Raw genomic sequence first — 71,633 nt, 5'->3', positions numbered from 1 at the left:
CACACTAATTTTAGTATTCCCATCCAAAAATACAAAAAAAAAAAAAAAAAAAAAAAAAAAACAAAAGCTTGATTGACATATAATTCTTCTTCACTGCTGTTTGATTGACATATAATTCTTTGAATGAAGGGTATTAAACTTCTACTCATAGCCCACCTTACAATAAGGCTTGCCTTATATCTAAAGCTTCTCTTTTAGGCCCAAGCCCGGTCCCTACCATAAATATAAATTATAGAGACGAGACAGGACAGGACTACTACTGATTCGTAAATACTTTCTCAAAAAAAAAAAAAAAAAAATCATAAATAAACAAATAAATAAGAGAGAGAGGAGTACCACTACAATTATAGTTATCCTTTTATGTGTGTGTATATATATATTAATGAAATTTATTAATAAAGTATAAGCTAATGAAAAAATATGAATTTAATTATTTAATAACTATTATTCTAAAAAAAATATTTAGAAAATGCTTTTTATAAAAAGCATTAAGGTAAAACTTTTTTGTTTTGCTAAATGAAAATACTTGTATGAGCTTGGATTAATAGAAAATCTTAAACAAAATGTGTATACATGGTTTCGCCACTTCATCATCTCTAGTACAATATCAGATGTAGAAATCTTTGCACTATTTACTAAAGTGTGGAAAATTTCAAAAATGTATTCTCATCAATATGAGCATATATAATCTTGTTGTAGGTTTAGAGCCATTACCAGTTCATACTACCGTGGAGCACTAGGTGCGTTGCTAGTTTATGACATAACCAGGCGAGCAACGTTTGAGAATGTGAAGAAATGGGTGCGAGAGCTGAGACAATTTGGCAGTGCAGACATGGTGGTTATTCTTGTGGGGAACAAATCTGATTTGAGTCACTCTAGAGAAGTGAATGAGGAAGAAGGAAAAAGTCTTGCCGAGGCAGAAGGTTTATGTTTCATGGAAACATCTGCGTTAGAGAATAAGAATGTGCAGGAATCATTTTTACAAATGATTACTAAAATCCATGAAATCACAAGCCAAAAAAGTTTAGAAGCTAAAACATTCGAAACATCAACAACTCTTGGCCGTGGAAAGGAAATAATTAGTATTGATGAAGTTACGGCAACTAAACAACCTAGCTGTTGCTCAAGCTAGAGAGTGCTGAATATATTTCCAATTTTTCTTTTCAAGTATTCTTACATAGTTTCTATATACCCACACCTTTTTATTTCCCTTTTGCTACTATTTGTTGTTGTTGTTTTTAGTGTTTTTCGTGGTGTAATGGATATGCATTAAACAACTAAAGCAGAAGTAAAAATATGGAGTTAGAAAATTAGGGGAAAGTAGGTATATGGTGACAAGATGCCATTCTTGACAAGTCCCAAACAAAAGACTAATTAATATACAAACTCTGGTCAGGAATTATAAACCACACTAGTGTCCTGCTGGACTCGAACTATTTGCCAAAATATCTGCACATTAGTTGCCCTCATGGTACATATGTCGAAGTCCACTGCCTGTTTAGAAATTTCCTACCGGTAGTTAAAAAAAATTCTCAGTTCTTCCCCTGTCACACATTTTGTCATAATTTTTGTCACAGCTTGATGACATATGTAATTATGATCAATAAACTATTAATCGTACATAAATCTATCACTCACAGTTGCACACATCATCTAGTTGCAATTATAATTAATAAACTATTAATCGTATATAGATCCACCACTTACAATTGCACACTTCATCAGGTTGTGACAAAATGTATGGGCTCATATTCTTGTACAATTTTTTATATATACAAGATAGAAATTTTACTCTACTTTAATCTATATATATATATATATATATGTGTGTGTGTGTGTAAAATTTCATATTGAAAACTTGAATTTTTAGCCTTATCTTCTACGTTCCATAATTATTTATACTTGTAATGTAACGCATAGTTACTCTCGTACAATCTTGATTAGTTGTTATTATGTGTAAAATAACTGTGTAATCTAGTGCTTAGGGTAGATATTTGTAGCCCATTAGCCATGGCACGCATGCGGCCTAATAGTTCCACGTGTGCTTGTGGGGATGGTCTCCAAGAAAACCCTTTGACTGGGCTTCTAGCCAGTGACCCTACCATCTGTGGTGACAGTAATAAAGTGAGGCAGTGATGTTAATAGCATGACACCGTGGGCCAGCTAGGTATAAGATAGTAATATTATTGACTAGATTGGATGTTTTGGTAAAAGCATTACACTAGAGCCAAATCTGTAGGGGAACAGGGGAATGTGGAAGAAGTTTGTCAAAATGTGTGACGTCGATTTCAGCCCACTTGTTGAGTCCAAATACAATTTTTAAAAGCACTTACAGTAGTGGTGCTATATAGGTATAATGGTATTTTTTAGCTTTTAAATACCAAAAAATCATTACGCAGTAGTAGTGGAACTAAATCTAAAAAGATTTAACTCCTCAGCTACAGTGCACATCTATCTTTAGATGTGCACGGTAGCTCAAAGCTAAAAAAAAATATTTTTTTTATTACACTTCTCTCTCCTCTCTCATTAAAATAATCATTTCCTTTTCTCTCTCTCTCTCTCTCTCTCTCTCTCTGTGGCTTATCTTCTTTCTTCTTTCTTCCTCAAATTTTTTTTTTCTCTCTAGCTCGCCAAGCCCCATCGCCGATCTCCCCAAGCCCCATCGCTCAGTCCGTGCCCCTCTGCCGGCCTCAACTTCACCGGCCCAAGCCCCAAGCCGCCGATCCACGCCTCCGCCCAGTCCTCCGATCAGACCCACGCCGCCCAGTCCTCCCCACTCCGCCGATCCACGCCTCCGCCCAGTCCTCCGATTAGACTCACACCATATCTCTATTCTCTTTGTTGTGATTGAGTTTGTTTGTTTGTTTTGTTTTGTTTTTTTTTTTTTTTTTTTTTTTTTTTTTAATGTATTTTCATATGGGTTTGGTGGCTGTGGTGGTGGTGGTTGATTTTGGCTATGGTAGTGGTGGTGGATGATTTTGACATTGGGTTTGTGGATTTTGGTTGTAGTGACCGATGGCGATGGGGTTGTGATTGTGATTATGGTTGTGGATTTTTTTTTTTTTTTTCTCTATGTTGTGTTGTGGTTGCCAAAGTAGAGTGGTGGTTGTGGTGGGTGGTGGTGGTGGTGGCTGTGGCTGTGGCTGATGGTAGAGGTGGTTGGTGCTGTGTATGTATTTTTTGGTTAGTGGGATATATTATTTTATTGTAGTGGTTATATTATTTTATTGTGATGTTTATATTATTTTATTGCATTGATAGCTAAAATAGATCCACTGCTGCAGTATGTGTGTAGGTATAATAGATAAAGTAACTTTTGGTAGAGCTAAAAAACGAAATTTTTAGCTCCACTGCTGTGGATGTTTTAAGGACATTATCTAGTAGTTTCATTCGATCCACATCATGGGTCTCATTTTATTTATGGGTCATCTCATCTCAATCTCATGTGTTTGCAGTTTTCATAGATCAGTGGATAATGAATGCCAACAGTTTTGCCCTATACGTATAGCTCCTTTCCTCTTTGCATGTGAGAGGAGCCACTCACAGCTCAGTGATAGACACGTGTGTGCCTAGTTACTCTTCTCTTCTATAATAAGAACAAGTTCCATGAATTAAGGTCCAAGAGGCTCATATTTCTCTTGTATACACACTCACAAAAATGGAGGCGAATAAAGAGGGAAGAGAGGTGGTAGAGAGAAAGGAAGATTCAGAGACACAAGGAAAGAAGAAGAATGAATGTTATGATGGTGTTGATGAAAGCGCTGCAACAAAGAAGTCAACGACGGGGCTCGATCCAATGACAAAGAGATTGATTCGTAAATCCATCATCACTGACGGTAATGGAGGAAAAGAAGGTGGTACTGGTGATTATCATGGAGCAGAAACTCGAGATGATGTTCTTGCTTTCTCTCGATCTGTTCACAAAATCGACTCCTCACTCGAATGAAAAATATAGATAATTATTTATTATATGTGACACTACTATAGCTCGCTGCTTTGTTAATGTCAATGCCCATTATAACAAATGACAATCATCTATATATTGCACACGTTGATTTAGGTTATGTATTGTTAGAAATACTGAATGCAATAGTATTGTATTTCTCAAATCAAAGAATATACATCAGTGTCTTTATATAGGAGGCATATGTGTGCGGTACAAGTAAAGTGTAGTACAAGTACAAGTGTGCTATACAAGTAACCTAGTTGGGCCTAAAGCTCATAACATAATATACGTTAACAGCCCCCCTCAAACTCACGGTGGATGTGAGACCAACTTGAGATTGTCAACTAAATCACGAGTGCGTCCCTTAGGAAGTGACTTGGTGAAGATATCTGCAAGTTGATATTTGGAGGAGATGGAGAAAAGCTGGAGAGCACCATGGACAAGATGATAACGGATAAAATGACAATCAATCTCGATGTGTTTAGTTCGTTCATGGAAGACATCATTGTGAGCAATATGAATGGCACTCTGGTTGTCACAATAAAGGGGAGTAGCAGAGGATGTGGACACACCTAAATCCTTAAGAAGCCATCGTAGCCAAAAGAGCTTAGATGTGGTATCAGCAAGGGCACGATATTCTGCTTCAGTACTGGAGCGGGCCACAAAAGTTTGTTTCTTACTTCGCCAAGAAATCAAAGAAGAACCAAGGAGAAAACAATAACCTGTAGTGGACCTGCGATTAGTAGGATCTCCTACCCAATCAGCATCAGAGAATGCACGAAGTACAAGAGGAGACTGAACTGAGTAGAAAAGGCCATGGAAGAGGGTGCCCTTCAGGTACCGAAAAATGTGCAGAACAGCAGCATAGTGAGTTGATCGTAGAGCAGACAGATACTGGCTCACCTGATGAACAGCATAGGAGATGTCTGGACGAGTAACTGTGAGATAAACTAAGCTGCCAACCAATCGTCTATAAAGAGAAGGATTCGACAATGTTTTCCCCCCTGAGGGAGTCAGATGCGCATTAAGCTCAACTGGAGTGTCAACAGTCTTGCTATCAGTAAGTCCAGCTCGAGACAAGAGTTCAGAAGCATACTTGGCTTGAGTAATATAAAGTCCATCTGTAGAATGAGTGATTTCAAGACCCAAGAAGTAGTTGAGATGTCCAAGATCTTTCATCTCAAATTGCTGACTGAGAAAATCCTTGAGTTCTTGAATGCTACTGAGATCATCATCAGCTATGATCATATCATCCACGTACAGGAGAAGTAAAATAATACCTTTGTTAGTACGACGAAGAAATAAGGCAGAATCATAATGAATGGCCATGTAACCCAAGCGAGAAATGGTAGAGCTGAATTTGGCGAACCAAGCCCGTGGAGCTTGTTTAAGGCCATAAAGTGCACGGCGAAGGTAACAAACCTTGTTTGAGTCAACAGAGAGACCAGAAGGAGGTTGCATATAAACTTCTTCACTTAAATCCCCATTAAGGAATGCATTTTTGACATCCATCTGAAAAAGATCCCATTTACTGGCAGCAGCAACAGCTAAGAGGGCACGGACAGATGAGATACGAGCAACCGGAGCAAAGGTCTCTTCATAATCAATCCCATACTCCTGTGTAAAACCTTTTGCAATAAGACGAGCTTTGTAGCGATCAATGGACCCATCAGAGCGAGTCTTAATCTTGTAGATCCACTTACAACCAACCACAGATTTCCCGGGGGGGAGTGTCACCAAGTCCCAAGTATGGTTTTTAGATAATGCATCAAGTTCTTCTTTCATTGCAATCTGCAATAAAGGGTCAGTGGAAGCCTCACGATAGGTGTGAGGCTCGTGTAGTGTAGCAAGAGCAGTGTAACAATGATAGTCAAGTAAATGTGCAGGAATAGATCTTACCCGAGTTGAGTGACGAGGTGGAATGTCTTGTGCAAGATCTTCAGGAGGAGCAGGAGCAGGGGACCCAAGCTCAGGGTTAGGGTTGGGTAGTTCGTCTTCAACCTGTTCATCTTCCACCTGTTCATTAAAGGGTGAACTAGGAAAGGGATCAGTGATATTTGGTGGTTGGACAGAGAAGTCTACAAGAGAATCAGGAGCAACCACAGGAGGATCAAGAGCAGCTACAGAAGGAACATGTACCTCATCTGAAAAAAGATCTAAAACAGAGGAGGAAGATAAGGAGGCACGGAAGTGAGAGAGCTCGACAAAGAGGCGATGTTCCCAAAAGACAACATTACGGGAAATACGAAGATGATGAGAGACAGGATCATAACACCGATACCCCTTTTGAGTTTCGCCATAGCCAAGAAAACAACAAAGCCTTGACCGAGGCTCAAGTTTGTTATGCTCATGTGGCTGAAGAAGAACGAAACAAGCAGAACCGAAGGAGCGAAGGTGGTGATAGTCTGGAGGTGACCCAAAAAGGCACTCATATAAAGTTTGATTTTGGATAACAGGACTTGGAATGCGATTAATAGTATGAACAGCATGAAGAGCAGCTTCACCCCAAAAAGGAGCAGGAACTTTGGTAGAGAGAAGGAGAGCACGAACAGTGTCAAGAATATAACGAAATTTTCGTTCGGCTCTACCATTTTGCTGAGAGGTACCTGGACAAGTTAGTTGATGAGCAGTGCCATAGGAATGCAAAACAGTTTGGAAAGCATATTGAGTGTACTCAAGAGCATTATCAGATCGAAAAATTTTGATGCGTTTGGAAAACTGAGCTTCAACCATTTTTGCAAAATTAGAATATACTTGCAATAATTCAGAACGATATTTCATATTAAAAATCCAACTATAGCGAGAGTAATCATCAACAAAAATAACAAAATATCGAGACCCACCAATACTAGAGACAGAGGAAGGCCCCTAAACATCAGAATGAATAAGGTCAAAGATATCAGTTGATATTGATTCACTAGTATTGAAAGGCAAAACTGGTTGTTTTCCTAACTGACATGAGACATAATCAAAATTTTCGGTAGATACTGAACCTAACAAACCTCTAGAAGCCAATTGTTGTATCCGAGAGGAAGATGCGTGACCAAGTCGAGCATGCCAAAGTGCAAGGGAAGGAACAGAAGAAACTACAGTAGCTGCAGCAACAAAAACAGGAGCAACAAGTGGAGGACGAAGGTTGTCCACGGGAAACATACGCCCAACTCTGGGACCGGCCCCAAGCTCCTGTCCCGTCCTTGGATCCTGCACAGTACACCCAGAATAATCAAAGATAATGCGATAACCCAACTCAGCTAATTGTCCCACAGAAAATAAATTGTAAGAAAGGTCAGGAATATTAAAGACTCCAGGAACCGAGAGATTAGAGGTCGAAATAGAGCCTATATTATGACCAGAAATTGTGGAACCATTTGCTATGCGAATATTAAGAGGGTGTGGAGCAGGTTTAAGTTCAGAAAATAAAGACAAATGAGGTGTCATGTGATTGCAACAAGCAGAATCCATAAGCCAAGAGGTAGGAGACATACCAGATAAAGCTGAGAGAGAAGAGAAATAAGATGCATTACCAACCATACGAATGACATTAGCGATGATGTTTATAAGGTCATCTCTGGAAATGGTGAAAGTCGATCCAGAAGACTGAGACTGTGCAAAGACAGGAGCCATTGGTTGGTCACTCTCAGTGTTAGCAACAGTAGCAGCAGAAATTGAAACAGCTGATTTGTTGCGATGATAGCAAGTCTCAATACTGTGGCCAAATCGTTTACATAAACTGCAAAAACGATTGCTGGATTGTCGACGACGATTGTTGCAAAAGGAAGAAGACTTGTCCTTATTCTTCATTTAGAAGCAAAATATGCAAAAATGGACCGCAAAAATGAAATCTACTCAAAAAACTGGGTAAGGAGCACCTGGACTATTAAAGTCAACTATGGCAAAAAAGTCAACCCTCAGTCAAAGTCAACGGTCAAAGTCAACGGACAGTCAACGAAAAGTCAACGTTGACGTGGTGGGTGACGTTAGCAGATGTGGACGATGATGTCAGTAGGTGATGTGGCAGTGATGACGTCACCTAGGGTTGACGTTAGCAGGTGCAAATCTGGCGCGTGTAGGCGCGTGAAGAAGGATGTCGGCGCGTGGCGACGCGTGCGGAAGGCAATCGGCCCGTGGAACTCGTGAGCTTTGGCACAGAATCTTTAGGTAGCGCGTGATGGCGCGTGTAAGCTCTGATGGTGGTCAGGGTCCACGAGGTAGTAAATCGGCAAAGGACGATCTTAGTGGTACCTGCAAAAACACAATCGGGGCAAGGATCACGGCGGTGACGGTATGGCAGTGGTCTCGAGACTCTGAATGACGGCAGCTGCAGGTCCGGAACCAGAGACGATGACTGAAATGCGTCGGAGGTTTAACGGCGAATGGCTGCAGTAGCAATTGTAACAGCGGAAGCAATTGTGAGTCTGGAATAACACCAATGAGAGACAAGACTGCAAAGAAAGAGTCAGAGCGATGGTTCTGATACCATGTTAAAAATACTGAATGCAATAGTATTGTATTTTTCAAATCAAAGAATATACATCAGTGCCTTTATATAGGAGGCATATGTGTGCGGTACAAGTAAAGTGTCGTACAAGTACAAGTGTGCTATACAAGTAACCTAGTTGGGCCTAAAGCCCATAACATAATATACGTTAACATGTATGTTTTGACTCTTGAGTTCATTTCTCTTTCTGTATGGTTTTATCATCAAATTTACAAATGACTGTGTTTAGGATTGAGGTATGAATTCTTATCTTCTTATTACACGATTGTTCAAGTTCCCATTCTGGGTTATCTGCGGGATAGTAAAATATAGGGTAAATTCCACAAACCACCCTTGAGGTTTGGGTTAATACCAATTAGGTCTAAGACATTCTAAAATTGACCAATTTGATCCATAAAGACTATTTTGTCCCTAAACACCACTAAACATTAACCTCCGTTAATTTCTCTCTCTTCTCTCTGTCCCTCTCTGTTACTCTTCCCTCTTCCCTCCTCCCTCACTCTCTCTCCTCAGATCAGCCATAACCACTCCTCAGATTAGCCACAACCACTCAGATTAACTACAACAAGAGCCACAACACAATTTTACTACCCATACCAAAACCCAGTCAAATCTGCTCCAACAATATCCAAATCCTCCAACATAGAAAACTCACCACCACATCAAAACCCAAAACCACCCTCATTGCAAATTCATTCCATATTGGAACCCACCACCACCATCACCGGCCACTAAACCCAGCAGCCACCTCTGGCCACAAAACCCAGTGACACCGGCAACAAAACCCAACCAAACCCAAATCCAAAAATTCCAATCACCACTTCGTAACCCACAACCACCTCACTGCAAATCCACCCTAGATCAAAACCCGTAACCACCTCCATTTCAAATCCACCCCAAATCAGACCCACCACCACCACCACTTTAAACAACCACCGACCACAAAACCCAAATAAAAAAACTCAAACCCACAACAAACCCGCCGCAGATTGGAATCCACCACCACCAAAATACCCACAACAAACCAGAACCCATCATCGGCAACCAAAAACCACCACAAACAACCACCATAATCACGATCCACAACCAACCCAAACCACCAAACCCATGCACCACTGCCATAGCAGAGAGAAGAAAGAGATAAATGAAAAGGGTGAGTCAGAGAGAGGAGACTAGGTCAGGTTGGAGAGAGAGGCCTGAGGGAAAAGAAGAGCAGAGTGCAGAGAGGTTAAGATTAGCCACAAAAAAAAAAAAAAAAAACGCAGAGAGGTCAGAGGGAAGAAGAACGAAAGAGGGAGAGAGAGAGCAGACCTGTTACGTTTGAGAAAGGAGGAAAAAGAAAAAGAAAAAGAAAGAAGTAAAATGACTAACGGAATAGCTAACGGGTTAGGGATTAAAATGTCTTCAGGGGCAAAATTGTCTTTATGGACCAAATTGGTCAATTTTGGAATGTCTTGGACCTAATTGGTATTAACCCAAACCTCAGGGGTGGTTTGTGGAATTTACCCTAAAATATATAAATTTATACAGTTTAAGAAAAATTGTATGTTACATATCTATTTGTTAGGGTGTGACATTTATCAACATCATAGTGAAATGGAATATTAAATGGTTAATTTATAAGAAATAAAATAAAAATAAGTAAATTATAAAGGTAAAAAAAATAAAGGAATGAAATAAAATAAATTGATTATCAAGCCCAGTAACGACGCCACGTTTAGGCCAGGGTGTTCCCAGGAACACCCTGACTTGAAAAAAAAAATTATATATAATAAAGAAAAAAAAATTATTTGTTTACCCTTAAAAAAAAAATAGGAACACCGTCAACCAATGTTATTGATTCTGTGCAATGTTATTGATTCTGTGCCGTTTCGGCTGAGATGTGGATTTCAGCCGGTACTGGATTTGAATCTGACACAAAAGAGGAAAAAAAAAAAAAGTGAAGAAGTGGTTGTGACGAGAGCGTAGAGGGTAAGATAAAGAAAAAGTAGAAAGAAGATGAGAATGTAAGAGGCTTATGGTAAAGATCTAGGACATTCAAACGAAGAAGACGAAGGACTGTAAGAAGAGAAGACAAACCAACAGTCTAGACTCCTTAGAAGAGATGAATCTTAAAAAAATAAAATAAAAAAATCATAAGATCAGCAAACATGTTACTAAGTCTAAATAGTTTCAAGTTTCAATGTATTGGTTTCCAGCTATATCTAGAGTAGAATGCTGAAGGCTGTTTTTTTATTATTAAAAAAAAAAAATAGTGAGTGGTTGATAAGGTGCTTTGACAATGCTAAAGGCTGTTAACAATACTTATCCAAGAGTAATATTTCTACAGTTTCTAGAATTTATATATATGTAGGTGCATGTTTTGCTTCAAAGAAACTCATGTACTCCTAAGCAATTTTTACTTGTCCCACATTGGAAATATATCTTTCCTCTTTCTACCTTATAAGGGATGAACTAATGGAGTAAGAGTATATGAGTTTCCTAGGAGTACATGAGTCTCCTTGAAGCAAAAAATGCACCTACAATATATATATGAAGTAAAGGATTCTTTTTGTACATACAAAAGGGTGCTTTGACTTTCATATTTATTGTACATTTGTACTGTTTACAACTATCCAAAATGTGAATTTTATTTATAAAAAAATTATAAATAAATATTTTAATCCAATTTTATTTATATATTAAATTTAATTCATTATTTTATATAATAGTAATAATATATATTATTTTAAGGAACTCCAAAATACTCTGAAACGGTACATCGAAATTGGCTGGTACCGAAATTGCCCACTCAACTTTTAATTACATTATACATATTATTTATACACATAACAAATTATAGAAGACAATTAATAAACAAATTAAACAACGAAATTATGTTAGGCTAAATAATAATGAAACAATAAATTGCAAACAAATTAAATTATGTTGGGCTAAAAAATAATTAATAATTTTATAATTAATGAAACAACAATATAACAAATTATAGTTTATAAAAGACAAATAAATTAATGAAACAACTAAACAACAATAATTAATATTTGATAGTTTATTGTTTATTGTTTTGCTAGAATTATAGACAAATATTTGATAAGAAAACTACGTAAAAGACAATTGTAAACTTTATGTATTTACGTATTTTTTTATTTTTGTTATTGTCAATATATAAAATTTTCTTTTTATTAGATTGTATAATTTATGCTTATTGAGGAACACCCTGAAAAAAATTCCTAGAGTCATCACTGATCAAGCCGCTTAAGGTATTTTGGAGCTTAATGTGACGTATGGCTTTTTATTTTTTATTTTTTTTAATATATACTATTTAAACTACTAACTAATTCATGATGGAGATGCATGAGATAGTTAATTAAAAGTCACATTTTTATTTTATTTGTGGTATAATGATCATCATATATTCATATATAATAATGCAAGACATACAATTAAAGAATGATCATTTATTTGATCAATCTCATGCTTGAAGGTATAATAAGCATCATATATAATAATACAAGACATACAATTAAAGAATGATCATTAATCAATACATTTTCATCTAAAAGTTAAAACAATAGATGATTACACTAAAGATAAGATTTGTATTAAAAATAAAATCTCAAATATCTGGAAGAGCAATCTCAATGCCTAGAAAAGCTCTTGGACTGCTAGAGGCACATAACTTTTGAAAAATTAGTCCAAGTAAATTTCAGCTCATGAAATCCTAAATCCTTAAGGCCACAATGATCAATGCAATCTCTAAAAGCTCTTATCAGATTTAAATTAAGAGGAAAGCCCCCCATTTTTTCTTCTTTTGACAGCATATCAATAAAGTCTCCTAAAAGTATCCAAGGTCAATTGATAGAAGAAGATAACTCTAGTAAAAGATTCTATAATAACTTATGCTTAGCAAAGTTAAGAGAAGCATATATAACTGTAAGAAGAAAAGGATAAGATTCATTAGGTACCTTTATAAGAGCATGGATACTATGTTCGCTGGTTGTGAGAATCTCCGCAATAAACTTGTCTTCATTCCACAACACCCAAATACCACTCGAAAAGCCAATCGGGTCAACACAGTGGGATGAGAATAAGGCAGAGTTTCGATAACTTGATGAGCATGTTCCTCTACAATTCGGGGTTCCACAATGATTAGAATTTAAGGGCAATGCATACGATAGAGTTCGTGTGCATGGGTACCAAAAACCCTCATTACCAGCTCCCTAATAGTTCCAGGCATGCAATTTTCATGGATGAAGTATGAGGATTGAGGTAATCATTGGGAACTCTCAAGTAGGTCTTCTGGGTCTTCACTGTCATCCAACTGTTGAAATCGCTAAACATGTCATCGCAATTATCTCATACATGGGCTCCTATTCTACAAGCTTTGGCCAATGTGTGGCAGACACAATGAATGAAAGGCTTTGGTGAGAGAACATGGTGATATAGAGCTTTGCCACCTCCTCCTTCAGTGATATGTCAATTTTGCTTAGATTTAAGAATCGAAAAATGGCTTCGGGCAGTAGTTTCGGAGACATCACACTATCTCTTGGCAACGTTGTCAGGAGGGCTCTAGAAGAAGTGGCAAGCCGGGAGTTCTCGTTTGTTGATTCCATGCCACCATCACTTGTGGGTGAACTGGGATGAGGACTTATGTCACCTCCTCCTGATTATCGTTCTCCGTGAAAGGCTGGCCAAAAGGTGATTGAGATTGTCCAAGTTAGGTGTTTGTTCATGGAGAGTAGGGTAATGCATGTCGGTGTGGTTCAATATTGGATAGGGGGGCTCTTCAGGAAAGAGAACAGGAATTGGAGATCTTATCGGTGAGGGTAGGTGACATTGATTCTTGATCGGATGATGGGGCCACATTAGGAGTTAAGAGTCACTGAGGTTTTGGTTTGCTATAGGTAAATCTTGAGGTCAGAATTTTAACTAGGGTAAGGTTGGGTTGCATGTAATAGTGTCAATTTTACAATTGTCAAGTGAAACAACTTGCATGTTAGCTGAGTGTGACTTATTTGTATTAGTTGGCTCAGAAGAATTACCAACATGTTCCACCTCATGTAACCTACGGTATTAGCTAATAAAACTATTCTCCCTAAATAGCAGCTTCCTTGGAATTTGCTTATTCCTTTCCTTACTTGGCAACTTTAGTTAGGTAGGAATGATCGTATTTTCAATAATCAATCTATCTCTCAATCTCATCTTGTTTATAAATCTGTACAATTAGCAACTGATTTTTATCATCTTGCCTTATCCCGTTAAATCTTTAAAAGTTTTTGTCCCTAAGTAATCTTGGAAAGGCAGGTGTTGGTGGTATTTTGCATAATAGTTCAGGTTTATGGGTTTTTGATTTCTCGTTAAACTTGGGCATAGCTACTAATAATATTGCTGAGTTATATATAGGCTATTCGATAGGGACTATTGTTAGAATGGAATTTGGGATTTAAATTTATTTCTTTAGAGACTAATTCCACTACTGTTATTAATTGACTAATTATATTGATGGTATTTCATTGCAAGATGTTGTTCTTTTAATCTTTGACTACAGGAATCTTATGGCGTGAGCATGGGCAGTCCATCTACTTCACATATACCGTGAGGCTAACAAATTTGTGGATGCGCTAGCTAAATGGGGTCGTCAACAATAAAGCATTTTGGAAGTTTATGATATATGCCCAAATTTTGTGCGGAATCTGAAGTAACTCAAGACTAGTAAAATATGTCCTTCGGAGGCTTATGAGTTTGTTGTTGTATAAACTCTTTATTATCTAAATAATGTTCCCCTTTTTTAATTTATCCAAAAAAAAAATCATCTTTAATTTTTCAAAACACAATTACATTCATTGTCTTCAAAATTTCAACTTCAACAAACACAATTACCACATCTGTCTATGTTCTAGGCGTTTAATTTGCACAAAGTCCAATATCAACTTTAAGGGCTATCACAATTGCTCAAATACTATGAGGGCATTTTCACCTAACAGTCATGACTCATGTGTTTTCCTTCTAGAATCTCATCTCTTTTTTTTAAACTTACACATCAACAATTAAAGTGAGAAATTTTTTTGATTGTATTTTCGAGTAAAAATTATGTTTTCAAAAAATCTAAGCAACCTAAGGGGGTGTTTGGATCATCAATTTCTATAATTCATAACTCTATTTCCATAACTCATAACTCAAAAATGATGGGACCCATAACTAGAAGTCCGTTTGGCACCACTATAACTCTGTTTCTATCACTCAATTCTCTGATTTTTAAGTGATGAGTTATGAAAATTGAAAACACATTTTAACTGTTTTCAGTTTCCATTACTCTGTTTTCAATGGCATTTTTGTAATTAAAATAACACATGGGTCCCACGATCAGACTTTTTGCTTTCTCTCTCTCTTTCTTCTTCTTCTTCTTCTTCTTCTTCTTCTTCTTCTTTTATTTTTTTATTTTATTTTTTTTCACAGGTCTGGGACACACCTGCTCCTCTTCTTCTTCTTCTTCTTTTTTTCTTCTTTTCTTTTCACTTTCTGGGTTTGGTTCTTTTTTTTTTCCTTCTTCTTTTCTTTTCATTAATCCTTTTCTTTTTTTCTTCTTTTCTTTTCTTTTCACTTTCTAGGTTTGGTTCTTTTTTTTTTTTTCTTTTCTTTTCTATTCTTCTTTTCTTTTCTTTTCTTTTCACGTTGGTTTCTGAGCTTGGGTATTCTTCTTTTCTTTTCTTTTTTCTTCTTTTCTTTTCTTTTCACGTTGGTTTCTGAGCTTGGGTTCTTTTCTTTTATTTTCTTTTTATTTTTTTCACTGGATTTCCATTCTTTTTCTTTTCTTTTTATTTTTTTCACTGGATTTCCATTCTTTTTTTTCCTTCTCGAGTTCGTCAAAGTTGTTGCCGCTGTTAATGTTGTCGCCGCTGTTGTTGATGTTGTCGCCGCTGTTGATGTTGTCGCCATTGTTGATGTCGAAGTTGTCGTTGATGTTGCTGTTGCTGCTATTGTCACTATGGGTTGTAGCGGCGGCTGCGGCGGTGGTTTTTTTTTTTTTGGGTTTTTGGAAAAGCATGAAAAGCATTGGGTCAAGGGAAAACGAAGGGAAAAAGCATTGGGTATTTTTTGGTTATATTGTAGATCTAGGAAAAGTATGAAAATAAGGATCATGGTGGGCTTGATTAAAATATGTGTTAACATGGACAAATAGCAAAGCAGAGAAAAACAGGGGAAAACAAAGGGGAGAGGCAGGGAAAAAAAAAAGGAGAGAGAAAAGTCAACTAACATTGGGTCAGTGTGTGGGTCCCATAAACAGTTGAAAAATATTGAGTGATGGCAAGTGAGTGATAGTGCCAAATAGGTAGAGTATTTTAAAGTGATGAGTGATGAGTGATGGAAATTGAATGACGGAAATTGAGTGATTAAAAAAAGCCACCCAATCAGCCCCTAAGTCATGAACTTTAAAAGAAAAACTAAAACATAAGCTTAATATCACATTCCCTATAGGCATCAAGAATGGTCACATCTTTACAGCAAAGAGAACATCAAGGAAATGCCTTCATTCTTCTTCCTTTTTTTTTTTTTTTTTTTTTTTTTGGGAATTGCAAAGGCAAAAGCAAGAGAACAAAAGCCTAGAAAAGCACAAGTCTCATCAAAGCACTGATGGCATTGATTTTTTTGGACCAAAAGAGCTTTTTTTTTTTTTTTTTTTTTTTTTTTTTTGAAGGGACCAAAAGAGCTCAATCTTATACATCAGAAGTTCCATAATGTTAGGAGATGGGTAGGAACATCCACAAAGGAGAATCATCAAGACTTGTTATCTTTTACACCAAGCAAGTCTATTTGAATTAGAATCGCAGATGAGTAGGAACATCCACAAAGGAGTTTCATCAAGACTTGTTATCTTTTACACCAAGCAAATCCATTTAAATTAGAAACTAAGAAACAATATAGGAAATAAAAGATTTATATGGCTAAACAAAAACCTAACATGGTTTTCACTACTTAATTGAACAATTTTTGCTTCAAATTATTTCTAACCACAATTCCATAAGCTTGCCAATTTTACCATCCATACAAAATGATTGATAAAAGGAGGGTCCAAGTATTCTCATCCGTAATCTTTAAAGCAAAAAAAGAAAAAAAGAAAAGAAGAAGAAGAAGAAAGGTATTCTCATTTGTAATCAATAATTGAAGAACTAAAATTCAAAATTTAAAACTTTCATTACAATTCCAACAAAATCCCTTTCAATGCGGTCATTGGCATTGGGAAGCGACTCAAAGGCTTGTGGGTTTGCAATTGGTGTGAAGGCTGCGCCTGCGCAACCCATTTTCAATTGCAAATCTCTAATTTAATGCTTCTCGTGTAGGTAGTATAATCCAAGCTATCTATCATAGGAACACTTTGATTAATTTTTTCATTAATTTTGGATTTACTTACTTTGATTCAATCCTCCTTTACTAAAAGACCTGGAGAGGAAGAACTTGGTTAGCTTTATAATTTCATTTTGTGTAACCACCATCAAGATTAAGGGTCCATATATAGCAATCACCACTTTTAGCCTGTATCAAATAAATTCTAAACACCTATGATGCTAAGACAGGTCCATAACTTCCAAAATTTTAGCATGATCCCTCCCACCTATATTGTGATCTTGAATTCTTGATAACCTTGAGAGCCCAGTTGACAATGCATTACCATATATATGGCTTTGAAGTTGGTTTGAACCCTTGCATCACTATATATGGTTGTTTCTAACCTTTTTGCATCAACATTTTCTTCATAGATCCCTCCTACTCAAAATAGATATTCATTGCCATGAGTGATTTCTTGGAATCCTTGCCTACATTAAGGGGTATTTAATTTTAAGAATTTGTAATCATGCATGTGAATGTGTAAGTTTACTTGATTTTTTTTTTTTTTTTTTTTTTTTTTTTTTTTTTTTTTGGGGGGGAGGTGATGTTGCACTCTTATTTTCAGTGTGCTTGTCACTTGTTAGTATAATTTTATGTTAGTAGTCTTCGTTTTTTAGTTTGATTTAGTTAATGTATTAATATTTAAATTTGCGAATTAAAATTGTTTAATAATTATATAAAAATTTACAATTTGTAGTGCAAGCTAAATACCAAAAAAAAATGTTTTTTTTTCATAACATTTTCAAAAACACAACCAAACATTAGAAAAGAAACAATTTTTGTTGTTGATAAATACAATAAACTTAATTTATTAATTGAGCTAATTTAAAAAAAATAAAAAAATAAAAAAACTCAGGGAACAATTTTTCTTGTGACCAAAAAAAAAGAGGCATTCACCACACATAAAAAAAAAAAAAAAAGAGGCATTCACCAAACCCAACAGATCTAACCGCGTTCACAAAAATCTGCCACCAAACGGGCCTCATAGTGGAAAACTTCGTTGCTCGGTCATTATCGGGCTTGTGGCACACGTTGCGCTGCGGGTCTTTTCTCTCTCTCATCCGTCACTGCACGTCATCAAAACAATTTGCTACTTTCCGTGTCCCAAATCCATCCACGCCCACAATTCCACATTTTCCCTTTTCACACACCCGCACGTCACTCTAGCACTCCACTCGTCACCGTCCCTCCTCTTCTTCACCTTCTTCATTGTATTTCTTCTTCTGACGTTAACATAACGTCCTCTCTCTCTCTCTCTCTCTCTCTCTCTGCAAAAACAAAGAAATAAAAAAGACCGTTACACAATGGCGAAGTGCGTGACTTTCTCTCTCTAAAAAACCTGGAAATCCAGCTGAATCTGAAACGGCCATGGCCAATTGGATCTCATCCAAACTCAAAGCCGCTGAAAGTCTTCTCCAACAGGCACTTCTCTCTCTCTCTCTCTCTCTCTCTCTTTCTCTTTCTCTCTATCTAATCTTATGTTTGTTTCCCGAGAAAATTAATTTTAAATTTATACTTCACCAAACTCAATTCGAGTTAATCTTAGCATTTTCTCTGATCCTAAATTATGAATCTAACATTTTTCTACTGCTCTTAACTCTTCTAAATTTGTGATACTACTATATATTGTGATTTGTCTCTGATGCTTTCAATTCTTTCAAGATTTTGATGTTTAATATTGGTGTGGTGTACGGTTCAGATCGATCAGCAAGCGGCGGACTCGCTTCGCAAGGACGAGAGGCCTTATGCCGATGAACTAAATGTCCATACGCCGACAAAGAGCGAGGGCATTGTGCCTCTGAAAGATCAATTAAAGAAAAAACCACAAGAGAACAATGACTATAATGGAAAATTGCGCAGCGATCCAAATTTCAGTACTCTTAATAGTAAGGAAATTGAGATTTCTAGTGCCCCGAAACCCTCACCTAAACCTAAGTCTTCTACACTTACGGATAGTGATTGGACTGAACTCCTTGGCACGCCTAATCAGACCGCAAGCTCTGTGGTGAATCGCAGTAATGGTGGGAGTGTGATTCGCGGGTTGAGGAAGGATGGTAAGAGACGAGGGAGTTCAGTGGCAAATGTTTTGGTATCGGAGGTGAAGAGGAATCAGAAGAGTAGTGGTAGTGGTAGTGGTAGTAGTGTTTTGAAATCGAGTTGGAAGTCAGGGGAGGAAACTAAGTTTAAAGGGAAAGCGGGTGATGGGGAGGAGTCTAGCTCTTCGGATTCGTTGGGGAGGTCTTCGAGTGTTGATGTGCAGAGTGATGGTAAGTACTTAGAAACGGGTGTGAAGCTCGTAGGAGAATCAAAGAATGAGAGAAATGAAGAGAATGGCAGGCATTTTGACTCTAAGGGTGTTTCTTCGGAGGATTGTTCACCATTGAATCGAACTGTGGAGATAAAGGAGAAGGTTGATGTGGTATCTGATGTGAAGACTAGAATGGATAATGTTCAGGGTAGGTTGAGAAATACTATAGAGGAAAAGCAGAAATCCGTTGCATCATCCAGAAGTTCTGTCTCTGATGATTTAAAGAGAGGTTCTTCTTCGACAATTGATTTGAGTTCTGATTCAGATTCAGATTCAGGTTCAACTTCTGACTCCGAAAGTGAAAACGAGAGGAAGGAAAAGAAGAGGAGGAGGGAAAAGATTCTGGCTGAAAAATTGGCAGCTAGAGCTGTGGGGGCTATCAAAGAGAGGGAGAATGTGGTTGCCAGGTTGGAGGGGGAGAAGCAGAGCTTGGAGAAAATACTAGAGGACCGAGCCAAACAACAAGCACAAGAGGTACAATTATCCAGATTTTGTTATTGTTCTCTTATTTTTGTTGGATTTATACTGGTGATGAGGTTGACCAGATCATTTCTTGTTCAGGACAAGATGCAATGCTCTTTGTGCTTGTGCTTCTTTTTTTTGGCGGGGACTATTATATTATGTGTAATTATGGAAATGTGATGCACTGTAATAAGGTCTTCTATGGCCACAACAAAATGTTACAACATCTTCACAATTGAGATGTCAATCATAGGTCAAAATAAAATGAAATAAAAAAAACATATATATTACTGGGACTCACCACAACTCAAAACAAGGGTGTTGTGAGAATGTTGTAAGATTTTGTTTTGTCCCTAGACTTTCTCTTTTATAATTGATTGGTTTTCTTGGAGTAGGGAAGAATCATACATAGTTCGTTTTTCTTTATATAATTGTGTTATAGATCATAAATCTTTCTTTCCCTTTAAAAAAAAAAAATAAAATAATAATAATAATAATAATAGTAAGATTCTATTGAAACAAAAGGGTGTAGTCCTAGTGCATTGGAAGTATACAATGAACATAAGTTAAAATCACCTCTCTACATATATTTTACAATTTTTGTATCAATCACTCTTGATAAGAGGTATCTTTATACGATCAACTTATAAAATAAAAACCAAAGGAAACAGGAAGAAGTTGTCCGATTGGCATGAAGGGACAATAAAAATGCTTTTATTAAGAGAGCTCCTTTTAGCCAAAGAATCACATCCTGCATCACTATTCATGGTGTTTAATAAAAATGCATAGCAGACAACAAAGTTGCTAACTAATCTAGTATCATCCTATCTGATTGCATTAGCACGATTCTGTTCCATAAATACAATTCAAACCATAGGTTTCACAACCTCTTATCCCTCACAAATGAATGAAAAGTTCCACTTTTTTCCAAGGTACAATCCCCCATCCCCCAACTATCAAATTATCTCCCCCCCCCCCCCCCCTCTCTTTCTTATCCAAAAAATTAAAAATATTGCCTTTATAGTTTTTGCAGAAACTATTAACACAGAAAATGTTGTGGGTTGATTGAAGCACTGATCTTTGCTAGTATTCTCTATGTTGCTTCCTACCGAAGAGGCTTAGTGAGGTCTTGGGTTCAACCATGTTAGGGGAGGATTTGGTAAGGGAGAGGACTATTTCCAGTTCTGTAGCCTAGTATGGCAATTTGATAGTTCTTGTCATTTCTCATTTTATTGATATTAGTAATTGTTGATTCCAGTTACTATTCACTTTGTCACTTGCCTGCAAGTGAAACTAGAAAAAAAAATACAAATTAAAAAAGAAAAGACATGGAGCTACTTAGGATTCAAGGAACTTGAAACATGCAATTTTACTTCCTCATGTTGTGAGTTTGGAACATTGGTAGTTTACATCTTCTGCTTGTTATCTCCATATTGATCAACTTCATTTGGAGAATATCCTAAAGCTGTCCGCTTTTGATCTTAAAGGTTTGACATATATGGATTGGTTGTGAGAGGTATTGGTGGTTAATGCCCCAAATCTATACTTATGTTAGTTTAGGGTTGGACAAGGAAGGTTGATATGTAGGACTGTCACTTGGAGAGATTGTGCACAATTGAATCTGAGCCCTGGGCAAGGCTGGGCTAAGTTTACAGTTGTCAGGCTTTTGCTTGGGTTGAAAAATCTCAATCTGCCCTCATATTCAAGGTTTGGGTTGATGCCTAGGAAATCTGCCCAGCCCTCATCATTGCTGAACGTTATGAAAAATATACAGCCAGCAACATGCTCAAAAACACAAATACACACACAGATACATATGTCTTTATTTTATTAGTAAAAAATTAAATTTTGTCCAGTTCTGCAAGAAAAATTGAGCCACTTGACTCAGTCTCAATCTCACATGATTTGGAGAGACAGAGTAAGTGCTCATACACAGTGCCTAGGCTATAGGATAGCAGGGCTATATTGTGGCCAAGAAATGGTAAAAGTGGAAAGGACACTGGATGAGTTATCATTTGTGTTGAATGAGAGTCATAGCTTTCATTACATTCTTCCACTTCTTAGTCTCATTTAGGTCATTGTCCTTGTGTTTGGGGCAATAAATATTTTACCTTTAGAATTTCACTACACTTCAGAATGCTATTGCAGATTTGGAGCTTCTGTAGAGATTGAATTTTTGGAGGGTATTGCAACCTTTCTTGAAGCTAGTTTCAGGCAGGGGTGGAGGCACACATAAGCTTGGGGGGGCCATGGCCCCCCCCCCACCCCAAAGATTTTGAAACCCCTATATAATACTATATAAAAACAAGCTGGCCCCTGCAAATGTATCAATTGGCCCCTCCAAAAAAATTCACATACCTAGTCTAATGTTAGTTTTAGTGGTTTCCCCTTTGAAATGTGTTGTGGTTGTATGATCAATCAAAGAGCTGAGGCAATTATTTCTCAAAACTACATAGAATGACACACTAGCAGGAGTGATAAAAAATATTTGATACCATAAGTATGTCTCAATTTTATTGGCTAACGATTGGATGTATCCAGAGCATGGAACTATTAGGATTAAAGAAGGTATATGGAAGTAATGAAAATAATTAGCTAAGTGGGGATGTCTAGCAAATTATGGCATATAAAATGACTAAAAAAAAGTAAAAGTATAAGTTACCTTTCAGTCATTAGCCTTTAGTTCAGCAATTGACTGGAGCAATTGTCATATGTGTTTATTTTGTTGTGGGTCTTATGCATCATACAATGTTAATTTCTTTATAGCATTCATTTTGAAATTTGACTATTTTTACAATTACAATATTTTAGTTTCTCAAGTGGACTTCACCCAGCAAAACACACATTTACTCAAACCAGAAAAAATACAAAAATACAAAGTTGTCCAGATGCTATTTATTTATTTTTAAGTAAACAAAAGTGCACTATGTTTGTGTATGTTCAAATGTGAAAGCCGCTAAAAGTTCATTGTTTTGCTTAACTAGTGATTTTTTTTTTTTAGGTGGCAGTCTTAATCTTTAAGCTTCATTTCTTTATTTCTTTTAACTCTATCTATCTCACACATACACATAAATATATGAGTTATGACTAATGTACAAGCATCTAATTCGGCCCCCCAAGTTAAAAATCCTGGCTACGCCCTTGGTTTCAGGTGTGAAAGATAGTCTTAAACTTAAAGACTAGCAGAGTGCTCTTATTTATTAGATTTGTGAGCTGCTTTCTTCACCATATTTCCCTACCTATTTTTAATGTTTGACCAAAAGATAGAATTCTGTGTAATCTCTGTATCTGTGCATTTCCTCTTCCCCCCACCCTCCCTCCAAAGGGGAATGGTTTGGTTAGGGTTGCTCACAAGAGGTCAAAATTAAGTTGAGTTATGGGCGAGGTTATCAATTCGGTTTTGCTAACCGTTTTAGTTTGTCTATTGGAACGGAATATTTCAGTTCCAGTGAACCATTTTGGAGTTAATGATATTTATCTATCTGACTATTTATCAAGTTTATGCTATATCGATTCACAAATAATAAAAATTCTTAACACTGTTTTATAAAGTACTATAACATAATAAAATGCCCCACTACCACCTGTGTGTACCACTAGTTGTTGGTGGTATACCCAATTGATGGTTAAGTTAGCTTAATATATCCTCTATATATTTCACCCCAAACTACAGGTAAATAATAAAATAAAATATGTAAGTGAAAAAAAAGAATAAGAAAATAAAAAAGATAAACAACATTACAACTTTGGTGTTTCCTTTATTTTGAAAAAAAAAAAAAAAAAATCAGTTTTCTATGGTCCACACTCCACATAAAGAAAGAAAAGAAGAAAATAAGAGAGAGGGAGAAAGCAGGAAGGGAAAAAGAAAGAAATAAAAGGGGGGAGAGAGAGAGAGAGACGATGTTAACTATATTGTCTGAAATCTAAATACTGAAATAGGCTAGAGCATGCTGAAATGAGAAACTCACTGGAATTTTAAGCCGATGGGAATAAAGGGTTCACTGCACCAGTTTTAAAACTGGTATGAAATATTTTGCCCGTTTTGGCTAGAATGGAATGGAATTGACAACTTTGGTTATGGCTGTACCATCTTAATTCTTGGGTTTGAGCTTGGGATGGCCACCTACCTAACAATCCACCTGAGTTGAAGCCCTATGGTTACAAACCCTAGTCTTAAAGTCCAAGGAGTAACAGAAGCTCAGTTGTTTTCCAAAACAACTACTTATCCAAAAAAAAAGGTTTTCCAAAACAACTAAGTGCCAAAACAATGGTAAATCTAATCATCTTGACATCTCAAGAGCATAGTGCATTCCATGGTGCTAGTTACAACGGAAAACACTTTTTATCTGTTGATGCTTCTAGTTTCTTTGTCTGATACATGTGTATATGAAATTGGCCAACTATTAGCAAGATGTCCCTGAAATGCTTGCGGTGATTGTATACTTAATTTTACATTCTTGCTTGCTTTAGGCTTCCGATCTACAGACAACTATGATGGAAACACTTGATGCTGTTGATATAGAGAAACAGAAGCATAATAATACTAGAAGGGAGGCCCTTGCACGATTGGCTAAACTTGAGGTAATTTAACCTGTTTTAGATATCTGCCTCATATTCATGTTTAGACGGTTTTTGTCCTCTCTCTTTCTTCTTTTTGGGGTGTCTGCTACATATGGAAGTCAATGTTTTCTTCTTTATTAAAATTTAAGCAATGCAGTTAATGAGGTTATTTGTTGTTACTAAAGGTCAAAAGTTCTTGCAGACTGCTAATGCTGATCTTGCAAGATCCCTTGCTACTGTGCAGTGGAATCTTGAAGTACAGGTACTATGTGATCCTTTATACAAATGATTGTGTCAATCCTGTGCTTGAATTCTTAAATAAGTTACTGATTGGAATGTTTTTCACTTGGTTTGAATGTTTTGATTTGTGTAATAATAGTGGATGAAATTATATTTTGGAAAGTGTCATGACTTTCAAGTTTATGCGTAGCCTATCTTGGCTGTCTTTTTAGTTTTGATACTTGTTTTTTCATCAGCTCTGACTATCCCCATAACTGTGTTCCTTGAGTTCAGAGTGCTTTGTGCAAGCTCATATGTTATATATGCCAAATAGAAACTTACTATAGTCCTTTATCCTCAAGGGTAGCACAATCAGTTGGGGACTACGCCTAAAGAAGCAAAGGTCATTAGTTTGAATCTCTCATCTCCCCCACCCCTTGGGCCAAAACCTTCTTAAAAAAATAAAAATGAAAAAGAAAGATAGAAACTTTGTCTGGTGATTTTAGGCCCTTTATTAATTCTCTTAAGTTTGCTGTTGCTTTGAAATGCCTATAGTTGCCATACAACTCTGGTCATCTAAAGAAGTATGCAAATTGCTTGACCTTGATACTGGAAATAGTTAAAGTTGCAGGAGAGTCAGCAAATATATCAAAGTACAGTTTAGGTTGTTGGTATTGTACCATTGAGCTCTGGCTTAAATGCCACTTCCTTGCATAAGAATGCAGTGGAGGGTGAAGTATTGTATCATTGAACTTCAGAGTAGCTTATACTTTTTATTTTACTTTTGGACCAGGTTAATTGGGTAGCAGAATTACGGGAACAAATTGAATTGAAAGAAGCGACCTGTGAAGGTATGTCTCCTAGCTTACAGTGCAAATAATTGAATAAACTTTTTGATCCCCTCTGACTATGCTTTTGTGTTTTCAACTACAACCTGTACAACTACTTGCCAAAAGAACTGAATAGGGTATTTATAATATCCAATGAGTTTTTAAAGAAACAGATTCCCCTTCCCTCTCCCTTGGGCCAAAATTTCTCTTAAATAAAAAAGTAAAAATCTCAATGCGAGAACATAATCTTATGTGTACAATAGCTTATTAGGTTGGTTATGGGTAGGGGAAATTGTAATTTTAGAGTTTGCTATGGCCTATTGAACGCTTTAGAGTTTATAGGAACTTTTGAGCATAATCTCATCCTTAGTGTAATATGTTTTTATAATTTTCTGGGCTGAGACTAATTTAAGGCTCTTAAGGTTTGTTTTGATAGGTTATTTGCTGACTAATGCTTATTAGCTAAAATTAAGAAATTTAGGGTTATAAAGGTTGTAAGAGAGGGTTAGGGTTTTGAGATGCTAAGAGTCAATAAAATAGTAGTTCAAGAGCTTCTCTGGGGATAAGCAGTAACCCTTGAATACTACAGACGTTCAATACTTAATTCTATTGTAATTTTTTTTTTTTTTTTGGCTATCTTGTGTCCATTATGCGTGGAGTAGTCTTCTTTTAATAAAATTATTCTTACCTATCAAGAAAAATATATATATCTTGGTCCTTCGTGCCCATTTTCAGTATATTATTATATCAATATATAACATTGTCAATATGAGCTTGGTCCTTCAAACTCCTTTTTCTCCTTGTAGAGATCAAGAGAAGGATCTCAAATTCTCATCAGACTGGAAAATCTCTAAAACAAGTGAGTTATATTCTGTCTGTGATGATTATTTTTGGGGGGAGAGCCATTTAAAGCTATGTATATTTTCCATCTTTCATAATAACTCTTTGCAGCAACATGAATTTCTTGGCCTTTTGTATAATCTTTACATTAATCTGATAATGTTGTAGTTAGCTGCTTCAAAAGGAATGGAATTTGAACGAGAGATACTAGAGGCAGAATATTCTCTCATAGCTGATAAAGTTATACAATTGCAAGATAAGGTTAGCTTTTCAAACCATTGATATATTCATAAATGATTTCAATTTCTGATAATAATAATAAAAAATTGAATTTAATTTCTAGCTTTAAACACCCCTTGCTCTGTGATGTTGACACCATTGAAAAAGTAAGCTTTTGTAGATGCATGCAGATCATGTCCTGAGTACTTAATATCTATAAACACAAATGTTTTTTTTTTTTTTTTTTGTGTGTGTATACACGCGCATGCTCACATACAATCATTTTGTTTGACAGTGAAAGCTGAAGACTGTTGAAAATATGCTCCTAAGTTAAATGGTTTTAAACTTTTAATATGTGTGTAGCCATTACAATTTATGATGACAACTACTTCTTAGAAGGCCTCCCTTGTGCAGTACATGGAAGTAAAAGGCGAGCCGGGTGTTCACCTAGGTGCGAGGCGCCTTTACTAAGGTGTTCAACTTTAGATCCTTGGTGAGCACCTTAGACCATGAAAAAGGCACTTAGGCTAGAGCCTCATGTTTTAACATTCGAAGGGCTTGGAACATTCTGCGATGGATGTGAAGCTCAAATTTTTACATACTTTGTTTGGTTGGATGACTACTTTGGGCGGTTATTCATGTGTTCGTCATCATGAACTCCTTGTATTTTCCTTTCCTTTTTTCATCAATAATATTACTCTTATTACCTATCCAAAAAAAAAACTATGGTATATTTACCATTTATTGTATGGTGACATTTTTCTTTTAATGAATGAAATTCACTTATTTATCAAAAAGAAGTAGAAGATATATATATATATATATTAATATTCTTAATCCTTATTTTAATATATTAGATACATATGATTTAATGGACCTAATTTTACAATTAATAGACCTAATTTCTTCACACAACACATATCAAACACACCTGATTATAAAATTTCAATATATTAGATACATATGATTTAAGTCCTACATGTATAATAACTATATATATATATATATTGATAAGTAATAAAGATTTATTGATATCAAAAAAAGAGAGACACCCAAGTACACACCCAAGTACACAGGGAGTATACATGGGTGTACATATCAAATACAAAAATTACATAAATCAACTAAATCCAAAATTGAAGAAAAAGTTTGGTTTCTCCACATTGAGAACTAGTCCAATAAGGTTCTGAAAAATAGAAACTTGAGATTAGGCATAGATCGTTGATTGTCTTCAAAAAACCAACTATTTCTTTCCTTCCAAATACACCACATCAAACAATGAGGAACAACCATTCATATATCTCCATTACGATGGCGACCAAATTGACCTTGCCAGCAAGCAAGAAGCTTAACAATAGACATTGGCATAACCCAACAAACTCCAAATAAACCAAAAACCATATCCCACAACTCCAAAGCAACCGGACAATGAAGGAATAGAGGGTCAACGGTTTCACTATTACACTTGCACATATAACACCAATCCAAAATGCATATCTTTCTTTTCCTTAAATTGTCAATTGTCAATCATTTCCCCAAGGCAGCAGTCCATACAAAGAAAGCCACTTTAGAAGGAATCTTTTGCTTCCAAATGCTTTTCCAAGGGAAAAACTGCTCACTATGGCCAACTAGAAGATGGTAGTACACACTAACCATAAACCCCTTACTCTTACAAGGTAGCCAACATCTCTTATCCTCCCCAATCCTCCTTACAGGAGTGCAATAAATGGTATTTATGAAGCTCCAGAAAGCTTCCAATTCACGATTATGTACACCCCTACAAAAATGTATCTCCCAATGAAGGACTCCATTGGTGTACCTCATTAGATTAGCCACACTTGCCTCTTTGTTTCGACAAATCCTATATATTTCAAGATAGCAGTCTGTAAGAGAAGATGTTCCACACCATTGATCTAGCCAAAACTGTACTTTTGATCCATCTCCAATTTCATACAAAATAAACCAAGATAAAGAGGGCCACCCCCTTCTAATATTTTTCCACAAACTAACTCCATATGGACTAGAGAATGAGCTAGAACACCAACCACCCCAATCACAACAATACTTCACCTCTATCACTTGTCGCCATAGAGCATCCCTTTCTTGCTCAAATCTCCATAACCACTTCCCTAGTAAAGCTACATTAAAGGTTCTCAGGTTCCTAATCCCTAAACCACTTGAAGAAAGTGGAGTACAAACCATAGACCAATTAACAAGATGAAATTTGGGCCCATCCCCCTAGTGCCTTTTTGTTTCCTTACGCTTCAAGCGATATTAAGTCACCTTTTGTTGTTGACTACCTTTGTGCAGTAGAAGTTTGTGTGTGCCCAATATTAAGAGCAATCACATCAGCAGATGTAAAATAGAAAGTGTACAATTTTACACATTTTTGCTCAAAATTTACCCACATCAATCTATCTATAATACTGTGCATATACTATACAGTAACCATGTAAAACGGATATTGTAGCTCTCTATTTTTTTTTTCTCTCTCATCTCTCATCCGATTCTCTCTCTTCCCCTACCCTCTTCCTCCTTTACCTTCTCTTGAATCCAGCAACATGCCATGAAAATCTATACAAATCATCAAACTCATTTTGAATCTAGATCCCAAATTCATTAAACCCATATACAAATCCATATAAATAATCAAGAAGAAGAAGAAGAAGAAGAAGAAAAAGAAGAAGGGGGGAGGGGATAGGGATAACATATAAGGTTAGATATCCAGACAATAGAAAACGCACATGTAGCCCCCCCCCCAAAAAAAAAAAAAAAAAAATATTTTATATATAATATACAATCTGGTTGGGTTACTCAGTTGGAAACCCTAAACCTGACACCTGGCCTGCAAGTGACAGATAAGATCTGCTACCAACTGATTCACCCATTTGAAACCATCCATGACCCTTCGGGTCAGACGGGATCAGTAGGATGGGTTAGGATATAACTGGTTAGCGACCAGCCCTAATGTCATGAAACTGATGTTGATAGATGCAAGGATACACATGATATCCAGGGGAGGAAAGCTACAAGACAGTCCATGCCTTGTGTTATGAACTAAGACATGCATCGCCAAATTGGGTTAATATCCTTTCCCCATTTATAGTGATTTTCAAGCTCCTGTAGGCATTACAATCTTTTTGGTTACCCTTGTAATTGTTTCATTTAGCTATATATTTAGGGATTTGATGGTTGCGGCACCTCTTCTATTATTTCTTGTATAATCCATGAAAGTGTGATATTATTGAGATCACATAAAAAGTTAATTCTATTTTAATATAATTATATGATTTTTCTACACATACAAATACATAAGTAGATATAACCTTATGGAGTAAGCCTTTGGCGACATAAGAAGAGGTTATGTGGCTCCTAGGCATGAGCATAAACTACCTAGCCTGCCAGGGGTGAATCCCCATGGATTACCTGGCAACTGGTTTGGTGGGTGGAGTCAGTAGCACACAGATTTTATTGGTTCCGAAAATGTGACAAATAGGTACTTTTATTATTATTATTTAACAATAAAGAATCTAAATGCAAAAGTTGATAAACTGTGTACATTGCTTCTTTTGGATAAAGTAGGTTTAGGTTTGAGCATTTTTTCACTGCAATATCCTTGAGATGTCCCCAGCTTCTTTTCTTTTGTAAATGCTGTTAGCATGACTCATTTCTTGTGCAAATGAAAGCCTGATGTTTAATCATGTATCTCCTCTTCCTTTGGTTTCGTTTGAACATGCAAGTTTTAATGGTGAGTCCAGGGGTAAAAAAGGATATAGGTGCTGTGGTCCACATATGGTGAGCTTGACTTGGTGCAAAGACCTCCTAGTGCTCTATAATATCCAGTTTGTTTTCTAGTGTGTGTGTGAGTGAGAGAGAGAAAGAGCATCTATGTGGTCTATTGTAATGGATGTCAGAATGGCCATTTAGTCTCCATACACTGTTGCCAATGGGGCTGGATGGAAGGTAGAGAGTTTTGGAGTTTTTGGGTGTTACTTAAGTTTTGGGTTTAACCAACCGAGAGCATATCCAATTTATATGAAGAATTTTTTTGCTTTTATCTTTGGGGTCTTCTGATGGTTTACCAAAGTTATATTCCAAGTTCCATCTTTTTTGACATATCATGTTAACCTGATTTATTTGACTGATACCATATGTACACGTATATATAAGCTTGGGCAATCAATATATTTTACTTACAGTATCGTCTATATTTCAGGCAAAGAAGCTGGAAGCAAACATTGAAATTACAAAGAAAGAGATAGAGGAGCCAACTGAAGTTGAAACTGAGCTCAAGCAAAGGCTTGGTCAGATGACTGATCATTTAATTCAGAAACAAGCCCAGGTTTGTCTTCAAACATCCTGGATAATTCAGTCGGTGATTTCTTGTACTTATTTTTGTTTGATGAATGGGGGGGCATATGATACATCTGGTTTTTAGCTTAATGCCTTATATAGAAAAGGCAAAAGCATACCGTAAGAGTTTGTAAAGTGTCCTCAGATATAAATGAATCATTCAGCCTTTTGTTGATGAAGAACCAAATTCAGCCGAGACACCTTTTGAGCTTTGAGAGGGATGGGAGCCATAAAATTTAATTACTAATATTCTTATAAAAATTGAAAAAAAAAAAAAAAAGTTAATTAGCTATATTGTTTTGCAATGGGTGTCTCGTCACGTGCAAAAAAAATACTGAATTTACTATCTCTCCCAAAGGTTAACTTGCCAATAAAAAAAATGGAAGACCAAAAAGTCATGTATATAGTATCTAGCTTCCAGGTCTGCCATTACTAGAGCCTCTGCTATTATTTAAGGCTCCTGGTTTGATTTATTGCTAATTTGTTTCACATTCAAATGTTTGTTGCCAGTATATAACATTTTACGATCATGGACATTTTGCATATTGTATGCTATTGGTTATCCTTCTCTGTAATACAACTATCAGCTACTTCAAAAATTTATTATTATCTAGTTCCAGTGTTTGTGAAAGATTCCTTTGTATGATAACTTGAATTATCTTAGGACAGAGTTCATGATTGAGTTCTTTTTCAGTAGTAAAATTATTCTAAATCACAAATTTTCTGTAATAAAATGAAATTCAGTAGTATGTGTAATTATCATTGAGATTTCAATTCTTAATGTTCAACCAGGTTGAGGCTCTCTCCTCAGAGAAGGCAACTCTTCTCTTCAGAATTGAGGTACATTCTCACCCGAGAGTTATTTTATACTGGTATTATCTACATAAAACAGATCTAGTGATTTGCACTTTATACTTTGATGCATTGTGTAGGCGGTTTCAAGATTTCTAGATGAAAACAAGACAATGCTAGCGGATTCTATAAGTACTTCATCAAGGGACTTGGAATCAGGAAGGTGGGAGCTCTCAGAATCAAAGTGGGGGCCTCTGTTTCATGACAGGATGCGTTCAGGCAGGAAACACTTGGGATCATTGCTTCAGCAGTTGGATGCTATTTTCTTGGCTGGTCAGGTATTTTTAAGGAGGAATTCCAGAGCGAAGGTGTGGTCTCTGGCTTACCTTGTATGCCTTCACTTCTGGGTCATTTATATATTCATGTCACATTCTCGAGAATCAAATGGAGCCAAATCTGGTGCTCTCATTTCCTTGGAAAACATTAATAACACTGCAGGTGTATGATTTGTAATATATTGTGCTTTTCTTCATTATTCATTTGATTGCCTCAGCTTTTAAGAGGTCTTCATTTCTTGGTGTATTATGGAAACTAGTCTTCCCCCCACACATCGAGTAACACTGAATATGTAGGGATTGTATTTAGGGATGTAATTAGTCACACAACTTCACATCAATGCAGTGCAAAAAAATTTCCTACCAGATTTTATTTCAGTACCTAGTAATAGGAGCAGTTTGTTCATTTCCTCTTTTAAGTTGAAGATTTCACACCAACAAAAGGGAAAATTATTTTATGAGACAGTTTCTTGAGGCCACTATCACACATGGGACCCACACATGTTGTGAGTGGGTGGTATAATGAGAGACTACTTCCAACCCTATAGTGGTCTAACAAATTAGCATGAAGGTTCAAAAGTATAATGAATTAAACCCAATGCCTTAGGAGTCATTACACCCTATGCCCCAGGAAGATGGATAACATTAACTAGGTGGTTAAATGAAATTATGAAATGGCGTTGAATTAAGTAAAGAAACCCAATTTAAGAAGCCTTGGAGAGCAAAAGTGAAGAGAAGAAAGAGAGGAGGAAGGCAGAAACAGAAAAGAGGGCCAAGCAAAAAGATGGTAGCTGTTTAAGTACCATGGTCAGTTAGTAATAGTCTGAATATAAATCTTTGAGACCAAACGATTTTTTAAATGAATGAAAGGTATATTTAAACTGAATCAATAAGGGTTTAGTGTTCCTGGTTTAGATTTGCTTGCTGAGATTGTAAAGTAAATTGAAATATAGGGAGGATAACTGGATAGCAAGGAGAAAACTATCCTATGCTCAAGCTTCTATTGATTTGAGGCAGAGATAATAATATTCTATTGGTATCAATTGAATTGAAAAACCAATAGGGAAGATCACGTTTCAGAGAGGTGTCTAGTGGAAACCACATTTTATGCAGCTATTGCAAAAAATTTTAAAAAAAATTGCTACGGAGCAAACTTATGCAAGTGTGGAACTTGGAAAGAAAAAACGGGTGCCAAAAATTCCAAGCGTACGCATATTATATTATTATTGTTGGCATTACGGATTATTGTGATTAAATATTTGCAATATTGTCTTAGGGAATGATGGAATTAGATTAAAAAGAACATAAAATTAAAATAAATAAATAAATACATATTTGTAGCCAATGTACAAGTTTTTCACTTCTGCGAAGTTTAAAAGAGGTGGTTGATGGGCAATATTAGAGCCTATTTGGTTTGTTATTTTGAGTTTTGTGTTTTTAAAATGGTTTTTTTTTTTTTTCGAGAATTTTTTACCAAAACAAGTTTTATAGTGTTCATCCCAAAAAATGAAGAATATGTTTGGCACTTGTTCTCTATTTCAATTTTTTTTACTCAATCCTTCTCTTTAAAAAATAAAATAACTATTAACACAACCTAGGCCTCACAACCAGCCAAACCCTCCTCCACGGCACCCAACCACTAATTGCACACTAACAATTAAAATTAACAAAAATCGACCACAATTAATTACAAATTAACCCAAAAAAAAAAAACTAGATCTGACAGAGAGAGAGATAGAGAAATTAACCAAGATGGAAAAAAAATTATGTGTCTAGTGATTTTGAGAATAACAACTGAGTTTTCCAAAAACTGTTTTGCACAATAAAATTTAGAACAGTTCTATAAAAAAACAATTTTCCAAAAACAATTTCCAAACATAAACTATTTGTGTGAGACCCACCACTTTTGTTTATAAAGTGGGAAAAATGTTTTAAAAATCGGTGACCAATACCCTTAATTTTTGAAGAAATTGATTTACAACTTAAATCCGGAACACATCACTTGGAAAGAGAACACTTGTCATTATCAAGGCCTAATCTTTGAATGATAGAAATAGAAATGAAGGGAAAATATTTCCTCTAATAGAATGCAATCACTAAGATCATCTATGCAAAGGAAAAGATCAAGAGTCAATTACCATAACAAAAACTTAGAATCTGAATTTGGCAAAACAAAGATAAAAAGATTATTAAAACAAGAGGATTTTTTTAATAATTTAATTGTTATAATAAGTAGTAAGGGGGGATTCAAACCATTGTTCTCCTTATAAAGGAGACCAGTTAATATCATTAAGTTACAAGACTCTTGATTAGAACAAGAGAATTCATGCCACAAGTTTAGACTATACTAGAAATTTTTATCATTATGTAAATCAAAAACAAAATTAGAAAGTAACGACTTACAAATGGAATGAATTAAAAAAATATACAACAATTTATCAAGACTTATGTTTGATACTATGTCTTTAAGAAAGAATTTTTCCCTCATAATGGTACTTACAAACTTCCTGGACATCTCTCTTTTAAGATACAATGATCTACTACACACAGAAGAATCATGACAATCAGTGTATCCAGTAAACCAAAAATTGTTAATTTTAAAATTCTAACAAATTATGTAAGGGAGAATGATGCAAAACAGTAAAAGAGTGAATATGACGAATATATATAGACCCAATTAAAAAAAAAGAAACAATGATTAATGAGGCAAAAAGCACGTGTTAATGGTGTAGAGATGAAGATGAACAAATGCAAAAAAAATTAACGACAATTAGCTTGAAACGTTTGGCAACAAAATTTAATTTTTAAATAAAATTTGTCCAAAAATATATATAAGCAAGCTTGGCCCATGCACAATCCAAGCCAATGCAAAGCGGGGCAACACTCATATGTGATGGGCCAAGCTCACTTTGGATGGGTCATCCCTATAGTGCTCCTTGGGAACTTTATAACTAAGGAAAGTTATTCTTTCATTGTGAATAGCGAGTGCGGTATTAAACTTCTTCATTAAGTAATGTTCAAGCAGACACTTTTAAAGTTAATTTCTTATTTACTCCTTAAGAGCATCTGCATCAGTCCATGGAAAATCTTGCAAAATACAAAAAGTAATCAATTTTACACATTTTAACCCAAAAAAAAAAAACTCACATCAATGAGTGTAAAATTGTACAAAAATGCAAAACTGCTACAGTAACCGTGCATATATACACGGTTATTGTAGCATTTGCATACTAATATTTTAATAATTTCTAATTTCACTCCTTTTTTTTTTTTTCTCTCTTTTCTCCATCTGCAAAACCAATGCATTCTCTCCCTTTTCATCTTCTTTCTTCCTCTGATACACACCCTCCCACTGACACAAAATCAAAAATCAACCACAAAAATAAAAAATCAATATAGCAAAGGGAGGGGGAAGAACAACATAAAAAATAATATAAATAAAATAATAAAAAAAGAGGATAATTAATAGATCCTAATCCAGACATTTCTTTAGGTTCTTGTTAGCATTGGTTTCTTGTTTGATCCCAACATCCACTTGAGGTTGAAGCCGCGGAGAGAGAGAGAGGTGGGGTTCATTTGTTTTGCTGCTTTCAATCCACAACATTGGAAGCCTCGGGTTTGTGAGTTTGGTGTCAATATTCAACTTATATTTTGACTTTATGCTGCATCATGTATTGTTAAACAAAAAATTCATTTCTCCTTGTTCATCGCATATGATGTACTTACTAAATGCAATTTTTTTTAAAACGTAGGAAACAATTTTAAAGGAGAACCCTTTAGACTCGCTTCTAGCTAGTAAAACTTAGGGGTAACTGACCCCACCTGCTCAAATTTGACAGGTAATCTGGGGGCATTCACTCCATACGAGCTGCAGAGTTCATGCTCATGCCCATGAGCATGATAAACTGCATGCATTGTGATACTAATAACAGATGAAAGAGAAAAATGAAGGTACCAATGAAATTGTCAAATTCTCGCACATAGCAACCATTCATATATACATTTTTTTAATTGAACATTGTTGGGGATAACAGGACATGCTTGAACATTAACAAATCAGAATTTCATTTATCATAATAGTAGTCATGGAGAAGAAAAGTGATGAACCATACATCCATAGGAGGATAGAGAAATAAAACATTGCAAATCAAAGAGTCATGAAGAACTAGTGCATCTTCATTCCATCGCTACTTTCTCTCCTGCTTGTTCTATACCTTGCACAGATGGTAACGAACAACCAGAAAAATGGTATTATTAACACTTCAAAAGTTTACAAATACAGAAAAGTAATGCACTGCCAATTAAAACCTTAAGCCATATAATAATATCATAAATTATGGACTTCTTATTTTTTGAAGTCCACTACCTTTCACACTCAGTAAATTGCTTGAAAAAATAACAAAGCATGGGATTAATGACAAAGTCAGGCAAACAAAGAAAAATTATGCACTTCAATCCAAACAAAACCTTAAACCATATTATGATATTACCATCTTGTTGACTATCTCATTATTCCATTCCATCCGCTCTGATGCTACATATGTCCATTCGATTTCTTGTACACAAGGTATGAAGCATATATAACCTAAAAGTTATCTGTGTGTGTGTGTGTGTTTTCCATGTGGAACCCAAGTTGACGAGGACATTACTATTGTAATAGTAAATAACAGAAAACAGCAGTCAATTTCTGATTTCTTTCATATTCATACATTACAGTTAGATGTAAAAAGAAGTCCGGTACTCTTAATTATGGTCAGCTAGGGAAGAGGAAGAAGGTAGGAAACAGAGCAAACAGATGACAAGGGAAAGATCAGGAAGGAACTTGCAGCATCTTCTATGTAACCTTAAATGTAATGAAGTTTGGAGAGAACTGGACATTCTCAATACTTGCAACATGGTTCTGGCTCGGTTTACTTTATTTAGTTTTTTGGTTTCTCATTTCTCCTTCCAACTCAACACCTATCTATAAATCAAAAGGTTTTATTATTTATCTTGGCCTTTTTTTTAATAACTAATTATACTTTAATTAGATAAACACTAATGGGCTCAACCTTAGCACACAGGATCAGGCCCTATTGGGAGAGAGGGGGGGTGGAGAAGGAAATCTAAGGTCCAAATATGAACCATCTAGACACTAACCCTTCAGACACAGAGAGTAAGAAGATGGAAAAAGACTACAACAGTAAGTAATGCTGGTATATATGATAATATATCACTACAGAGTCCTTTGACTCCCAAGGTTCAGAATACAATCCCAAGTGAAATTCTGTTTGCCCAATAGAATAGACATATGTAGCTTCAAGCATCAGTAAAATATTCCATATTCAGAACACGCAACAAATAACTTCACACAATAACCCAAGTTAGATGAAGATTGCAAGTGTGGCATGAGTCTCTTGTCAAGATAAAAGCATTTGCAGAAAGTTTAAGCCTCACCAGTTTGACCCTTCCTGTGGAAGACTACGACTGTAGAAAGGGAATTCGAAAAGGAAAGTTGTTTTGAACCATGAGGGCAAATTCCCATATACTGCTGGTGGCAGCGGAATTAGAGGGCTGCAACATACTATGTTAGGCTTAGTTACTTTCTCCTCCTAAATACACTTAAAAGATTTGGTAAAAGAAGAAAGGAAGAACATAACCTAGTTTTTCTTTTATAAAGCCTATATCCAGTCACATTCCCAAACTTCTTATCTGCCGATTCCTGGTAACAATTATGCAGTATTTATCATAAGCAGATTCAGAATGCAGTGGATATAGTAATTAAATCCAAAGCCGGGAGAAGCAAACCTCAAGCAATGGTATGCCACTGATGAAAAGAAGCAACAATGTGAGGAAGATTGGCCCAAGGATTACAAGCCACTCAGCACCTTCAAGTACAGGTGTGGAAGCCACAAAAATTCCCCACCAGAGGAAAATCTGAGCTCAACATTCATCAAGGTTTCATTATTTTACAGAATTATAATCAAGGTAAATAATGTAACAATGTTGTTGAACATATGATGTATTCATATAATTGTCATGTTCATGAGGTATGGCTTCTGAGCATGTGAGATGTATGAGGCAAGCATATGTTACCAGATTCCCAGAACTGAAGGCTAATTTTAGTCACTTCCTCAAAAAAAGCTATCAAATTTTTCATAATTAAACTATCTATTTTCTTTACCCAGATATATTGAAGAATCAATACAGTAGTGCCACAGCAGTGGAGACTCATATTTAGGATGTCATTTAACCTAAAATTCAACAGCCTAAATGTGCATACTGTCCATTATTCAGTTGAAAGAAGTCTAGATGTTACAAATTATGAGTCATTGATATAGTTTCATATTTAGGAGTTTATAGTTATAGCAGTAAAGTATAAGATAGATAGCACACAAAAAATCTGCACCTTGCATGCAACCAGTAACCATGAGAAAGATATCATCAATTACAAATGATATGGATTAAAACAGAGAAATATATATATATATATATATGTATGTATGTATGTATGTATGTATGTATATCATTACTTTAAGGTTTCTTTTGTTAACAGCGTTTTACATTTCTAAAGCAGCATCATGAACAGAAGCATTCAGCACCAGCTCTAATTATATGTGCATCTAAACGAAATGGCAGCACTAACCTCACCAAAATAGTTTGGATGACGAGAGTATTGCCATAGTCCAACATTGCACCATTTCCCTCTATTTTCTGGAGAGTTTTTGAATGTTAGTTTTTGCTGATCAGCTGTTGCTTCAACTAGAAAACCCACTGACCAAATAATCCAGCCAATTATGTCCTCAGCCTGGAGAGATGGATTTCTGTTGCTTGAATTAACCACTGTAACAGGCAAACTAACTGTCCACACCCAGACAGCCTGCAGTGAAGGGGGTAAATCACATATCGAATGTCAAAAACTATATATAGACACTCCAACTGGCAACTAGAATTCCAGTATACAGTCATAGCTAATCCAAAATAGATATAGAGAAATCCTAAAAAACCTGAAATATCCAGAAAACTGCCAGTTTTCCCAAACTAGCACGCATTTCATCAAAACGCCTATCCTCCCCCCACTGCAAGATCCTGATCATAGTACCCAGAAAATAAAAATTAAATATTAAGTTGATGTCTAGGTGATTGGTGATACTGCACTAAACAGCAACAACATTGTTAAGTTTGGCCTGGCCCTAGGGATAAAAATTATTTGTAAGTCAGTATTCAAGTTAAGGATTTGGACAAGTATATAAACTAATTTTAGAACACCAAAACCAAAGCAAATGGAATGATACAAGAGAAGATAGCAGCATTCAGTAAATTGTGTAAAAAGAAAACAAAACTTTTATTAAATCTAAAAGTAAAATTTGAGTAGAAGAACTGATAGAGTCCACATCCACCACTATGGTTGAAACTAAGCAGGGGCCAAGCATCAAAAACAATAACTAAAACAAAAATGATGCCTACAACATAACAAAGGACATGCCTCAAGGTAGAGGTGAATGCCAGAGATTTCATCTATCCACAACTCCAGGTAGTTCAAAATATGAGGTTTTGTCAAGTTGATTTTCAAGAACTAAAATCAAGTCACAAATTTAATAAGCTGTCTAATAAAATGTACATAGACTAGCCTTGCTAACTAATAAACTTCATCATTTCATGTTAGAATCAAATAAATCATACCTCATTAATAGAAACAGTCCCAGGCGGAGACCCCATATTACTACAAGCAAAGTCAAGACTATCTGAAATCACAGCAGCAAAATTATATATATAATGAGACCATGTTGAACAACACATTGGCCAGCCACAATTGATGGACACTTTATGTGAGGCCTTGATATGACAAGTTGGGATACTGCCTTAATCAAAAACTTAAGCGTATAGATTTGGACCCAACAATGTTATATTAATCACTCAGAAATGTCAGGCTTAATCACTTTCACTCAAACATGAAATTCCAACCATGAGGAATATATTGCACTTGAGAGACACAAATTCCTTCTTTTTATTAATAATCAGAACACAACCACAAAAATCATTTATCCAACAAAAAATATAATTTTTTTTAGAAAAATTGAAAAAATTACCAATTGTTTCAACAGTTTAAGCATCCTCACTTAATAAGTAGGGTCCAACACGTGGGAAAATTTTAAAATAGATGGTAGAGCAGAGAAAAGGTTCAAACTTAGGATCGCATGCTCTGATACCATGGTAAACTATCATTTGTCCCAAAAGCTTAAACCACTAGGAAAGTGTGAATTTAATCATTTAAATATAATTCTAACAAAAATAGAAACTTGGATTCCATCATAAGCGTAAAGCAATACCCACTTAGTATAATAAAGTTGGGTTATTTTTCAAAGAGTAAGAGTCTCTGCAAAAGTGTGAAGCAGAGGGTGTTAACACGTCCAGCCCAATCAAAGAAAAATAGAAGATCATATTTTGAGAATTTTCCACAAACAAACCCTGATAATAGAGAGTGCACAAGCACAAGCACAACAAGACAAACATGATTATTTATACCTGTCTGAAATGCCATGAGCCTTTCAGAACCAGAGTCAATATGGCAATGATAACAAAATTTGTGCTTCCTGCAAATTCAAACAACAAAAACAAGAAAACCAGAGTTAACGTGCAAAACAGCTTTGCAACTCAACAAGCAATAAAATTTCCAATTTCATATTAGCGTTTTAAGCAACAAACGGATTAAAGAAAGAAAACCCACCAGCGAAGTCAGTGACTTTATCGAATTTGAGAAGAGCAGTGACTATAAAGAACAACAACTGATACCCCACCTGCAAATACCAATATCCAATTTATTTTGAAAGGCTTATACATACATCAATAAAGAAAAACTCACAAGGAGAGAGAGAGAGTATTACAGTGACAATGGCAGTTAAGCCCAAGAAATGGGAGTCGATAACGGTTCCCATGAGTATGAAGATCTAACAGTGCCAATGACCAAATAGAATAATAATGGTACTTCTTTATATTATATATATATATATATATATATATTTTTTTTTTTTTATTAACGTGCTACTAAAACTTTTTTGTTTTTTTAGAATGGCATTTGTTAATAAAATATAAGAAAAAAATTTATACTATTTTTATAGGAATATAAATAGCTGTTAAAAAATAAGTTGTTTTTTTTTTATATTTTAACAAAAAATTTATAAATATATTTCTTAAATTAATACTTTTAAGATATTCATTAACTTTTATTTTATTTTTTTAAAATTTTATCACCTACTGTCTTTGGAATAATGCTAGACATATAATCTATTTCATAAAAAATTTTACAAACTACTGATGTGATGAATGATTATTGGTAAATGAAAAAAGTGATATTAATAGTGAGCCTAGATGAAAACAAATAAGAAGTTAGCTACATTTGTAAAATAGTTTGTGGTTATAGCATTACTCATTTCTTTATACACTGTCTTTTTGAAATCATGTTTTAGTTAAAATTATAAAATCATATTTTTGGTGAGTGAGTGATGGATATTTGTCCATGTGTCACTGTTTATTTAAGTATATGATAAGAACTAATTAAGGAACGTGTGATTATCATTACTCTAATTTTAAATGCGGATACCTCATCAGTATCTCTATGTTTTGTTTGGTTTGGTTAGGTTAGGCATTAATAATTTAATAATACTCCTCCATTCGGGTCTTGTGGTTGGGATTTCATTTCAGCAGACTCAGCAGTCAGCACCGTTGGTCTTGTGGCACTGTTGTGTTCAATTTACAACCTTGCAAGTTTTCATACTGAGATATTTCTATACTGGTCCATATTTGGCAAAAAAAGATATTTCTATATGCCCCAATTCAACTGCTATTTAATTCATTTTCATACTTTTAAGAGCAATAATGATTTCTTGGTCATCGTTTTCCGATCCTTAAGTCCATGAAATTCAAAGTGTCTCGTATGTATATCCTTTTCTTTTTTTTCTTTTTTTTCCTGAGAAGAATGTCTATCAAATAATAGTCAGCCCATGTAACATTCAATATACTCCATTTGGTGGAACTATGACTTTTTTTTGTATTTATATATGTTAAAGTTTCAAAAGTTGGTTTCAATATTCCATTTGGTGGAATTATGACTATTTTTTTTTTTTTACTTATATTAAGTTTCAAAAGTCGATTAATAAAGTTTTTTTTTGTCCAAGAGATTTTAGAACTAATTTTTCCTACATTAAAAAAAAAAAAAAAAAAAAAAAAAAAAAAAAACTTGTAATTTAGCAAGACCAACTTAATATATTTTGACTTGTCTAAAGGGATAAGATTTAGTGAGGTTTTTAATATTTGATACAGTATCAATTAAGTATTTTTTATTCAAATTTCCATATTATTATTTTTCTGTTTAAAACAGTTGTATTTTGAAAAGAAAAATTGATAATTAAGTTTTTGTATTTGGGTATTATTGAATTTCTTTTACAAATTGTTGAGTAAAATTTATTGTTTTTTTTTTTTTAGCAAAAATGATAGCAAATTTTATTTATTCAAAACACATTGTACAATAGGAAAAAAGAAAAGAGAGATATTCTTCTAACCAAACAATGATCCTCTCATTCTTTTTTTGTTAGGAAAATTTATTGTTAATGATTATTCGCTATACTCAACAATTTATTGTTTCATCAAAATTAAACATTATCAATTAGGGTCAGGAAAATTTATTGTTAATGATTATTCGTTATACTCAACAATTTATTGTTTCACCAAAATTAAACATTATCAATTAGGGCCAGCCCCAGGTCTAGGCCTAAGACCCTAATTGATAATGTTTAATTTTGTTCGTTGAGTTCTTTCTCTTTTCCTTTTTGAAAAGAGAAAAGAGTGGTCGAATTTTGGATCCTTTAACACTATGGCATCATGAGTTGCACAAATGGAGATAGCTCATAATAATATCTTCATTGTTTTTGGAGAAGACTTCAAGCTTCTATCTTTGTTGTGAAATACAAAAAAGGAAAAAGAAAAATTCATCTTCCAATTATGAGCTATCATATCTAATTCCATTTTCTAATTTAATCCAATACCACATAGTATATGATGGAATCCGCTAATGATCTTTCCTCTTTCCATCCTGTGGTGTTCTAAGATATTCTTGAATTTCATTTAAAGGAGCAAACCACATAAATGGTTCTGTTCTAATACAAACTGAATAAAAATAAGATTAGATTCTCAAAAAAAAAAAAAAAAAAGAATAAAAAAAAGATTAGAATCAATTTTGAATTGGGAGTTGAAACCGGTTAGGTTAATGTGTTTGCTTTGTCTAAACACATTTTAAAACTTTCTTTAGTTTATATTTAGCTGTCATTCATAGGTTATGTAGTCATTTTTAACCTACGTGTGTTGTGTGTATTATGTATCTATTTTATGTGGTTCTCAAAAACAAACAAAAAAAAGGGATCTGTTTTATGTTTGTACGAATGCATTTATTTATATAGGTTTATTAGATAAGTATATTTTGAAAAACTAACTGTTAAATTCAAAAAGTTTAGAACAATTAACAAATTTTGAGCATAAATTTGTGTAGATATAGATTACAAAGTCTATAAGTATGATTAGACAATACTCAAGGTGCTGCAAGTCAAAGTACAAGAACAAGAAAGCTACTGTTTTAAGGAATCTAATTTTAGCAGTTTTCGTTTCTCAAAAAAAAAAAAAAAAATTTTAGCAGTTTTCGACCGATCGAAAGTTGCATCTGCAGATTACGTTTTCAGCCCAACAGTTTATTAAGCCCAGTAAGTGATTAGGGTTTTAGATCTAATTCACATAGTATTTAAAGGAAACCCTAAGGCACGTTTTGAAGAGACTTTGGAGTTGCTCTTTTGAGATCTAAAAGGTTCTATGCCTTCTCCTTTCAAAGTCACTACCAGAAAACAATCTACATACTATTAGAATTGGTAGATCGAAAGTTGCTGCATACTAGTCATCAAAAGTGTTGGATCTAAACCTTCAATGGTGGTCTCGGAGTCATAGACTGGAGGTCTATGTTGATCTATAGCATGAACTGGAGGTTTATGTTGGAGCAAATTCACATCAAAGAATTTTGAGAGTTTCAGAACTAGGTTTGATAATCATAGTTAAGTTTACTACGAATTAAATATTTTTTACTGTAAACTTTTATTTAATATAGTGGATTGTTCTTCTTGGGATAGTTCCCCCCAAGTTTTTTACCTTGAAATTAGTTCATTTCATTAGTTTTTCTGAGTCATCATATCTTGTGTTATTTACTTTTCCGCTGCATGATATATATGATGAATGTTTAACCTAATATCTACATAAAAGACCAAATTCAAAATTAAAAAATAATAAATTAGGCTCCAAAGATTACATCAAGCCACAATTACATCCTATAAAATCTTCAACAACATTAATGACGAAATTCAAAATTCAAAAATGTGATCTGAAAAAGGAATAAATTCTTAAAATAAAATTGATTCTGCTCCCTGCGCTGGAGTCTAAACATATAGGGTTTAATTCCAGCACAAAGTGGGACCCAAAGTGGCTTGTTTGGATGCTGGAAAACCTCTAGCTGTGGGCTTGGAACCAGGCACATATCTGACATATTTTATTAATAAAAATTATAAAGTATGTGTACATTTTACGTAGTGGCTCCCCTTGATATTTTTTTAAAAAAAATTATGCAAACACTCATTTGTAGTACTATTGTCTTAATTTTGGTCGGTGGGGTTGTGTATCCGTTGTTTACTCCTCAATGGTGGGTTCAAAGGGCCCTGTCTTGGTGAGGTTCCATATCATAAAAAAAAAAGTACTAATGTCTTTTAATATATATATATATATATATATAATATTCAGTTTTTTAGTGATATAACTTATTAAATTATGGAGCATTGAAAGCCTATGTTTTCAAAATATATAAATAAATCTTTTTAGTAAGAGTCCGAATGTGGGGATGTTCTAACATTTCTCTTATATATTGAAGTTCGAAAGAATTTTTTTTTTTTTTGATAGGTATCCAAAGAATATTTTAATCCTTGTTAGAATCAAAAATCTTTTTTTTGAGGATATCAAGAATATTTTACTCCTTGTTAAAATCAAGAACCTTTGGTTGCACAATTGCAATACGAGTCATGGATTCTGGGCCAGCAAGCCAACTATTCCACTGCCACTGGGCCAGAAATGCAATTCTCCCAAATACGAGGAGCCATGAATCTAGAGTGGAGCTCACTGCTTGTCCTTTAAATGCCTATATATAGATAGATATCAAAGTTGAAATTTTTGTAATTGGTGCTTATTTTCTCTAATGATTGGGTCTAGCTATAGCACTGTTTAGAAACAGGAAAAAGAATAAAGAATATGCATTTTAAATTTGATTCACTAAAAGTTATCTTTCTTTTATCTCCAGCTCTCTTTCTCTTTGGTGGCTGAAGAAATTGTGAGGAATAAGATGAAGAACACAAGTTAACTTTGGATTTTTTCTGAAAGTTGTAAACTTAGCTTGAGCAAAGTAAGTATATTCTAGTTAAAAACTTATAAAACTCTATATATACTTGTGATATTGGAAATTTGTTTTGTGGTGGGTTGTTGTGTTGTGTAAAAGGACTTGGCATGAGACCTTCCTCTTCTCTAGTAACCATCGCTTCCTCTAATCCAACGGTTAGAAAATGAGATAATTGAGCTCAAAGAGGCAAGAGCTAAAGATCAAGAGGAGCGAGCTAAGGACCAAGAGGCACGAACTAAGCAAAATGAGGTCCAAAAGAATATTCTTAGCTTTTTGAAGAGCAAGGGTTATGATGATGCCCTTACTTATGGGGGTGGTTTATCTTCAAGTTAAAACATTTTTTGATTGGTACTTTATTTGCTTTCTACAACTTATACATTAGGAGTTATGATTTTAATTTATTGGTGTGGTTACTCTTAATGCATTGTTAGAAATGTTTCTTATAACATAGTTAATGTTTTTACTTTACGATTTTAACGAAGTATTGTTTTTATATTTGTACAGATTTCTTATTGGTGGCGTTTAGGGGATTTACTTTTGGCATTACTTGAAGACATATGAGGACATCTTCCGTTAGTTCTAAAATAGGGTTTAGGTAGAGTTATTGTATGTATTGCAAACAATTATTATATGGAATGAGTTTGAATTGGATTCTTGTTTTATTTTTTACTTGTGGAATATATGGATCTTTTTTTATAAATGTGTCGTTGAAATAAATGTGTTATTCAAATGTGAGGTTTTAATAATGTAATGAAAGGTTACAAGTTAATATCAAAGTCATGAAAAAAAAAAAAAAAAAACAGAAAATAAGTTTTAGTGACGAATTTTTTCGTCACAAATATAGCAACAAAAAATTGTTTTAGTGATGAAAATTTCGTCACTAAATATAGCAAAATTTTGTAAGAAATGGTTTTAGTGATGAAAATTTTCATCACTATATGTGCCTGGATTTTATTAAAAATAGTTTTAGTGACGAATTTTTTCGTCACTATATGTACCCGAACATAGTTTTAGTGACGAAATTATTCGTCACTAAATATGATTTAGTAAACTAAAGTGTTTTTAGTGACGAAATATTTTCGTCACTGAATAGTGTTTTTAGTGAGGAAAACATTTTGTGACGAAACGTTTTCGTCACTAAAAGTTTTTTTTTTTTTTAAATCAAGTCGGACTTTTAGTGACGAAATTTTTCGTCACCAGGACTTTTAGTGACGGGGCTACAGTGACGAAATGAGTTTCGTCACTAAAAGTCCAATTTCGTCACTAAAGGTTCTTAGTGACGAAAAACTGGACTTTTAGTGACGAATTTTTTTGTCACTAAAAATACATTTTGTTGTAGTGGCAGTAAAATTAGGTTAAACAATGTGTTTTCAAGGGTCTAAAAACTAATGCTAACTATCAAAATAAACAAATAAATAATGATATAAGCTAATATTTTGAAGATTCCAAAGTTATTTATTACATAAGTTGGTAAATACAAAAACATAGAAAAATATGTAGGAGGTAAAAAAAAAAATTAATTTTTGTAAGATAGAATAAGAAAATTTTAAAATAATTTTGAGTGAATATATAAATAAAAAGGTATATATATGTTTGGAGGAATGTAATTTAAGTAACTAGTTTAAAACGAGTTTTTTTTTTTTTTTTTGGGAAATATCTAATTTAATTTGAATGAATAGTGTTTACTTTAAAACCAATTTAATGAACCAAAGGAATTACTATATAACTTCTTTTTTGTGTTAAGTTTAAGACAAAGGGATCAAAGCAATGTCATTTGACCATTTGGCTATTAGCAATTACGAATTGTGACCATAATAAACAAATAAACTATGTGCCTTAATTTGCTTGTGTCATCAAATAAGGATTTTGAAATTGAATCTTATCTTAGCAGCAATCATATAAAGAGAATGTAATTTGTTTGTTGTTCGGATTTTTTTTTTTTTTTTTTTTTTTTTGAGAAACGGAGGAATGTGTGATTTAAACCACATATATGAGACACCAAACAAGATATCATTATCATTGGACTATGCTTAAACACCAAAATTTGTAATTTAGTCAAATATTCCAATCAGCCCAACCATTATAAAACTTGGGAAATGCAAATGCTAGACTACAACTGGGGCTATTAAAGGAAAAGGTGAAAAACTAGTGGATAAAAACAAATGTTCCACTGCTAACTCAATATGCTTTGGGCCGAAGTAACAATATTCTCCTTTTTCATTAGTTTGAAAACTTACGAAGCAAAAAAATAGTAAATCAATAAGAAATGTCATATTTTACTGAGGTCAGAATCTACCCATATACATTCAAACTCAAGCGGGTGCAATGGACACTTTTTCAACCTCAACAATATACTCAAGAGTTGCAAAGGGGGGAATTTGCACACCAGGACCTAAATCTGTTCCCTTCTCCCCAAACCCCAAAGTAGGAGGAATTATCACTCTTCTTTTACCCCCAGCCTTCATAGACCTCAATACATATTCTATCCCTTCACACATTCCCCTACTATATGGCCTAGACCCCATTACCAGAGCCAATGGCTTCTTCTCACCACCAAATGTATCCACAAACACTTCCCCATTGCCTTCTATTTTTCCCTTGAGATCGATTACAACCAGGTCCCCTGGCCTTGGAGAAGCTCCGCCGCCAACTCTCAACTCATAATACCTGGGGGGGGAGGGGAAATTGTACATGTTAGGACAGTTATGCACTTCAAAGTTCTAAGGCCAATACTGTCAAGTTATGGACAATGAGAACTTTTACCTTATGCCATTTGGCAAGACCACCTCCTCTTCCTTTTCAACATTTCTGTAGAAGATAAATCATGGTTACTGGTTGCAGTTTAAAAGACCATATGGCTAAATTTACATATAAAGATCAAACCAATATGTGAGAAATCAACAAATTGAATTGATTCTTCCAATACAAAACTATACAATAATTAAAGCATATTGAACCTAGCCTAACCCTATTCTAATCCTAGGAAGCCTAGGTTGCTTGACCTATAAGTACACGTTTGAGCTTTACATGTTTGGACCCAAAGAGTTCTATTATGTCTAATATCTCTCCTCGAACACAAGGTGGCAAATTTAAGACAAGGTTGAGTTTGGACAAAAGCAAGCAGAAATGACCAGAAGCAAAGATGGAGCAAATTAAATTAATTTTCACAATACAAAACCATATACTAGTAGAGCAAATTTAACCTAACACTATTGATAGCTCAAAGAATTCAACCAGCCTTAAAAAAAAAAAAAAAAAATTATTCCCTAGTCTTAATGTCATGTCCAATCTCATGACAATAGTGTAAGTCCTCATCTTTATCTTAACTTATCCTATCAAAATTCCCCCAAGCCATACACTCCTACCATGCACGACTTGATTCGAACTTTACCACAAATGCCCAATTTCTGAATTATTCGTTAGCTTCTTAAACTTTTAGTCTCCAAGAAAACTGTTATAACCATTTTAACTTGAGTGTCTCCTTTGTCAACAAACACTAGTGTAGCCATCAAGATATCATATATATGAAGCATTAAAAGCAACAAGGCTTGATCCTAAATACCAATCTATTAAAAGCTTTGAGATGATCCCTGCTTTCTATCTCCATGTGTAGTTGACACAACTCTTTCTTTATATACAACTAATTTTGACATATAAATCTCATTTGATTTCTACAATAATTCTTGAGGAGAAGTCTCGTTTAGACACTCTACTTCTGGAGTAAGATTTAAATGAATGGTACTAAATGCCTTCCTACTTCCTACTAAGCTCTTCTTATTTATCGTTATTCATTACACGTAACATAATAGCTAATTTCTTGAACTTATCCTTAATTAATCTTTTTTGTAACAAAATATCTTTAAATAGAGGTTTGCAAATCACTCAAAGTATCTTCTCCATCAAAGGGTTTCATGCACCTTGAACTTTTCCAAAAACTGAATCATCCTTCAACTTTTATTTTATATATATATATATATATATATATATATATATGAAAACTGAATGGTGGCGGATAGTGAAGTTAGTTGACAAACCTAGTATTTGCTTCTTGTTGAGAGACTTCAATTCGGGTCTTAATCTGTTCAGAGATTACACCGACAGCTAGAAAGGCAGCCCATGCAAGGCCTGCACCAAGGCCAAACCGCCTGGTCAATGTGGAAGCTATCCAGTCTGTGCTATCAGCAGTGGCAGGCTTAGGCTTTGTAGGCTTGAATTCTTGTTGGACGTTAACTGAGACTGGTGCTTGTTGGTTGGATGAAGATGTACTTAGCTGTTGAGATGGTGCTGGAGATTGAGGTTGTGAAGGTGGAGTTGATGGAGATGGAGGAGTAGGTGGAGGTGTTTGTGATGATGATGAAGAAAACTGAGTTTTTGTAAGTGGGTGGGACATAAATGGTGGTGAGCCAAAGATGGAAGCCATTTTCAGGATGGAAGATTAAAGAAGCTTGGATAAGGTAGAGATATGAGAAAGAAGAATGCTGATTCCATGTTCACTGTAATTAGTAGGGCTTTGGTCCCTACCCTTTTCTTTTTTTGTGATTTGGAATCTTACCTTATCCACATATATATGCGATAGATTTTACATTTTAGGTGGTGGGTCTCTCTTACTCTTTTTTTTTCTTTTTCTTTTTTTAATTGTGTGTGTGTGTGTGTGTGTGTGTGTGTGTGTGTGTGTGTGGCTGCATAAAAAACGTAAAGAAACTTGAAAACAATTTTGTTACGTTTAAGAAAGGATGAACTCTTTTCAGTTTCAGAATGTAAAAGTGGGCTACATCATTCTTGGAACAAGAAAAACTGGTTCTGATTGCACTTCCATGCCTGAAACCTAGATGAAACTATTATGCATTTTAGCTGATATGAAACTATTTAATAACAACCAAGTAGGGGTAGGGTTGCCAAGTAAATATGACTACATAGCAGCCATGATGTCCAAGACATGAAAGTGTCCTGTTGAAAGACGAAGCTTCGGTCTAGTGCATTGGATGGGACACGAAAACAACATACTTAGTTTTAGAAAGGGAATCCCCTTTTAAAATAGCACTGTTGTTTTTTATGATACAAACATCCTCTTATGTAACAAAGGAATCATTAATGATGTGTTATTGAGGAATGGTGAATGGTGATCCCTCTTTAGTTTTTAATACAATTTTCAAGGCACCTTTAGAAGAATCAATTAGTTGTGCTAGAATTGGATTTGGATCCCGTGTAATGGGATGCAGTAATTATCAATGACTGATATTGAGAGTTAAAAAATTAACTTTCAATCTTGGATCAAAAGCATTTTTAACTTTTTCGTTTTTATAATCTAAGGACTTTGAATTTTTTTTTTTTTTTTTTTTTTTTTCACTCTCAATCTCAGTCATTAGGATGATATTCAATCTGCTCGAATTCTGATGAATTACGACAGCTTTGGGGTTTACCATGATCCGAAGCTCCTGAAAAAAATGTAAATTGCAAAATGAATTATGACAGCTCCTGAAAAATACTCTTAAAAATGTAATTTTTTTTCCTACCCACTATATATTTACAGCTTGGAACCAACGAAATTACCAAACCACCAACACCACCAAACCACCACCACCCACCACCCCCCCCCCCCCCCAAAAAAAAAAAAAAAAACTCTCCTCTTATGCCCAATGCTCCAGTCAGCAAAACGCTTATGCAACTACTCAATAGAACTTCACGTACAGCAAAAATTTCAAACATTGACTACAACAATTTCAATGGCTTTTTACAAACAAATACACAACCTTGACAATAGCTGCACAGTGAAGAATACCAAAAAAGAAAAAGAAAAAAAGGAATTGAAGAAAAGAATCACAATCTCAAATTAGAGTAAATGTCGGGTCATGATTTTCAACCAGTCTCTTTCCCTTGCTTGTCACAAGAAATCTTACCAAATGTTGGCAGTCCAACGAGCAGCAAATCAGTTAGCTTGCTGACTCTCTCTTCTAGCCGGCTGGATCTTCTGCAACTTGTGACGGTTGAGGCCTTTCACGGGCGCTACCAACTAATGCAGTTTGTCTAGGAACTTGAGAACTGGTTATGGGCTTCTGCAACGGCTTCAGAGCGGCCATGATCTCAGTAAATGATGGTCTCAATTTTGGATCTCTACCATGTTTAAATGGATCAATTATCAGGATCTCAAACTAGTGCATTTACAAATATAATTGACACACTGCATTAACCATGACAAACATAAGAATGGAATTTCCCCTACTAATTCACAAGTTTAAGCTTTTAATCTTCTATTTTGTAAAATGCAAGGCTTGCTAATATCTTCTTGGGCAACATATTTAATCAGAAAACAGATTGAAGATCATGTTACCCATGACAAGAAGTATGTGGCCACTAGATGAGAATTGTTGTAACAACAGAAGCAATGATACTAGTTTGTTGTGTCAAAAGGGTATTTGAATCGCACTACATCAGAAGATTAGTTATGAAAATCATTATGGTCTGGTAAAAGATCTTACAAACAAACAATAGGAAAAAAAAAAAGTTGCTAGACAGCCCCGTACACAAAATATCTTCCTGGGATCAATTTTTATTATTATTTGATATATTCACGTTTCTTGTCACAAAATGACAAGTTAAGATGCTTGCCTTTATGAAGTTCAAACCTCTACAAGTGAGCAAAAAAGAGAGGAAGGCCCTTTTTAGATGGCTACAATATGTGAGAAGCAATCCAATGGCGATGAAGTTGGAATAAGAGACTGTGTACCAAGCAATAGAAAAAGAGAAAGTTGATCTGCTTGGGGGAGTGCTGGTAGGCTTCAAGTGTCACCGATTTGACTATTCTAAGTGGCCAGAGTGTAGATTGAATGAGCGTGAGCAAGAGGAAATCAAGATTGTTGATCTAAGGTGACAATCCAATTTTTTTCCTCTTTTTTTTCTTTTCAATTTTTGGTCATTGTCTCTTAAATCAAAATTAAAATTAAAATAAAAAACACCAAGCAGACACAAATGCAACCATGCCCCAGGCGTGTCCATGTCCAACATGTGTCTGATACCACAAAAGGGTTTTTTCCATGTCTCTGCTTCTATAGAAGACTAAGGTAAGCCAACAAAAGAAAATGCCCATGGATGTTTTGAATCACAATATAAATATGTAAACAATTATTCACACGCATTCCTTAACCAAAAAATACTCACGTCTGCCAGCATTTCCGAATAATATCTGCAATGGAAGGATCCATATCATCTGGAATGTCAAGACGCCGATGTTGAAATCCAACTGCACCAACAACTTGCATTGGGTTCATTCCCCCCCACGGTTGTTGCATCGTTGAGAGTTCCCATAGTATGACCCCAAAGCTATAAACGTCACTCCTGCAAGTTCAATTATACAATGTATTTATAAAAATAAAATAAAAAATCATAAAGGGTCCAAAACAAGGTACTAAAAACATATGTAGGAGAGAGACAGACAGAAAGAAGGCTTACTTTTCATTTGAAGGTTCATTTCTTAGCACTTCTGGGGCCATCCACTCAGCCTGAAGAGTGCAATACAAAATGAACTTATTCAAAACCTAGCTTTAATGGTTGCATGCTTGCAATCAAAGACCGATACAAACAAGTTGATAATCAAGAAAGCAAACATATTCAGGAAATTCATGAATACATATAGGCATGGCCAACGACTGCAAAATTCATTATTTGTTTCACAAATTCTACAATATAGAGATTTCTGCTTTTGAAACCATTGCACATAACAAAGTTACTTCAATGGAAATAATTCCTGAAGTTCTAGTGCAATAGCACCAAAAACCTATTGGAGTAACTTACCTTTTAACATTATTAAATAATAATAATCCGATTGTACCAACTACCACCAAAAACAGCCTTCATTATTTTTAGGCCTAACCAACAAGCTTTTATTTCAATGTTCGCCATCCCTATGAACACCAAAAGTACAGACAGTACACATGTCCTTTAAATATTTCATGATTAGAGAATAAAGCATGTAATTCTACAGTCATGAATGCACTGTTATAAACAGTAAGTCCAAATGATCTTACAATTGAAGAACTTTTGGAATGGTTCTCTCTTTGTGATTTCCAAAGTTTGAGGAAAACATGCATCGATCAATTTCAGCATTAAACAACATCAAAGCAAAACACCAATTCCCTTCACTTAGTCCTGACTCGTATGCCATTTGCCACACCAAAAAAGATGTCTAGTCACCCCCTACCCCCCAATACCACACCTTTAATCACCACAAGAAGATCTACTGAATGCCTGGATACAGGCAACTAACAAGGAAAACGTTTAAAACAAAATGCAACAAATGTGTAGTATCAAGAAAAGCACAAAAGTTTCTACCTTTTCAGTCAAAAAGAAAAGCACAAAAGTCAATGCTTTACTATTATTGGAAGCATAAAGCGGGTGCATAGAAACCAGATATGAAAAAGAAAAGAATATATAAATCAGGGAGGCATGAACATGATAGATCTGTTTGATAGATAACCCAAAAATAAACAGAAAGAAAAAGATTTTGGATGGTTCAACTGGCGGAGGGAAAAAGTGAAGTTGTTATTGGCTTACCGTCCCTGCAGTTGACCTTGAAGAGAGAAATGTGCTATGTTTCATTCGTGATAACCCAAAATCGCACACCTGAACAGGCAGAATATTTTACATCATGCTGGATTAGGCATGGAAGACACATTAAACATATTCAGCAATCACAGTAAAGATGTAAGACACCACCTTCACAACCCAATTTTTATCAACAAGAAGATTTGGGGACTTCAAATCTCGGTGCACTATCATGGGAGAGCAGTTGTGAAGATAGTTCATTCCCCGAGCCTAAAAGCGTAATCATTCAAAAAAAGATAAATTATATAAGTCACCGATTGGAGTAAATTCTGACTGAAATTGGAATAGAGAGCAAGAATGACAGGGTCATACAGCATCAAGGGCCATCCTCAAGCGCCTTCTTTCATCTAATTGATTGTTAGGCCGATGAAGCAACCTATACAAACTACCTCTGCAAAACATGAGCTTTTTTTTAACATTTGAATTGACATAACTCATAAGATCCAAGTGACAATTTATCAAAAAGAAGCATACTGGGAGTGGAAGCTCTGAATCAAACAGAATCATAGTGGCAGATCATCCATTAACATTCTATCTACTTTTTGAAAATGAGATAGTTTTAGTAGACGAAATTAGATATAAAGTTAACGTCAAGTTAAAAATTTGGAGAGATGCTTTAGAATCTAAAGGCTTTCAACTGAGAAAGACTGAAACAGGGTACATAGAATTTAAGTTTAGTAAAAGTAGAAAAAAATATGAAGGGGTTGAAAGACTTAATGGTCAATGATAGCAAAGAGTGAATGCTTTCAATATCTTGGATCAAGAATTCATAAGGATGGAAAAATTGAAGAGAATGTGAATCACAAAATAAGAGCAAAGTGGATGATGTGAAGAAATGCATTGAGAGTATCATGTGATTGTAGAATACCCATTAAGTTAAACTGAAAATTTTAGAAGACTATTATAAGATTAGCTATGCTCTGTTGTACTAAATTTTAGGCTATTAAGAAGCAACATTTTCACAAAATGAGTGTAGTTGAAAATGTTACGATGGATAAGCAGAAATACTAGAAAAGATAAGATTCAAATTAAAAAATAAAAAATAAATAAATAAAAAAAGCTAAAAAATAGGGGTGACCCTGTTGATGAAAAGATGAGGAAGAGACAATTAAGATGGTTTGGTCATGTGCAATAAAGAGCTACTAATGCACCAATGAGGAAGAATGAGTTGAAGAAGTTAAAAAATAAATAAAGAATTTTTTTTATAAAAAGCATGTTAATTAAAGAGGTGATAGAGAATATGATTTTTGATAGAATAGAATGGTAGTAAAATGGCATGTGACCAACTTTGATAGTTTGTTGAGGATCCATATCCAACCCCAAGGATTTGGAACTAAGGGTTGATTTTTTTTTCTTTTTTTTTCTATCAATTCTCAAGAAAATCGCACAAGATGGAAAGTTGCAGAAGATACAGTGAAAAAAACAGAAAACAGAATTAAGAAAGTTTAACTATTGTGAAAGGTATTTCTGCCTTAATCAATAATTTCCAAAAGCCGTACCATACAAGAGCCACTTTTGATGCCATCTCATTGGCTATGTGTGCGTATTGATTTCATATTATATGTAGTATTGTACTAATAAGAGTTTTTTCTCCCATAATTTGCAGTATAGTGCATTGACTTCCATAAATCTTTGATTAAGACCACGACACAGTTATGATCAGAAATAGAATGTTACTATACCTGGGAAGAAATTCAGTGATGATTGAAAGATTTGGGGTACGTGTTACAGCTCCCATGAATAGAACAACATTAGGATGCCTGAGTCTTTTCATTATCCGAACCTTGCAATTCAGACACAAGTAAAACAAATTATGTCAATATAATCCTTATATACTTAGAGATACCAATGACAGTTAAATCCTAAAGGAAGCTATTTAGACATGTAAAAATGATGGTGGAAGGAGTGAGGTTTAAAACAAAAGAAAGGTAAGAATTTTCTATGCAGACCACAAAAAATGATCTTCACATGCTTAGAGAGTGGAAAGAGTTTGCATGAATCATCACAGGTGCCCTATTCAAATTCATTATCAGAATTCTGAGAAATATGTTCAGATATCTCATCCCATAGAATTTTGATGAGAATCATATGCTCAATAAAAATAAGGCAATGATTGGTCACAGAACATTTAGACAGCACATGCAGACTTATAACAGAACAGGTCAGATAAATAACTCTCATTCTGTATGATACTTTAATGTGATCTCCCATTAACCTATATGTCAATCAGCCATGGATAATCAATTCACCACAGTAATGTGAGGGGTCAAGGATGGTGGTAAAGTAGATGAAAATCCCATTATCAATGAATTGAAGTGACGCCTCACCAGCACATATAAAGAAAAAAATTATAGAATAACTACATATTTGGTCCCCAGCCTTTGCGTTGTATTTCAATTTGATTCCTGACCTTTTAAACATGTCAATTTAGTCCCTAACGTTTTGGTATCATGTCAAAATGGCCCCTGCTGTTAAGTGAAGGATGAAAAATGCTGACATAGTTAACAGTGAAAATAAAATATTATTTTCATGCCCAGTAGACTGCCACTTGTATTGCCACATCAGCAATCAAACACACTCAATTACAATATATAATATCTTAAAAATTATAACACCAAATCTGTAACCACGTCAGCATTTATATTAAAAAATATTCAAATGATCAAACATTAATAAAATGAATAGAAAATCAACATCTTATTTTCTTTGCTCACACTTTCTTGACAAACAAACACAATAATAGAAAAAACAAATCTGCTTTGGGTTGAAATTCACAACTCCTCTTTACTTTGGCTGAAATTTCAACTTGGATTTGAGAGTTTAATGACAAAAAATTCACCCAACTCACAATGAAATTTCCACTGGGATTTGGATCTTCACCAACCAAACATAAACCCCTAAATCTCAACTCTCAAAACATGAAGAAGAAGGTTGCTTTTATTTGAATTTATATAAACTTTTCAAAGCTATTTGTACGAGGCAAATGTGAGAGAGGTTGGTTCCAGTAGCAATAGCTGTAGCTAGTTGGAGATGACACAAGAAGGCAATTAATAGAGAGCTATTTGAATGAGAACTTTGAAATGGTACCAAAGCGCTCATCTGAAGAGGTGCTTCAGTAAGGAAATTGCACGTTGTTCACACCAAACCCATGAACAATGCACATCATTCTCACCAAACCCAAATCTGAAAGTGAAGAAGGTAAAAAATTAAGGATTTGCCAATATGGATCTGGGTTTTTTTTAAATGGATCTGGGTGAGAGGCTCTAGAGATTGGGTTGAAACTTGCACGGCTGCAACGAATGATGATTCTGGGTGTAATGGTCCACTAATGGATCTCATGGGTTGGTTTTAGTTCTTATTTGAATGAGCTTTTTTAATTTCAGTTCTTTAATTTCTATCAAATTTCTAGTGGGCTTTTAACATTTTGTGTCCATTTAGGAACAGCTTACTTAGCTGAAACTAAAAACTTTTGACTAAAAGTAGTGTAAATAAAGCTAAAATCTAGCTAAAATAATATAATAGGACCCATGAATAGTACAAAAAAGTGTCATAAGACTCATGAATAGTAGCAAAAATAAGCTAAATAGTAAAAAAAGTTGGCTTTTTCAATTAATGTCAAACGCAACCTTTATCCAATTTTCAGTGTGGGTTGGGTGACTTTTTTCCACCTAATGTCAAACGTGTAAATGGAGTGTTTTAATTGCTGATGTGGTAATATACATGTCAGTCTATTTGGCATGAAAATAATATTTTATTTTCATGCCATTAGTCATGTTAGCATTTTTCATCTATCACTTAATTGCATAGACCATTTTGACACAATACCAAAACGTTAGGGACTAAATTGACACATTTAAAGGGCCATGGACCAAATTAAAATGCAGCATAAAGGTTAGGGACTAAATATGTAATTTACTCAAATTATATCAATTGAAGGTGCGAGCACATAGAAGATAAAATTGAAGAAACTAGATTTCGTTCCTTTGGAAACAATAGCTAAGAACACATAATGGTAAATGCAACGACAATGAGAGGGTAAATATAACAAAATAAAGATGATGTTGGAATCCTAATTCTAAAGCACAATTTAATTTGGGACTATTATGATGCCACAAGCCCCAACTGGGATTTATCAAGCTAGTTAAATTGGTGGAAGTTTTATTTTATCTTTGCTGCCAGTTTTTTTTTTCCAGTGCTTTATTTGATTTAGAAGTCAGGTATATTAGTACTTTTGTTATTGTTAGAAATAAAGAGAATTGCATCATTCTAGCAAGATAGCTTTGGTGAGGTGTCCCTATTCTAGATTCTTCAAGAACAGACTATTGGTCAGGTGTCCCTAGTGAGCTGTCCCTAACAACTGTCATTATTAGAATATTCTTTGTAAAATTTTGCAAATCTTCTCCTATATATATGGAGTGGATTGGGAAAGGGCTGAATATAGAAACCCCCTTTTCTTTCATATATATCTTCTTATTTGCATCTTCTTTTTTCACTAACAGTCATGTAGGGTCTCCAGAAACTTTATTATAAAAGCAATTTGTAGCCAACTTAAGAAAAAATGAAAGTTTGCGAAATTTTTCTACAACCATGTGAAGCATTCAAACCCTAGGAGTGAATCCTAGAACCCTAGAGTTAATCTAGGTCTTTTCCCCTCCTGTTTGCCTTTTCCTTCTCGGTTATTGGACTACAATAACTCAAATAACCTGAAATTTGAATGCTTTCGGCCTCCACCAAAACCCAATTTAATTTCCCTAACCCTAACCCTAGTTTTGGAGATACAGCTATATCAGCCCCTTTTGTTCTACATCAAAAGATTAACTCCTAGAAAGTATGGATACTTCAACAAACCTGCCATAATTATATCAAATACATATCCAATACGGATTACGGTGGGATCCATAAATAAAGGGGAAATTTTTCATGGATACAGCATGGGTATAGCACAAATACATTTGGGGTCAAAAAATTGAATTTTCTTGAGAAAAATGGGATTTAAAATGTATGTTAGTGAAGACATATTGTACAAAACCCATGTACTTGTTTCTTTTTAGATAAAATTCTTGTAAAAAAATGAAGGTTTAAAGGTAATATAAGGTCCAGTGCTTTCGATGATTTAAAAAGCACACAGAAATAAATTAAATTTACCTTTTTATAATAGTTTAAATTTTAGGGACATGCAATTTATCATGATATAAGAAGAAGAAATCTTGTGTTTGAGTCAGGAGAATTCCCACATGGTTTAATACTCCGCATGTTAGGCCACCACATGGGAAAAGTGTTGGGACCACATGAAAGGAGGAGAGTTCAAAGAAGTTAAATTCACCATTAGCAAATAGCTTAGGCTTCTACACAGTTAGTAATTTATTAAAAGAAAGCATACAAGGAGGTGAAGGGGGAAGACAGATTCTACCTCACTTCTGAACTCTTCAAGTGAGTCACCAGAAATAGCTTGGTCTAGAAATCTCTTCACAGCCACTTCCTGTAAAACCAAATAGGGAAAATAAGTTCAAAATATAAACCTTCCAAAAATGGGAATTTGACCAAAAAATAATTTCTCGAAACAAACAAGGTATTGGTGAGTTATGGCTAGACAGTTTATTTTTCTATTCTAAACTATAAACTAAATAAACTTCCCAAAACAAATCAGAAAATAATGTTATATTAAGCATTTCAGGGAAAGGAAAACGGTGGTCATGATGCATCGGGCTTCAAATATTTAAACAGAAAGTCCAAAAACACCTCAAATTATTCAATTTTGGGTAAACAGTCCAGAGATAGACACAACAAGTTAAAATAAGCAAAGTGCAGTTTATCAGATTAATGTATTACTCGAACATCATATGTTAATTAAAGCTGAAGTAATAATTTAAGTTAAAATCTCCTGGTGCAGGATCAATGTTCAAGGGGACACCATTTAAAGTAATCAAACATTGCTTCCATATAAGCAGAATAGAATTTAGTAAATACCTGAAATTCATTGCTGCAATATAAACAGAAATAGAAAGTCTAAGTCTTGGATTTGCAGAAATTCATATTTTCAGGTTCAGTCATATTTCAGCCATATCCCAATTTGTTTTGTTTGGTGTCAAATTTAGTACTTGGAGCCTGAAGGCCACCAATTTTGATTGTACAAAACCAAACACCAAATGACAGGGCCATCCTACATATTCCCATTTTTTGCAAACAGTTTTTCTCTGGTCAGTGTCACATGTAACATATTCTTTTCAGACTGCATATTTGGCTTACAGTTCTCATGTTATTATCCATTCCCACATCTTGCAAAGATAACCATAAGCCATACAGAGGCTTTCTAAACCCACACAGCCAGCACAAAATACATAACACCTCCCAAAACAAGGCAAAACATAGACACCAAAATAACAAACTAAGGATGCACCATGATCATTCAAGGTCTGCATGATAAAACTTACAGTTCCATGCCAGTCTCCACGATAAACCTCCCCATATGATCCTGCAGAACAAAGAACGCACCAAAAATATCAAGTTACTCAATTGTGAAAAGCATCCGTAATTATATTTTAATATTAACAAAAAGTACACAAACTTGATGGCACAAGCATACCAAGTCCAATACGTTCACCCAAGGTGATTTCCTCCCATGGAATCTCACATTCTGCAACTTCATCAAGTGCACCTTCAGATTTTGTACTATCATTACCTCCCGATCTATCTGATATTATCTCACCCTCTGAATTGGCTCCAGAAGCATCATGCTGCCGGTCACCACTACCACGTGTCCCAGAACTAGAACCATCTGCATCTCCATCACTTCTTGCACCCTGCTCGTATTGCTTACTAACAGCTGCAGTTGTTGCCACCACAGCTGCAGCAGTAGCAGTGGCAGCAGCTGCTACAGGAAGTTCAAGATTGGAGTCAGTGCTTGACTTTGCAGCAGCAACTACCATTGAAGATGCTACAACAGCAGCTGCCGCTGCTGCAGCAGCAGCTACAGGTACGTTTTTTGTATATTTTACAGGAGTCACTTCAGATTGTGATGAGATCAGCTGTCCAGTTACTTCTGCTGTATCAAGCGGAAAGTTACTCCCAAAAAATTCCACCGGTTTAAAATGCTCTGGTTGACCAGAAGAATTACTTGCTTTAGAGTGCACTCTCTGAGGAGGTAGAGGAGGCAAAAAGCGAGCAGGACCAGGATCGTCTTGAGCTTTGATTTCTTGAGTTCCAAATCCCTGCTTATCTTCTTCCCTATCTTCAGTCGGGGACTTGGCCTCAGCTGTCAACACATCTAACTGCTCAGAATAAATTTCAGTAAACAAGTTTCGTGGAGCAACAACACCGCTCTCCAGTAGCACATCATGAAGTTTCTGAGCTAATTGTGGATTCTCTTTGGCAGCATTAATCATGTACTGTGAAACATCTTTCACTTTCATTCTACGTACAGCAGGGGAGCTAACACCTTCAGTCCAAGAAGGAGATCTTGCATGCATGTAAGGATAATTAGGCCGGCCAGGAGCCTCCCGCACCGGCACCTTCTCTACACTGGAGGGATTTCTAAAATCTTCTGAGGAAACCTTCTGCTCTTCCTCAATTTTAGTTGGCCTGTTTATATTTGCAGAAGACGTGAAATCGCTTCTATCCTCAGATTCTTTTCCTAAAGCAGCTAAATTACTGACCCTAGTCCTCTTCTCAAATATCCCAAAGTCTGAATGTTCTTCAAATGAACTCCCAACCCCACTGCTTGAAGAGGCCATATGAGAGGAATCAATATCTCTAGACAAAGGACTGGCTGAATAGAAAGATTCGTCATAGTCTATATGCGACCCAGCTGCATCAGATGGAATAAGTGTACCAGGATCTGCCATTAGATCAACAATATACTCCCTGAAATTGACATTAACCACATCTTAAAAATGGATAACATTTTCCAACCCTGAATGAAAAAAAAAATTTACAGTGACAAATTATGCAATTTTCAGCTCTGGGATCATTTCCAGCATTATTTGATAAAGGGAAAAAATACAACTACAAGTCTACAACTACACATGCAAATGCAATCCTAAAACACTAATATATAGTCACTGAATAAGATTCTAACTAAAATATAAGTATATAACAGCATTGCATGCATTGAATTAACTGTGAGTGAGAAAGAAGAAATAAGCACCTCATATATGCATACCAAAGTCATGTTTCAGAGAACAGAAAATAAATAACTAAACTCAGACTAATCCAGCTGATTTGACTGCATCACCAAACACAAATTTATAATACCAATTACCTTCCATCATCAATCTTTACAAAGTTCATTGCCACATCGTCAGAACCCGTGTATTGCTGCCCTTTCACCAATCGGCATGGGAAACCCACACTATCAGCCAGAACCTACACAATAAAATGTTAAAGAATAGAGAAACTAGTGCAAGGCCAGGATTTCAAACAAGAAGGAAAACTGATCAAACAAGAGTTAGTGAAGTACAGAACCATATGAAACGAGATAACCAAATAACCTAAGAATAATAACAAAGTTGTGGGATTTAGTGCAATAAAAAAATTTGTAGACAAGTTTTTAGTGCAATAAAATAAGGCTATTGAAAGAACAAAAAGAGAGAGAGAGATATAAAATCCAATGATTTAAGACAGCTGACTCAAAGGACAAAAACAGCTTCAAACAAGCATACCTGCTGAACATCTTGATATCATGGTAATCCAGTACCCATGCAGTTTTCAAGAACAATTAATATGGAGACAGTAACTACCCATCAACCTCATGGTACCAAATATTTGACCAGTCAAAGTCCAACATATCAGAAATGATATACAGGATGCTGTAATAAAAAATCTGCAATCAAGCTATTCACCTTTACCTTCTGAAAGAGGTAACCTAAATTTTAACTACAACGGAGAAGTACTTCATGCACAATTACTAAAATTATGTGCATACTGAGGAGTTTATTTGATCTAGTCCACATTTCTTAACATAAGTCGACTTTGCTAACGTAGGTGTTGGGGAGTTGGGGAGAAAACACCCTAGGAGACTCCAATTGAATAGTTAATATAACATATAGGGACACTACTTAACCCAAAAGCTTAATCTTATGAGCTTGGGCCCAACAATATCATATTAACCACTCACTTCTCATTATTATTCAATGTGAGACTTCCCTCACACGTGTATTCCCAAAAATCTCCCTCTCACGTATGAGTTTTTTCCACTCTGTAGGCCATGAACAAGTCCTACTGGCTCCCCTCCCCCTTGCCTTATGAGCTTTACTTATATACATCATCCATAGGAACCATGTGTGAACCCTGCACACTAATCCATGGGAACCTCACACTTTACCTTGATTTAGCACCATTGACAATGCTCCTTTGTTGGGTCTTTTTCCAAGATCGTTTGTGTAGGCCTTTAGGCTTACTTTTTCCTCGCTCCAATTGCAAAGGTGACCCTAAACTCCTTGTCCCACCCTGAGCTCTGACACAACTTCTTGGGGAGATAACAACTTGCGACATGTCACCCTGAGCTCCAATACCACTTCTTGGGAAGATAACACCATGGGGAGACTCCGGTTGAGTAGTTAATATAACATATAGAGATACCATTTAACCCAGAATCTTAAGCTTATGAGCTTGGGCCCAACAATATTATATTAACCACTCACTCTTCTCATTATTATTCAATATGGAATTTCGCTCACACATATAACCCAAACGTAGGCCAACAAATACTTATTCCATTTCATCTTCACGTGTCTACCTCCAAAAGAGTGTTCCTCACATGGAGCATGAAGTTCATCACCACCCAATGAAAGATATTAACAATAGCTTATAAGGTTGTATAAAAAAGAGAGGTAGAAAAGAGAGCAATTAATGCATCACAAATTCAGACAAGAAGCATAACCGCAGTGCATGATGCAGCCACCACCTCTGAGTCCTTTCTTTTTCTTTTCTTTTTTCTGGCCAGTACCCTTGGGTCTTTTTTGGATTGGGGAGGGGGGGGGTTTGAGTTTTCCTGGTTCCAGTTGACAGTCGACAATTTAATAAACTCCACGTATTTTCTTCAAAATCAGGAGGTGGTTATGAACCACTCTTGTTCTTTAGCCATCATTATAACACCTGCCTTAGCAATATGTTATATCAGGTTGTTCAGGGTGGTATAATTGCAAGGGTCCAGTCAATCTTAAAATGGAAAATATTGACCCATGTAACAAGCATCAAATCTTCATATCTCAAGGCATATCCTAAATTATGCTTTATGTACAGATATGATAAAATGATCTCGGAAAATTAAAGCAAACCTAAGAATAAACCTAGGAAGCAGCAAGATAAGGTGGAAAATATAAACACAGGAAAGATAATGTATCTAAATATGGATCTAAGTGGCTCAAAGGCAGACCACAGATAGTAGGAATGCTGTTGTATGCAAAGTTGAGAGAATGCAACAACACAGAATCCCTAAATTTTTCCAAATGGGATAAATACTCTTATTTGGCACTGCAGTAGATTACCGTCCAAATCATTATGTCTCTGCACCCAAATCTTAAGGATGGGCAGAGACTATAAAGTGGCTAACCACAACATTCTTGATGAATAATAGGAAGGAACTACCGCAGTCGTAAAATTTATAAATCATGAAAGGTCTTTGACAATGTACGCATCAGATTCTCTAACAGGACCTTCATGAGAAAAGACATCAGAGACTTAGCATGGACAAGGAAAGCATTTCTGAAGTGAATAAAAGAAGCATGTGAATAAAATAGAACCAGCAACAACAAGAACCTGATCACACGATTGCATATAAATTGCACTTTTCTCAGTCTTCTTAGTCCGTCATTTCCAGTCTGAAATATATTCATCCTTAACAACAAAGTGTCATTTTGCTCATGCAATCATATTAATTCAAAAACAGCTACGAAATTGATATAATTAAATTATCAGAAGTACCAATAGCATTCTCATCATGAGGGAAACCAAGGCTGTGAGAATGTTGCTTTTGCTTAGACATTTTTGTCAAAACCATCCAATAGGAATTTCAAGTATGGGAATCAAATGCTCCCAGATCACATTAACATATCAATGTAACTTAAGTTTTGAACCATAAAGGAAAAAAGTCAAGCACGTACCTTAAACAACAACGCTCGGTGACGAGCCAACCCAACTTTCAGAGAACCAAGCGGCAAAACCATGCTACCAAGGGTTGCTTTTAAATTGTAACTGAGACTTCGCCATGCTCTCAACATGTTCTCAGGATTCCCAACTGGTCCACCCATAGAGTCAGCAACTAAAATAGCAAGCTTTCGCACCAAATCACTACCTAGAATAACTAGAGAATTGGACCTTGATTTGACAGCCATCTCTAGAGCCTTCTGTTCAAGTTTCAACAAATTAGCATCAGCAACCCTATTGACCAAAACGGCTTCCCAGGTGACACCGTCTGACACTCGTGTTCTTTGCAGATCAACAAGGGATGGCATTCTTTCTGTGGCTGATTCCGTCATAACTCCGTACAGGTCATAGAAACCATCCAAGATCTTGTCATCATAGCTAAGAGAATTGTAATTCTGTGAAGCATGGATAAATCTACGATATGAGATAGGTTAGAAAGGAATAAACATGACAAAAATGATAAACAAAGTTAAATAGAGTAATCTTGTACAATTATGTTAGTCTCCAATTTGTCTTTAAAAAAATAGATATATTTCAAACTCTCAGAAAATGTAGGAGATTTTTTTTTTTTTTTTAAATAGCAATAAAAAGATTAAATGCTTCAGTTTTTCTCATCTACTTTATTCTGAAATATGACCTAGTAAGGAAAGGGGCAATTGGCTTTGTTGGAAGTATGTTTTCAGAAAGAAGATACAAAAAGTCACAAATAATGCAAATTACACAAGTTGGTAAGTCCTTGACAGAACCTTGTGATGTTATTATTCACGTGTTAAACAAAAGCAAGAGGCAGAAAGCTCAACTAGTTGCTAGTTGTTCTCAGTGACAATTGCACATCAATATAAAGAGATCATGGTGAGACATGGATTTCAATATTTCAACAATTTGTCATCTTAAATTGGATTGGCATGAGAGAATCCTTGGAACAGAAAGGGTGAAAACTAAAATTACAAAAATGAAAATGCATGTGAACCAGAATATAATAGACACATATATGTACACAAGAACTTAAAACATATAGCTAAACAAATTAAATCTAAACTAGAGAATGGTAAACAGACAACCCGTTCTGCCCATTCTGCCTATGCATTTTCTTTCAATGCAAAGCAGCTTTGATGGTGACTCTCAACAACATTTCTTACACTATCAGAATGCGACTAACATTAAATTGGTAGATGTTTCTGACTTTCATCATAGGTAATAGTGTTAAAAGACAAAGATCACAGGAGGTATGAGGATGATAACAACACCGTGCCAGATCTTTTTCCTAGTTTCTTTAACAGCTCTTCAAGTCTAATGCATAAAAATATTTTTACGTGTCTTTTATAAGACCATCCAGTTCATCCAAAAAAGAAAAAGCAAACTTAAGGAAGCACCATATGCATTTATGGACAGAAACAAAATTAAACCTTTTTTAGGCACATATTTTTTCTGACATCCATATCATTTTGTATGCAGCAACAAGTGAGTTAACTACACCACAAGAAATTTAAACTTAGACTATAATTGAAGGTTGGACGATAAGCAATTATACCCCCAACAAATTCCTATAATGTGTTGTGATTATAACAACTATGAATGCAACAAGAAGTCAACCAAATTGACATCAGTAAAAATAAGAAGAGACAAGTGCTTACCCAGTATCGGTAGGCAACAACTTCAGCTGGAGTATTATCAAGAGCACAGGAGCCTAAACTGATCTGCTTTACAGCCTCGATCTGAACTGCCTCAGGATCCTCCTTGGCACTCAACTCTAAAGCCAATTGTATCTGATACTCTTCCTCTATATCCGGATCCCTCGAGTTACTAGAACCCGAATCGCGCCTAACTGCATCCAAAGGGACATCTAAACCGCCAGTACTAGCTGAATCAGATGGTTCCATGTTCTCTCCTCTTGTCTCATTCGAAGATAATGGAGGACTGGGGCTGCGTCTATTAGCAACTGAATTCAACCAACCTGAAAGCCCTGAAAGAGGTTTATGCTCAAAATTATGATGGGGCCTAGAGTGCAAAATCCTATCAGGGGATGACCCTTCATTGGGCTTGTTATTTCCCTTTGATGAAGTAGACCCTTCTGCATCTTCTGATTGATTGGACATGATATGAAGCTTCTTAAGAAAGTTCTTCATATTAATATTTTCACTAAGCTAAAGTTTTGAATGCTAAAGAAGTAAAAATCTGGCCATAAACCACTCCATTGTCTTGGACCAAGCATGAAATCACAACCACTATTCCACCAAAAAAGAAAAGTTCATACTCATACAAAAAGCCCCTTTTGTCCAACACATCCCATCCCTTAAACCCCACAAGTGACCCCAAACAAACCTCTCAAATCCAAAAGCTACATCAACCATTACATGCAATACCAATACCCAGTAAAGCTCACACAATATCAAGAGTACCCCAGATGCTTGAATTGATAGCTAACACCTTCCTTATTACAGAAAGACCATGTTTTGAACATAATACAGAAACAAACAAGTATTCAATGAAAGAGCACAAGCTATACAAATATCAGAACTTCTTGATCTTTTTATTACCTTGAAGAAGCAGAACAATCCGAATGAATGAATACCCAGATGAGAAAAAGAAAGAAAAATTGGATCTTACTTGGATATGGAGAAGAAGAAGAAGTAGAAGTAGGGAACATAGAAAAGAGAGAATTATCTATTGGGGAAGTTTGAAAAAGAGGGCAGGTTGTAACACAGGCTGAGACAGCAAAGACCAGCAAGTGGGAGAGAGAGAGAGAGAGTAGGACCTCGTAGAAAAGAATGACCCACTTGAGTTTGAGGCACAAGGATTTCACGGTCCCAGGGAAAAAAGTTAAAATTGGTGGGAAACACAACCAACTGGCTCTGTCTTTCTCTCTCTCTCTCTCTCTCCAAAAAGCTAAGTAAAGCTTGGACTTGTTGGGGTACTCAAATCCTAAATAACCGTGGTGGCATAAATAAGTTGGAAAGCTTTTTTGTACAGAAATGGAATATTGAATGATCAAGTTGAGGGGAAAAAAATTCATTCTTTGCAACTCAACTTTTGCTATTTCGAGTTGTTACTTTGATTTTGTCCTCTCATAAATACCTCTTTTGTAACTATAGATGACAGAAATAATTTAAAATTTGAGGAAAGTGGTAAAATCAAATTTCACTTCAGCCCCGAAAACAAGCCAATTTTTCAGGACCAACGGCTCATATCAATTTTTGCTATATACACGCGCAAAAAAAAAAAATTTTTTTTTTTTATAAAGTACTATACATTCGAAAAGATTTAGAGAAGTCAAAAGGTATGACCAACTTGTAAAAGCTGCACGAGTTTTAAGGAGGAGAGGGAGAGATTGGAACATATTCGCCGTATATTATGAAGGTATAAAACTCTTATCAATAAGTCAATTCTTTTTTATTTTTAATAAAAAATTTGATGTTGGTTATTTTTTTTTAAAGAGATAATTACAGTATATTCTTAACCTGGCAGCTCAAATTATTTTTCTCCTAAATCGGTCAATATTGTATGCATCGGAAGATGCCAATTAAACTATAAGGCTAATAGCATCTTAAGTTCTTAAGATATCAGTTAATTTTTTTTTATTAGGAAAGTTGCAAGAGGCAACATTTTTTTTTTTATATTGTATGTAGAAAATGATCTTATATTAATATTCTTCCATTTTATCGAAAATTATTTCATGTGCTCGCTTTATGGAACGAGTCTCTTCCATCATAGGCTTATCCGCTCCACTAACATAGGACCCACCAACTTGTGAGAAGAAATGCTTTTTCCTTTCAAGCTAAGGTTAGGTTAGGGTCTCCATGTCTCGAATATGTAACAAATTTTTAAGTTTATCTCAATTTTTAATATAACATCCATTTGACTTTGTATTCCCTTTTTTTTAATGAAGATATTGCCAAATTTTAGTATATAAAATTAGTGTTCTTGAGCGCAAGTTGCTTTTGCAGCCCAATTAACCCAAACAACCAATAATTACACATGTATCAACAAAAGTTGAAAGAAGGTATTAATTCAACAACAAAAAAGTTTCTTATTTCAAAAACCTTATAGCTCAATGATGTTATCTAATTATCACGCGTAGGAGAACTTAGATTTGAATTTCTCCCCTACTTTATTATAATCAAAACAAAAAGCTTCTTACAGGAGCAATTTGCATGCAATCATGATAGATTTGCTCATTATCTTTTCTTTTCTTTTTTTCAGTCGAATTTTTATGTTTGCAGTGCAAAATTAAAAAGTAAAAATAAATATTCAGGTAGACAAAGTTAAAAACCAGTAATAACTACTGTTATTTTATTGTAGGAGTTGGATTACACATATGAGTAAAGTCTCACATTCAATAATTATGAGAAAACTGAGTAAATAATATAATATAATTGAGCACATACCCTTTAAATTTAGGTTTTTTAAGTGAAAATGTGACTCTATATGCTATATTAATTACTCAAGAAAATTCCTCAAATTTTTATCTCCCCAACAGTAAACCTTTGGTTAGATCTATCCGACCTAGCAATAGCATTCTTGTCTCTGGAAACATCAACCCTCCCTCACAGGTAAATGACAATTGACTTTTTTTTTTATAATCAAATTGACAATGACTTGGATGCACCTTTTCAAAGGCTTTACTTGTTCTGATTCACTAAAAATGATTACTTTGAGCATATTTCATGAAATTCTTGAATCCTTAAATGCAATACAGGTTAAGGTTGATATTTCTTCTTTATCCAAATCAGGGTGGTAACATAAAAAAGTATTGATGGTCAGGATAACACGAATACGAATTGATGCACTTTTCTCTTTTGTCCTATTAGAATGCCCTAAATAACAGGGATCATAGGGAGCTTTCTCAAGCTCTAGAAGCTACTTTCTTTTTATAATCATAATAATTGTGTGCTTCCCTAATTGAAAGTGATGATAGAAAACTTCTCTGCCTATCAAAATTATATTATTTTCTTTTTGAAGAGAAAGCTGATTATTATGTAGAATTACAATGAAGGACTCAAACGTTTGAGAAAGTCAAATCCATAAACAAATCGATATGAGGAAGTAGCCTACACTTTATCCAATTAATAATGCCAATATTTTTTAGGATTGGGGTGAGTATAAAGCAAGTAGCACTTGATATGTTAGTAGAAGCACATTTATCTTGAAAATATAATTGGTGTACAACACTGTGGGGCCCAATAATTTAAGGACCAAGCCCGATTGCTCCTGGAAAATCCGAAGGCCCAGTCCGAGGAGAGCTGTGGCCCAAGCTCTACAGTACAGAGCACAAAACAATTTTGGAAGGCAGCCGAGGACAGTTTGGTCCTCGGTAGATCCTGAATCCCACCGAAATAAAGGGGTAAAACTGGTATAGGGACGAATTTGTAAGGAGATCCAAAATATCTTGGGGAAGTTATCCTTACTACCCTTCCAGATAAGACCCAACACATGACAGAGCCGTACTCTGCAGCCTTATCAACCATACCCAACAATTCTGGGATTAGACTGATGGGACAAATATCAGTCTTGTAAAGATTGACCCTACACGTGGACGAAGGACAATTAACGCAGACGAGTATAAAAGAAGAAAGCAAGTAAATCTAAGGGGGGATCCCATCCCACCTCCGAAAAAGGAGGATCACATGGGAGAGAACATCTCAACAACACCGGACTTCACTGAAGAAAGTCCGTCTTTGGATAACCGGGGTTAGGCCTCAATGGTCCTCGGATCAACTCCGAGGAGTCCCATCCCATATGGTGCGACGTCTTAGGGCTTAAATGTTCAGGCCCAACACCTTTTTCTACCTGAATTCCTCTAAAACCAGGATCGGACATCGCCCCGCGACCAGCGGCTAGCTTTTTAAGCCCACTCTCTACAAATTATATTGTGAGGGATCTTCCGTGCGCGAGCCCAACATCCTTATTGGGCCGCCAGAGAATCGTGTCCTTACAAACACATATGAACATTTGGGGTCAATTTCTTTTTATAAGAGTCACTAAAAGCAAAAATTTCGAAGACTAGGTACCCTTTCATGATTAAAATTTAGAAAACAAAAAATGTCTCATGTCCTACGACCTAATTTTTTTTCTTCTTGTTCCTGTTTTTGCCTTTTCTTTTTCTTTTTTTTTCCTTTTTTTTTCCCTTTTTGTGTGTCCTCGGATTGTTTTTCTTTTAAGTTTTAAGCTTGGTTTGAGAAGATTGGTTTGACCCGTTTGTGCCATTCAAAAGAGTTTTCTTTCGGTTGTCTACTTGTGGGAATGTGCTAAAACTGTTTAAGGTGAAACGGCTAGCAAAAACTTACTCAAAAAAGAAACAAGTAACAATTAATTTTGGCTAGTAAATGCTTCACTATTTATGTTCTTTGTTCTTTTTCCTGTTATTTTCAAATTTCTATTTTCTCATTACTTTTTTTTTTTTTTTTCGCTTTTTGTTCCTCAGCATCAAGTTAGTTTTACTTAAAATAAGTCAATTCTGTCATGTCATGGTTGCAAGAGCCTATCCATCACATAGAGTCTCTAAGGACATCATGGCAAATTAAGATTTTTTTTGCTCTCGCACAGTATATACTCAAAGCTTTCAACCAGAAACTAATCGCTGTTCACGCCGGGTGGGCCCACGAAAGGGTAAAGCGCTGGCCCAAGAAATTCTTTTCAAAGTGCAAGTAGCAAGACTCGAACTGAAGAGCACACCTAATCGAGCCCAGTACAAGC

At 35.2% G+C, this 71,633-nt stretch overlaps 5 protein-coding genes and 1 long non-coding RNA gene across 10 annotated transcripts in view; 3 read left to right on the top strand and 3 right to left on the bottom strand.

The window, feature by feature from the left end:
* The window catches only part of LOC115962965 (ras-related protein RABA6b-like), a 2,975-nt gene extending 1,786 nt beyond the window's left edge, over positions 1–1,189 (top strand). The window contains exon 2 of the mRNA XM_031081854.1: positions 700–1,189. Within this exon, the coding sequence (XP_030937714.1) occupies positions 700–1,132 (433 nt within the window). The 3' untranslated portion in view covers positions 1,133–1,189. The remainder of the gene's footprint in view (positions 1–699) is intronic.
* A 16,788-nt stretch (positions 1,190–17,977) lies between these two features.
* Positions 17,978–32,125, top strand: LOC115963634 (golgin candidate 2-like). Its single transcript, XM_031082723.1, has 10 exons — positions 17,978–18,251; positions 18,529–19,611; positions 24,070–24,180; positions 24,362–24,421; positions 25,172–25,229; positions 26,015–26,067; positions 26,217–26,309; positions 30,484–30,609; positions 31,413–31,460; positions 31,553–32,125. Exons 1-10 carry the CDS (start codon positions 18,198–18,200, stop codon positions 31,916–31,918), a joined length of 2,052 nt encoding a protein of 683 aa, XP_030938583.1. The 5' UTR covers positions 17,978–18,197; the 3' UTR covers positions 31,919–32,125.
* Positions 32,126–35,697: 3,572 nt separating this feature from the next.
* LOC115964069 lies at positions 35,698–40,724 on the bottom strand. 2 transcript variants are annotated; one of them, XM_031083372.1, is made up of 10 exons: positions 40,612–40,724; positions 40,455–40,524; positions 40,253–40,320; positions 39,410–39,471; positions 38,734–38,815; positions 38,373–38,606; positions 37,535–37,663; positions 37,387–37,448; positions 37,184–37,300; positions 35,698–35,955 (listed from the first exon to the last, which is right to left on the bottom strand). In XM_031083372.1, coding segments are annotated over exons 1-10 (876 nt in total). In that variant the 5' UTR covers positions 40,663–40,724; the 3' UTR covers positions 35,698–35,954. The 2 variants fall into 2 exon arrangements, with proteins under 2 accessions (XP_030939232.1, XP_030939231.1); XM_031083371.1 differs by having other exon boundaries at positions 35,698–35,961; positions 40,612–40,699.
* A 4,384-nt stretch (positions 40,725–45,108) lies between these two features.
* Positions 45,109–45,862, top strand: LOC115963143. Its single transcript, XR_004085720.1, has 2 exons — positions 45,109–45,206; positions 45,705–45,862. It is a non-coding gene; the product is annotated as an uncharacterized LOC115963143 (long non-coding RNA).
* A 1,525-nt stretch (positions 45,863–47,387) lies between these two features.
* LOC115962558 (peptidyl-prolyl cis-trans isomerase FKBP17-2, chloroplastic-like) lies at positions 47,388–49,730 on the bottom strand. The gene is made up of 3 exons (XM_031081414.1): positions 49,235–49,730; positions 47,964–48,008; positions 47,388–47,867 (listed from the first exon to the last, which is right to left on the bottom strand). The coding sequence occupies exons 1-3, from the start codon at positions 49,618–49,620 to the stop codon at positions 47,513–47,515; spliced, it is 786 nt and encodes a 261-aa protein (XP_030937274.1). The 5' UTR covers positions 49,621–49,730; the 3' UTR covers positions 47,388–47,512.
* Positions 49,731–50,388: 658 nt separating this feature from the next.
* On the bottom strand, positions 50,389–67,898 carry LOC115962595 (probable serine/threonine-protein kinase SIS8). Of its 4 annotated transcripts, none has more exons than XR_004085475.1 (14): positions 66,575–67,898; positions 64,898–65,335; positions 62,056–62,159; positions 60,382–61,658; positions 60,230–60,270; positions 59,209–59,277; positions 55,481–55,581; positions 54,111–54,189; positions 53,910–54,008; positions 53,748–53,816; positions 52,647–52,696; positions 52,356–52,532; positions 51,098–51,311; positions 50,389–50,635 (listed from the first exon to the last, which is right to left on the bottom strand). XR_004085475.1 is itself a non-coding variant. In XM_031081457.1 (14 exons), exons 2-14 carry the CDS (start codon positions 66,818–66,820, stop codon positions 51,152–51,154), a joined length of 2,910 nt encoding a protein of 969 aa, XP_030937317.1. In that variant the 5' UTR covers positions 66,821–66,903; positions 67,478–67,895; the 3' UTR covers positions 50,846–51,151. The 4 variants fall into 4 exon arrangements, 3 of the variants coding, with proteins under 3 accessions (XP_030937317.1, XP_030937316.1, XP_030937318.1); XM_031081457.1 differs by lacking the exon at positions 50,389–50,635 and having other exon boundaries at positions 50,846–51,311; positions 66,575–66,903; positions 67,478–67,895; XM_031081456.1 differs by lacking the exon at positions 50,389–50,635 and having other exon boundaries at positions 50,846–51,311; positions 66,575–67,897.
* Positions 67,899–71,633: the final 3,735 nt, after the last annotated feature.

This window comes from Quercus lobata, chromosome 10 (assembly GCF_001633185.2).
Source record: "Quercus lobata isolate SW786 chromosome 10, ValleyOak3.0 Primary Assembly, whole genome shotgun sequence".
Lineage (NCBI taxonomy): Eukaryota > Viridiplantae > Streptophyta > Magnoliopsida > Fagales > Fagaceae > Quercus > Quercus lobata.
This window is presented reverse-complemented; position numbering and strand designations above follow the sequence as displayed.

Excerpts from the sequence above, each read along its gene's own strand:
- LOC115963634 (XM_031082723.1), top strand. The coding sequence starts at position 18,198 with ATGGCCAATTGGATCTCATCCAAACTCAAAGCCGCTGAAAGTCTTCTC. Across the intron at positions 26,068-26,216 it reads CTGGAAAATCTCTAAAACAA|TTAGCTGCTTCAAAAGGAAT; the intron begins GTGAGTTATATT and ends ATAATGTTGTAG. Across the intron at positions 26,310-30,483 it reads TTATACAATTGCAAGATAAG|GCAAAGAAGCTGGAAGCAAA; the intron begins GTTAGCTTTTCA and ends TCTATATTTCAG.
- LOC115964069 (XM_031083371.1), bottom strand. The coding sequence starts at position 40,662 with ATGGGAACCGTTATCGACTCCCATTTCTTGGGCTTAACTGCCATTGTC. Across the intron at positions 40,525-40,611 it reads GCTTAACTGCCATTGTCACT|GTGGGGTATCAGTTGTTGTT; the intron begins GTAATACTCTCT and ends TGGTATTTGCAG. Across the intron at positions 38,607-38,733 it reads CAGTTTTCTGGATATTTCAG|GCTGTCTGGGTGTGGACAGT; the intron begins GTTTTTTAGGAT and ends CCTTCACTGCAG.
- LOC115962558 (XM_031081414.1), bottom strand. The coding sequence starts at position 49,620 with ATGGCTTCCATCTTTGGCTCACCACCATTTATGTCCCACCCACTTACA. Across the intron at positions 48,009-49,234 it reads CAACAAGAAGCAAATACTAG|AAATGTTGAAAAGGAAGAGG; the intron begins GTTTGTCAACTA and ends TATCTTCTACAG. Across the intron at positions 47,868-47,963 it reads GTCTTGCCAAATGGCATAAG|GTATTATGAGTTGAGAGTTG; the intron begins GTAAAAGTTCTC and ends CTCCCCCCCCAG.
- LOC115962595 (XM_031081456.1), bottom strand. The coding sequence starts at position 67,066 with ATGAAGAACTTTCTTAAGAAGCTTCATATCATGTCCAATCAATCAGAA. Across the intron at positions 61,659-62,055 it reads GTAAAGATTGATGATGGAAG|GGAGTATATTGTTGATCTAA; the intron begins GTAATTGGTATT and ends TGTCAATTTCAG. Across the intron at positions 59,278-60,229 it reads GTGGAGACTGGCATGGAACT|GAAGTGGCTGTGAAGAGATT; the intron begins GTAAGTTTTATC and ends TTGGTTTTACAG.